This window comes from Chiloscyllium plagiosum, unplaced genomic scaffold (assembly GCF_037043375.1).
Source record: "Chiloscyllium plagiosum isolate Xiang-an unplaced genomic scaffold, Cpla_swu_hap1 HiC_scaffold_26, whole genome shotgun sequence".
Classification (NCBI taxonomy): Eukaryota; Metazoa; Chordata; class Chondrichthyes; order Orectolobiformes; family Hemiscylliidae; genus Chiloscyllium; species Chiloscyllium plagiosum.
Genome location: NW_028270164.1, coordinates 16,133,471 through 16,194,418, shown reverse-complemented (window position 1 = coordinate 16,194,418; position 60,948 = coordinate 16,133,471). Strand labels below are relative to the sequence as shown.

Here is a 60,948-nt window from a genome sequence, read left to right as displayed (position 1 = left end):
AGAAGCTTGCTCCCTGACCTGCTGTGATCTCCAGCACTTTTTTGTTTTCAGTACACATCCCAACATCTGTAATAATTTGCTCCCTCGTCTTCGATGATGTCCAGATGGTGACCTCATGATATTCACAGCAATCCATCAATGCTACACTCGTGTGTATGGCTACACATGTGTGTATGCCGAGATAATGTAATCAAGTCCTCAATTTGAGCTTTTGAAAACAGAATATCATGAATCTAAATGAAATATCTGTCAATAGACTAACATCTACCCTTGGCAGTTCACGTGTTTCAAATGCAAAAATCATCTTTTTGCCATTAGATGAATTTGCTAAGTCAGTAAACCTTCGATTTTACTGTTGTTAAAGTTTTAGCTTTCCACAGAAATTCAGTTTTAGACTCTGTAGCAGCTACAGAGTTAAATGCTATACCCAGCAGTGAAACAGTTATCTTCTGATGCATATGTCACATTGCTATTTTGTGCCTTTCATAAGACTGCTTATCGGTCTGATTTGTAAATGTATTTATGATGGCTTTATTGGTCATAAGGGTAACGTTTAATGTTACAACAATGAATATGTTTCATTTTAATTCAAATGTTCTCACCTGTGTGCCACTTAAGTAAAAAGTGTCCTTACTGAAAGAGATTAGGTTTGGTTAAACTAATTGTGAGCACATTAAAATTTATTTTAAACAATTTTGTCTTGCGTCCTCATGATAATGAATATTACATTGAGTATAAATGTCGCTGCTCAGACACATCACTTTAGATTCTAACGAGTCTCTGAACCAAACCAACTGGCAACATGAAGTGGCTACTTGTTGCCCTCGCTTGTATTCATCTCTCACAGTGTGTGATCAGGTAGGAAATTGTCACATGACAAGAGAGAGAACGAAAAGCCTGACTGCGAGGAAGAATAAAACATGCCAAAATGTGTAACTTCTGTTCTTTTCTAGGCAGAGTGCCTTTGATTAAGGGCAAATCTGCATGTGATGTTCTCCAGGAGAAAGGGTTGCTGAAAGACTTCCTGATGAAACATCCATTTGATCCCTGCTTAAAATTTGAAGGACCCATATTCTCCCAATCTCTGGATTCATCAGAACCAGTGATTAACTAGCTGGATGCAAGCCATCTGTCAATTTTCAAACATCCTTCTTCATCTAAATCTGCAGTTTTGATTATTTATTCACATCACTGGCTGTGTTATTGCATTCCACACTCTCACCGTCCCTGGGTAAAGAAATGCCTTCTGAATTTTCTCAGATTAAAGGACAATACTGCTGATGCTGGAAGTCTGAAACAAATGCAGAGAGTGCTGGAGAAATTCAGCAGGTCAGGCAGCAAATGTGGAGACAAAAATAGAGTTAATGCCTCAAGTCGAGTATGACTCTTCAGCTGAAGAGTTTATTCTGTTTGTTTCTGAATTTTTTCTTGAATTTTTCGGTAATGACCTTCAGGTGACAGTCTTTAGTAATGGTTCCTTTTGCAAAATGAGTATTTTCATTCCACTTTAACAAAAAACGTTGCAGAATTTCAAAGCCTCTATTAGGTCACTCTTCAGTCCTTTACCAGAGTAAAGTGAATCCAAATGTCAATCTTCCTCGATATATATGCTCATACATTTTTGCTAATATCCTTTCAGGTCATCTCTGCACCATTTCCAGTTCCTCCAAATCCTTTGTATAATGGGATAATCAGAACTACATTCAATACTACTGTAGGCTAACCAATGTTCAATACAGATTTAGCAAAACTTTCCTAATTCTCAATTTCACCTCTCTGAAAATCAAGGTTAGTGCTTCATTTACTTTATATCAGGTTTGCTAACCTGCTACCCCAACTTAGTTGGTGTTTTTGTACTCCAAGATCCCTTTGTTCCTCTAACCCATCCAGATCTCCACCTTCCAAGTAACAAGTGACCCTCCTTGTTAAAATGTACTAACTCATTTCTTCCTTACATTTATTGCAACTTCCATCTATAATTTCTACTCTCAGAAATAGCTGTTAGTAATAATTCAGTCATAGATAAGCTGTATAAGTTAGACAATATATTGTAGATCTTTGATGTGCAATATCTTAAACAATAAGCATCAATGGATGATGTTTGGCTTCTCCAACTTAATCTCTTGACAGAAACTATTGGACCCTTCTGTGGGGTTGTTTTAATGCCCTCCATTTCCATTTTGATTTAGTCTCCTTGCTCTCTTCTATCATCGCTTTTGATGCCCCAAGTGGGCTGTGCTGGTATATTGTTCATTGAACTGGAAACATGGGTTATATGGTGGTGGTAATAAAAAATTCATGCGAGTGCAATAGCATCTCCAAATGGAAGAAAGATCTACTGGACTGCTGACCACCTCATTGAATCCTTATGATGTGAAGTCGGGACTTTTGATTCAATATTGATGGTGACTTCTAGGGGACCCATGGATTAGCAGCAGTTTGCCTGACAGTTACTGGATCAATATTTCTGTAAACTCTTTCCTAGGATTGCTTGTGCTGCTGAGGGAGATTTTGACAAAGCTAGAAGCATTATTAACCCCGATTAGAGACAAACTATCACATGTAATTCTAAAAGAACCAACGACCAAAAAGCTCCAATGATCTGAAATATTACATTTACTGTTTGGATATCGTTTATAGAAACAGAAGGTAGTGCAGTTATTCAATCCTGCGGGAAATCTGAAACAAATACAGAGACTGTTAGAGAAACTCAATAGTTCTGGCAGCTTCCACAAAGAGAGATTAACATTGCAAGGGTGTTATGATGCTTCTCAGAACTGAAAACTGTTAGAAAATAGTGTTTTTATATTTTTGACAGAATCCGAGGAAGTCACATTTTAATCTGTAACCATTTTACAACTCTTTTTCTCTTTCACCACCTTTAACAACCTTTTCTTCTTTTGTAATGTGTTCTTCTTGCCCCACCTCTGCCTTTGTCAAAAATAAGCTATGGAGAGATGCTGAGAAGGGCTACTTTTCCTGAAGTGGCAGAGGCTGAGGGGTGACCTTTGTTAGGGAGATTTCACTGGGGTGTTGAATGTAGAGCTAGGGAGGGTGACACTAGTTCTGCAACAGACACTTCTAGTTCCAGCCCTGAAATGGTTAACAACAGCCAAGCGAGCTGCTGCTGGCGACTGCATGAGTACCTGGCTGGAGCTTGTAAGGGATATGCATAATGTTAATTAAATCTTGGAGCCTGTAAATACCAGCCAGTATCAATTGCCCCATCGAAACTCGGGATTAATAAAGAAACCGATCGGAATCTGTAACTGTTAGACAAGTGTGAATTGCTCTATCGGAACCTGTAACTGTTAAGTGTGAATGGCTCTATTTCAGTCTAAAGTTGATAAGTGTAATTGTCAATTTAGTTAAACTGAAACTATTGAAAATGGCTAGCCTGTCAGACGCATAGTAATTCCTTGAAACAATGAACTATTGAATACGGGATCGGAACCGCTCCCAGGGATGGCTGAGCCATTGTCAAGCACAGCAGGAGCTGGACAGGCACTTCGATGCGGCCAATAGGAGGACGGATCCCCAGCGCGCGCAGATGAATGGACCAATGGGGAAGGCGAACTGACCGGGGACTCCAGGCAGCGCGAAGTATAATTGTGTCAAGTTTGAACGAGAAGGGAGAACGCCTTCTCCAACGAATGCATGCTTGTAGATTCGTTGTACCAGTTAAGATTCTGTGAATAAACTGCTGTCTGCGTCTAACCATAGTTGCCAGTGTGAGTCTCTCCTTCCGAAAGAACATGCAAAGATGGGACCCCGCGGGTCCGTCTTAACATTTGGTGAGCCCGACGCGGGAAGGAAATGAGACAACGGCAAGTTGGCAACGTTGGCGGATCAGGGAGCAGACAACCTTCGGCCGAAGTTTTCTAAAGGTGAGGAAGCGCCTGTTAAATCTAAGGCTTCCAGTAGTTAGATTTTCTCTCAGTTAGTTTCTTGTCTGCTCTCCGACCCTCACCAACCCAAAAAACCTGATCAATTTGACAGCAGTATCGCAGAGTCCTGGCTGGTAAGCTTTTACTAACCTTTTAACTTACCTAGAGTGTTTATTTCACTAACGCCTAACTGTTTTTGCCTGAGTCCCTAGCGCAGCTTTCGGAGCCGGAGCGCATATCTGTTTTTGCCTGAGTCCCTAGCGCAGCTTTCGGAGCCGGAGCGCATATCTGTTTTTGCCTGAGTCCCTAGAGCAGCTTTCGGAGCCGGAGCGCATATCTGTTTTTGCCTGAGTCCCTAGCGCAGCTTTCGGAGCCGGAGCGCATATCTGTTTTGCCCGATTTTGCAGATTGTTCTGCCTGACGATTACCTGATGTTACCTACCTGACGCTGACCATATTCGACTTCCTGGATCCATGTTACTGAGCACTTAAAACTGACGAATTTTTTTTGTTTGCATATTTGTTGTGACCACCGAACATACCCGGGGTGACAGAGGTCGGAACTCTTCTCCTAAAGAGGGTTTAACCGTACAGACGTCTGCCTTAGACCGGTTGTTAAGAGCAGAGATCTGCCACGCGAAGGTCAGGCTTTGAAAGACGTACTGTTCTTGAAGCGGTTCCCTTCAGGGGAGATCCGACATGGGGGACCTGAGTTTCGGACCACCTAAGTTGACTCACCTCAGGACAGCATGTCCCGGAGTGCCCTGGTGGCACTGCAGGGACGGTGGGGACATGCCTATTCACAGTCAGTTACTGCTGGATAGCGTAGCCCTGCATAAGGAAAGGTTGGACCTGGTGATTGCCCAAGCACCAGAACAAAAGGGAATTATCCTGACAAGATTGAGGGAAACATTTAAAAATCCCACATTAATGATCAAGATTCTGGACGGTCTCTACAGGTCACCACATTATTCGGCTCTCCAAACAATTGCGCTAGGCAAGCCCCCCGCTGGGTGGGCACCCCCGAGCACTGATAGCTCCCGGGAATGGAAAACAAAAATGGTTGTGACCTTTACCCCGCAGTGGCGATACAGACCGGTTTGTTCCCCTATTAGCCCAACTGTTTCGGACGGTCTTACCCGGGAGCTAGACTATTTAGCCGCGACTGTTACTTTACCCACTGATGCATACACTAACGAGTCCACCCCAGTCCCGAAAACCCCCGACTCGCGGCCACCAACAGGGGAGATATTGGGGGAGATCAGGACCCAGTTAAGGGAGAATAATACTGCTATGGAAGCTAAAAGAAAGGTCCGTAACCTAGAGAATAGTCTCAAGCTGTGGCGGGTTAAGAACTGGTTCCCTAAGGATGACCAACCCTTCTTTACGACAAGCGAATTTGATGCCTTCCAAGCTAAAATCCTAACCTACCTGCGGGAGAGGAAAGGGGATACCAAGAAAGGGTTTTTTAATTTAGCCAAATCTTCCACTAAAAGGGAGGATGAAGACGTTTACTTGCGGGAGCTTCTGATACGCTTCCAAAGCCACTTACCGATTTCACCTATTCACACACCAGTATTGGATGAGCAGGGTCCTGTCCCGGAATGTGAGCCTGAGTGGTCTCTGAGCCAAACTCCAATTTACCCCCCCGACCCCCTACACTTCTTCTGTGGCCGTGCCGACCCAAGGTGCCAACCACGAGGGAAGTCCGCCACCCCCTTACACCAGCCCACAGTCAGGATCACCCGCTCACGGTGCATCGCCCACGGCCCCGCTTGCGGATACCAGGGCACCACTGTGTCCGCTCCAACTGCGTTGTGAGGGGCCAACCATACAGGCGCCTGTTGTCAAAGTTCTAGGGGGAAATATCGCGTATGAGGACCCGGACCGAGACCGTTTAACAGAGCGACTGGAGAGTGTGCTCAATAATCATGAGCAGAAACTAAACGCCCTCACTGAAATGGTCGCAGCCGGGACGGGGATGGTAAAGGCAGGGGGCAGTCTGTGTCGGATCGGCCAGCCGGACGGCATCCCACAGAGATGGGAAGTATAGGACGTAGAGGTACAAGGGGAGGGTTGCTGCCCCGTGCTGGGACAGGATGGCTCCCATGCCCCAAAGTTTCCTTCCCTGGGAAGACATGACAAATTGGCTTCAATGAATAGCCAGTCCGCCAAGTCTGAACAGGCACCCCGGGGAATTCAAAAATCCCGGCGGGACAGTAGGTCCTTTGCTGCAGAAGGGGACACTTTAATTGTTACGGGAGCTCGCCTCCAGAACAAGCTTGTGAAGGGAGGGAGCAAGTATGACTCCCAGCTAGATACAACCTCCTCGGAGGACGAGGGGGAGATTATTGGGGATTTTGATAAGGGGTCCTACACATCGCTCCCACGGCCCCACGGCAGCCCAATGCAGGGGACTTTCGCCACTATGCCGCCCGTTCAAGCGCCTCTCCTCGCCACTAGTATGGGGGTAGAGAAGTACGTCCCCTGGTCACGGACAGACCTAGACGCCCTGGTCAGGAGGCTTCCTCCGATTGCCAACGGGGCGTCTGCCTGGATAGCGACTTTTGAGAGGGAGACCTGTCATGAGAAACTAGCGCTGGCGGATTTTAGAACCATAATGGTACGCATCCGAGCAGAGGAGGTGCTGATCAGGGCAGAAAGACTGGCTAGGTGTTCCAGGTCAGATGAAACTGTCTCGTTTGACCTCTACCGAAATTTAATCTGGCGGTCCCTGTGGGACAGCTACCCCACTACTTTCTCGCTGGACGCGTTGGCGACCCTCAGACTAAAGGATGGGGAGGACGTACATGAATACCTGGGGAGGGCCTGGGACCTATGGGAGGCTGGGACAGGTGAAAGGCCAGATAGCTCTCCCTTGGCAATAGCACATTTTCGGAGGGGGGTGACCGAGGGACTCCCTGCACCATTGCAGAGCAAATTGAAAGACCTGGTGGGGGTGGATTCGATGGAGGAGGACATATGGAGGAAACAGGTACATCACTATCTGAACAGGCACCGTACATCGGAAAAGATGAAAGCCGAAGGGCAGGCCTCCAAGACGACTATACAGATCTTAGAGCAGTTTGGGATGATTCGTTGATTGCCAGTGAAACTGACACCCAAAATTTGGAGGGGGTCCGCACCTTGCTGGACACCCTTGTGGCAGCCGGTTTTAAAGTAAAACGGGAACAGTGCCAGATAGCCCGAAAATCAGTATCCTTTATGGGACGGATAGTAGGAAAAGGGGGCACCACACTTTCAAGAGCGCACACGGAAGCGATCCTCTCCTATGGCACCCCTATAACAGTACAGGACATGATGGCCTTCCTGGGGTTATGTGGGTATTCTCGCATCTACGTCCCTGACTTTGTGACTATGACATCCCCACTCAGGGAAATGATCACGGAGGTTGGGGCAAAGAGGCTCAAGAGTCAGTTGCGATGGAACGCGGAGAGAGAGAAATCATTCAAGGAGGTGAAGCAAGCTTTGGGAGCAGCGGCCACGCTAGCGCACCCAGACTATAAGAAAGGTTTCCACCTGGACGTGGCAGAGACTGAGGGGATAGTAAACGCCGTCCTGTACCAAAAGGACCGAGGCTGCAGGAGAGTGCTGGGGTATTACAGCTGCCGTTTAGAGCCCATTGAGAAAGGGCAGCCAGGCTGTGCCAGATTTGTGGCAGCAGTAACGAAAGCGGTCAACAACACTGACCATCTAGTACTCTGCCATCCCTTGACTATTCACACAGATCACAGCATAGGAGCCTTTCTGGCCTCCAACTCATTCAGCTTTTCAGCTGGGCGGCAGGTTAGAATTGAGAATGCCCTTCTATCACCGCACATTACGTTTGCATCCAATAGGGGGAGTACTAGGAATATGATGGTGGGAGTGAATGGGGGATCCTTGAAGCCCCACGACTGTGTGGCCAGAGTGGCTGAGGAGAGGAGGATACGTAAGGGGTTGCACACAGAACCCCTGGCTGAGGCAGACTGGGACCTGTACACCGATGGCAGCAGCCGTCGGGAAGCAGGCGGCGTACGAGCCTCGTATGCCGTGGTCAGAAATTCAGGGGGGGTATACGACACCATCGAGTCTGGGGAAATCCCACAGCCTGCATCTGCACAGCTAGCAGAGATTACAGCCCTGACAAGGGCATTAGAAACGAGTGAGGGACACCGAGTTAACATCTTCACTGACTCCAATTATGCATGGACCGCAGTCCACGTAGAGGGCACAGTATGGGTTAGACGTGGTTTTAAAACCAGCACGGGGAGGCCGGTAAAACACGACCAGAGTTTGCGACGGTTGCTCCAGGCAGTGCATCGTCCAAGGGAAGTGGCAGTAGTGAAAGTGCAAGGACACTCTGCCTTACGTACCAGGGAAGCGCTGGGAAATGATGCAGCTGACAGGGCAGCCAAGCTCGCAGTGCAGATGGTCACCCTGAGGTCAGGGACAGACACCCAACAGAGTCCGGGGCCGGGGGAGGGTAGCAATGATTCCCCTGGAGAGGCGGCTAGGGCAGGCCAGAAATATCCCCGACGAATACAAGCTGGTGGATGCGATTGCTGCTGGTTTTGAAAGTTTTCTCCTTTTTTCCGCCATTTTCCCGATCACGGTTAATAAAAACGTTAACAGAATCAACCTCCTCCACTACAATATGCAGAGGCTTACCAACCTAACCCGGGATGCAGTTGACGCCATCCATGAACAGCTTGCACAGTCCTCCCTCATGACCTTACAAAATAGGATGGCTTTGGACATGTTACTTGCCGAAAAAGGAGGTGTTTGTGCACTGTTTGGGACCATGTGCTGTACAGCCATATCAAACAACACAGGCCCAGATGGCAAACTCACTAAGACCCTGGTGAAGCTCCGAACCCTGGCTGCTGAGCTGAAGCACCAATCGGGGGTCAAAAATCCAGTCGTCGATTGGCTGAACACCACATTTGGGAGATGGGGGACTCTGCTAGGGCAGCTGGCCATGGGGGTGTGCATCTCGGTAGCTATTCTTGTCACTTGCGGGTGTTGCTGCATTCCGTGTATCAGGACACTGGTAACACGCACTATTGATCGTGCCCTATCAGGAACAGATGCCTCCTCGCCCGCATACCAGGCGGTGATGCTGGACCGGCCTCCAGCTGAAACTGCCCAGCGAGAGGGTACGCTTCAAAACCCGCACACGTTACATGTGACATCACGGGTAATGAGTGGCAAGACTATCTACGACTTTCCCCTGTAACCCGATTCCCTCACTTTCACCCGGGTGTGGGTACTGTATTCCACAGACCCTGGGCTGTGTCATCTGTCCGTTTAAATCGGGAACTCACCCGGCTTTTACCTCAAGGGGCCCTTGCTGTCTACACAGCCGACGGCCTGTGGTGAAATTGCTAGAGTTCTAGGTAATCACTTTTCAAGTGCCTCTAATATGTTTACACAGCTGGCGGGCTGCGGGGGAACTCCTGCTGATTCGAGTACTTAAATCCTAGAAAGCTTACTCAGCTGACAGCCGGATTGCCTCTGTGTGGGGGTAATTGCTTGTGTTCAGGTGCTTGCGGTTTATTTTTCTTTTTTCTTTTTTTTCTTTATGGGTAGGGAATCTCTTGTTTAAATTTTTTTTATTTTAACCCCCACACTACCACCTAAGTGCGGTAGTGCTTATTTTATCCCCAGCACCCATGGTGTGTGTGTATACGTGTGAGACACAGTGAAAGACACAAAGTGCACGAATCTTTATTCAATTTCCACCACCAGGAAGATAGGAAAACACCCGGGTGGCCAGTGACAAACACAGCCCTTCACGTCAAAGACAGTGCTGTGTGATCAAAACAGTGAGGGGGAGGATAGGGACTAAATCAAAATAGAATTGGAGGGAGAAATGATGCACTCCACTCCCTGCGGTGCCCACCTCTCCCTGAACAACTCCAGGGTGTTGGTGGACACCGCGTGCTCCTTCTCCAAGGACACCCGGGCTCTAACGTAGCCGCGGAAGAGGGGCAGGCAGTCGGCCCTAACGATCCCCTCCACGGCCCGCTGCCTGGACCTGTTGATGGCCAGTTTGGCCAGGAACAGGAGCAGACCCACGAGGAGGTCTTCAGACCTGCCCTCCTTCCTCCGTACCGGGTGCCCAAAGATCAGGAGCGTGGGACTGAAGTGCAGCCAAAAACAGAGGAGAAGGTTTTTAAGGAAATCAAAAAGGGAGTGCAAACGCCCACACACAATATATACATGGTCCACGGACTCCACAGCGCCACAGAACAAGCAGTTGGGCTGGGAGTCCGTGAACCACCGCAATCTGCGGTTGCAGGGGACTGCTGCGTGCAGCACCCTCCACCCCAGATCCCCGAGAGAAAGGGGGAGGACTCCCACGAAGAGAGAGCCCTCCACTGGGGATCCCCACTGCCCGGTGGCAAATAGGCACGCCAAGGCGTGTCCGGACGGTGGATGAGGGAGAAGAGGTGGACGGTGTGCAGCAGCAGTCTGTACAGGGCTCTTCTTTTTATATCTTTGAAGGAGACAAAATTAAAATTTCGGAGGCGGCTCAGGTTGTGGGGCACAGGCTCCCGCGGGAAGTACGGGACCTTGGGGCCAATGTGAAATTCCGGCCGGGCTGGGGTGAGCGCGGACGGGATCCCACCGCAGTGCTTGCGGTTTATTTTTTTTTTCCTTCTTTTTTTTTCCACACTACCACCTAAGTGCGGTAGTGCTTATTTTATCCCCAGCACCCATGGTGTGGTGCTTGCGGTTTATTTTAACCCCCACACTACCACCTAAGTGCGATAGTGCTTATTTTATCCCCAGAACCCATGGTGTGTGTGTGCAGGTGTCAGACACAGTGAAAGACAAAGTGCACGAATCTTTATTCAAATTCCACCACCAGGAAGATAGGAAAACACCCGAGTGGCCAGTGACAAACACTGCCCTTCACATCAAAGGGCAGTGCTGTGTGATCAAAAACAGTGAGGGGGAGGGTAGGGACTAAATCAAAATAGAGGTGCTTGCGGTTTATTTATTTATTTATTTATTTTCTTTTTTACTGCCCTTCACATCAAAGGGCACGTGACTCCTGTTTATTTTTTTTTTATTTTTTTTTAATTTAACCCCCACACTACCACCTAAGTGCGGTAGTGCTTATTTTATCCCCAGCACCCATGGTGTGTGTGTGCAGGTGTGAGACACAGTGGAAGACACAAAGTGCACCAATCTTTATTCAATTTCCACCACCAGGAAGATAGGAAAACACCCGGGTGGCCAGTGACAAGCACTGCCCTTCACATCAAAGGGCAGTGCTGTGTGATCAAAACAGTGAAGGGGAGGGTAGGGACTAAATCAAAATAGAGTTGGAGGGAGAAATAATGCACTCCACTCCCTGCGGCGCCCACCTCTCCCTGAACAACTCCAGGGTGTTGGTCGACACCGCGTGCTCCTTCTCCAAGGATGCTTGCGGTTTATTTTTTTTTCTTTTTTTTTCTTTTTTTTTCCCCCCACACTACCACCTAAGTGCGGTACTGCTTATTTTATCCCCAGCACCCATGGTGTGTGTGTGCAGGTGGGAGACACAGTGAGAGACACAAAGTGCACCAATCTTTATTCAATTTCCACCACCAGGAAGATAGGAAAACACCCGGGTGGCCAGTGACAAACACTGCCCTTCACATCAAGGGACAGTGCTGTGTGATCAAAAACAGTGAAGGGGAGGGTAGGGACTAAATCAAAATAGAGTTGGAGGGAGAAATAATGCACTCCACTCCCTGTGGCGCCCACCTCTCCCTGAACAACTCCAGGGTGTTGGTCGACACCGCGTGCTCCTTCACCAAGGATGCTTGCGGTTTATTTTATTTTATTTTTTTCTTTCTTTTTTTTTTCTTTTTTTCCCCCACACTACCACCTAAGTGCGGTACTGCTTATTTTATCCCCAGCACCCATGGTGTGTGTGTGCAGGTGTGAGACACAGTGAAAGACACAAAGTGCACGAATCTTTATTCGATTTCCACCACCAGGAAGACAGGAAAACACCCGGGTGGCCAGTGACAAACACTGCCCTTCACATCAAGGGACAGTGCTGTGTGATCAAAACAGTGAAGGGGAGGGTAGGGACTAAATCAAAATAGAATTGGAGGGAGAAATGATGCACTCCACTCCCTGCGGCGCCCACCTCTCCCTGAACAACTCCAGGGTGTTGGTCGACACTGCGTGCTCCTTCTCCAAGGACACCCGGGCTCTAACGTAACCGCGGAAGAGGGGCAGGCAGTCGGCCCTAACGACCCCCTCCACGGCCCGCTGCCTGGACCTGTTGATGGCCAGTTTGGCCAGGCCCAGGAGCAGACCCACGAGGAGGTCTTCAGACCTGCCCTCCTTCCTCTGTACCAGGTGCCCAAAGATCAGGAGCGTGGGACTGAAGTGCATCCAAAAACAGAGGAGAAGGTTTTTCAGGAAATCAAAAAGGGAGTGCAAACGCCCACACCCCATATACACGTGGTCCACGGACTCCACAGCGCCACAGAACAAGCAGTTGGGCTGGGAGTCCGTGAACCACCGCAATCTGCGGTTGCAGGGGACTGCTGCGTGCAGCACCCTCCACCCCAGATCCCCGAGAGAAAGGGGGAGGACTCCCGCGTAGAGAGCCCTCCACTGGGGAATGCTTGCGGTTTATTTATTTATTTATTTTTTTTCCTTTTTTTTCCAGAGTCTCTAACACTTCTGTTTATTTTTTTCTTCTTTTTTCCTCCCACACTACTGCCTAACTGCGGTAGAGACACCATCTTTTTTTTTCTTTGCGGTAGTGCTTATTTTATCCCCAGCACCCATGGTGTGTGTGTGCAGGTGTGAGACACAGTGAAAGACACAAAGTGCACCAATCTTTATTCAATTTCCACCACCAGGAAGATAGGAAAACACCCGGGTGGCCAGTGACAAACACTGCCCTTCACATCAAAGGGCAGTGCTGTGTGATCAAAACAGTGAAGGGGAGAGTAGGGACTAAATCAAAATAGAGTTGGAGGGAGAAATGATGCACTCCACTCCCTGCGGCGCCCACCTCTCCCTGAACAACTCCAGGGTGTTGGTGGACACCGCGTGCTCCTTCTCCAAGGACACCCGGGCTCTAACATAACCACGGAAGAGGGGCAGGCAGTCGGCCCTAACGACCCCCTCTACGGCCCGCTGCCTGGACCTGTTGATGGCCAGTTTGGCCAGGCCCAGGAGCAGACCCACGAGGAGGTCTTCAGACCTGCCCTCCTTCCTCCGTACCGGGTGCCCAAAGATCAGGAGCGTGGGACTGAAGTGCAGCCAAAAACAGAGGAGAAGGTTTTTAAGGAAATCAAAAAGTGAGTGCAAACGCCCACACACAATATATACATGGTCCACGGACTCCACAGCGCCACAGAACAAGCAGTTGGGCTGGGAGTCCGTGAACCACCGCAATCTGCGGTTGCAGGGGACTGCTGCGTGCAGCACCCTCCACCCCAGATCCCCGAGAGAAAGGGGGAGGACTCCCGCGTAGAGAGCCCTCCACTGGGGAATGCTTGCGGTTTATTTATTTATTTATTTATTTATTTTGACCCCCACACTACCACCTAAGTGCGGTAGTGCTTATTTTTTTCCCCAGCACCCATGGTGTGTGTGTACAGGTGTGAGACACAGTGAGAGACACAAAGTGCACGAATCTTTATTCAATTTCCACCACCAGGAAGATAGGAAAACACCCGGGTGGCCAGTGACAAACACTACCCTTCACATCAAGGGGTAGTGCTGTGTGATCAAAAACAGTGAAGGGGAGGGTAGGGACTAAATCAAAATAGAATTGGAGGGAGAAATGATGCACTCCACTCCCTGCGGCGCCCACCTCTCCCTGAACAACTCCAGGGTGTTGGTCGACACCGCGTGCTCCTTCTCCAAGGACACCCGGGCCCTAACGTAACCGCGGAAGAGGGACAGGCAGTCGGCCTTAACGACCCCCTCCACGGCCCGCTGCCTGGACCTGTTGATGGCCAGTTTGGCCAGGCCCAGGAGCAGACCCATGAGGAGGTCTTCAGACCTGCCCTCCTTCCTCCGTACCGGGTGCCCAAAGATCAGGAACGTGGGACTGAAGTGCAGCCAAAAACAGAGGAGAAGGTTTTTAAGGAAATTAAAAAGGGAGTGCAAACGCCCACACCCAATATATACATGGTCCACGGACTCCACAGCACCACAGAACAAGCAGTTGGGCTGGGAGTCCGTGAACCACCGCAATCTGCGGTTGCAGGGGACTGCTGCGTGCAACACCCTCCACCCCAGATCCCCGAGAGAAAGGGGGAGGACTCCCGCGTAGAGAGCCCTCCACTGGGGAATGCTTGCGGTTTAGTTATTTATTTATTTATTTATTTTGACCCCCACACTACCACCTAAGTGCGGTAGTGCTTATTTTTTTCCCCAGCACCCATGGTTTGTGTGTGCAGGTGTGAGACACAGTGAGAGACACAAAGTGCACGAATCTTTATTCAATTTCCACCACCAGGAAGATAGGAAAACACCCGGGTGGCCAGTGACAAACACTACCCTTCACATCAAGGGGTAGTGCTGTGTGATCAAAAACAGTGAAGAGGAGGGTAGGGACTAAATCAAAATAGAATTGGAGGGAGAAATGATGCACTCCACTCCCTGCGGCGCCCACCTCTCCCTGAACAACTCCAGGGTGTTGGTCGACACCGCGTGCTCCTTCTCCAAGGACACCCGGGCCCTAACGTAACCGCGGAAGAGGGACAGGCAGTCGGCCTTAACGACCCCCTCCACGGCCCGCTGCCTGGACCTGTTGATGGCCAGTTTGGCCAGGCCCAGGAGCAGACCCACGAGGAGATCTTCAGACCTGCCCTCCTTCCTCCGTACCGGGTGCCCAAAGATCAGGAGCGTGGGACTGAAGTGCAGCCAAAAACAGAGGAGAAGGTTTTTAAGGAAATCAACAAGGGAGTGCAAACGCCCACACCCAATATATACATGGTCCACCGACTCCACAGCACCACAGAACAAGCAGTTGGGCTGGGAGTCCGTGAACCACCGCAATCTGCGGTTGCAGGGGACTGCTGCGTGCAACACCCTCCACCCCAGATCCCCGAGAGAAAGGGGGAGGACTCCCGCGTAGAGAGCCCTCCACTGGGGAATGCTTGCGGTTTATTTATTTATTTTTTCTTTTTTTTTCTTTTTTTTTATTGTATTTAACCCCCACACTACCACCTAAGTGCGGTAGTGCTTATTTTATCCCCAGCACCCATGGTGTGTGTGTGCAGGTGTGTGACGCAGTGGAAGACACAAGGTGCACGAATCTTTATTCAATTTCCACCACCAGGAAGATAGGAAAACACCCGGGTGGCCAGTGACAAGCACTGCCCTTTGCTTGCGGTTTATTTTTTTCTTTTTTTCTTTCTCTTTTTTGGATAGTCACCTTCAAGGAGAGTCCTTGCGCAAACACCCAAGTGGCCTGTGACAAGCAGTGCCCTTCCCATCAAAGGGCAATGCTGTGTGAATCCCTATTTATTTTTATTTTTTTTTTATTTAACCCCCACACTACCACCTAAGTGCGGTAGTGCTTATTTTATCCCCAGCACCCATGGTGTGTGTGTGCAGGTGTGAGACACAGTGGAAGACACAAAGTGCACGAATCTTTATTCAATTTCCACCACCAGGAAGATAGGAAAACACCCGGGTGGCCAGTGACAAGCACTGCCCTTCACATCAAAGGACAGTGCTGTGTGATCGAAACAGTGAGGGGGAGGGTAGGGACTAAATCAAAATAGAATTGGAGGGAGAAATAATGCACTCCACTCCCTGCGGCGCCCACCTCTCCCTGAACAACTCCAGGGTGTTGGTCGACACCGCGTGCTCCTTCTCCAAGGACACCCGGGCTCTAACATAACCGCGGAAGAGGGGCAGGCAGTCGGCCCTAACGACCCCCTCCACGGCCCGCTGCCTGGACCTGTTGATGGCCAGTTTGGCCAGGCCCAGGAGCAGACCCACGAGGAGATCTTCAGACCTGCCCTCCTTCCTCCGTACCGGGTGCCCAAAGATCAGGAGCGTGGGACTGAAGTGCAGCCAAAAACAGAGGAGAAGGTTTTTAAGGAAATCAAAAAGGAGTGCAAACGCCCACACACAATATATACATGGTCCACGGACTCCACAGCACCACAGAACAAGCAGTTGGGCTGGGAGTCCGTGAACCACCGCAATCTGCGGTTGCAGGGGACTGCTGCGTGCAACACCCTCCACCCCAGATCCCCGAGAGAAAGGGGGAGGACTCCCGCGTAGAGAGCCCTCCACTGGGGAATGCTTGCGGTTTATTTTTTTTTTCTTTTTTTTTCTTTTTAATTTTTTTTCTTTTTTTTTTATTGTATTTAACCCCCACACTACCACCTAAGTGCGGTAGTGCTTATTTTATCCCCAGCACCCATGGTGTGTGTGTGCAGGTGTGTGACGCAGTGGAAGACTCAAGGTGCACGAATCTTTATTCAATTTCCACCACCAGGAAGATAGGAAAACACCCGGGTGGCCAGTGACAAGCACTGCCCTTTGCTTGCGGTTTACTTCTTTTTTTTGAGCTTGTGGTTTATTTCTTTTAACCCCCACACTACCGCCTAAGTGCGGTAGTGCTTATTTTATCCCCAGCACCCATGGTGTGTGTGTGCAGGTGTGTGACGCAGTGGAAGACACAAGGTGCACGAATCTTTATTCAATTTCCACCACCAGGAAGATAGGAAAACACCCGGGTGGCCAGTGACAAGCACTGCCCTTTGCTTGCGGTTTACTTCTTTTTTTCTTTTTTTTTTGTGCTTGTGGTTTATTTCTTTTAACCCCCACACTACCGCCTAAGTGCGGTAGTGCTTATTTTATCCCCAGCACCCATGGTGTGTGTGTGCAGGTGTGAGACACAGTGAAAGACACAAAGTGCACCAATCTTTATTCAATTTCCACCACCAGGAAGATAGGAAAACACCCGGGTGGCCAGTGACAAGCACTGCCCTTTGCTTGCGGTTTATTTTTTTTTTAAAAAAGGGCAGTGCTGTGTGAATCCCTATTTATTTATTTATTTATTTATTTATTTATTTTTTCCCCCCCTTTTATAAAACCCCCACACTACCACCTAAGTGCGGTAGTGCTTATTTTATCCCCAGCACCCATGGTGTGTGGATGGAGGTGTGAGACACAGTGAAAGACACAAAGTGCACCAATCTTTATTCAATTTCCACCACCAGGAAGATAGGAAAACACCCGGGTGGCCAGTGACAAGCACTGCCCTTTGCTTGCGGTTTATTTATTTATTTTTTTCTTTTCCTTTTCCTCCCAATATACTTAATGCTGTTTATTTTTTTTTTCTCCAGACTCCCCTTTTTTCTTTTTAACCCCCACACTACCACCTAAGTGCGGTAGTGCTTATTTTATCCCCAGAACCCATGGTGTGTGTGTGCAGGTGTGAGACACAGTGGAAGACACAAAGTGCACCAATCTTTATTCAATTTCCACCACCAGGAAGATAGGAAAACACCCGGGTGGCCAGTGACAAGCACTGCCCTTTGCTTGCGGTTTATTTTTTTTTGGACTAAATCAACTCCTGTTTGTTTTTTTTTTATTTTTTCTTCTTTTAAACCCCCACACTACCACCTAAGTGCGGTAGTGCTTATTTTATCCCCAGCACCCATGGTGTGTGTGTGCAGGTGTGAGACACAGTGAAAGACACAAAGTGCACTAATCTTTATTCAAATTCCACCACCAGGAAGACAGGAAAACACCCGGGTGGCCAGTGACAAGCACTGCCCTTTGCTTGCGGTTTATAATGATTTTTTCTCAACTGGAAACATATGTTTGCGGGTTACAATGATTTTTTTTCTTGGATAGATACAGATGCTGCAGTTTGCGTGCGGGGGACTATCATTAATGTACGGCAATTCACACTGCTCACGGTGACAGGTCTATTTCAGGTTCGTCTATTTCCGTGGGGTACGGGGTTCCAATAGGTGTGTGCTTATGCTTCTTTTTTCCCCTACTACTACCCAATACTATCCCTTCTCCCTCAGTGTAACATCTGCTGTTCAAAAAAATAAACCCCTTCCATGTTAGTTTTGCCCACCTACATTGGCAGCACTTTGACTTATACTGTACGCTGCAGTCAGGGGCCGAGAAGTACTGTATGCCCCGGGATTCAACTGCTGATCACATCAGTGACTACTACACTGCAATCGGAGGTTCTACGTGCGTTTTGCTCGGATTGCCACTGCCCGGCTCTGTCCTCAGCGGCAACTAGATGGAGGTTGCTGTCCGTTACTGACTGGAGGTTATCCAGTGGCAGAAGAGTCTCCTCGGGCACGGGTCAGCCTGGCACAGGTGCAATTGCGCTGTGCACTCGGAGGAGATTGCCTCCGACCACATGGCCTGCAGTACATACATCAGACGCCTGGACGGGCCTGCAGGCCTGTGAGCCATTCTGGCTGGCGGGAAGGCCGGGGCACAGTACACTGTTCCAATGGTTTTCCGATCGCTGGCGTGTACCTGACTGTGGGCAGTATGCCCTTACATTTTCTCGTTTGTTTTAAAAAAAAAACACAAGACAAAACACACACCACCGTAGCGAATGGGCATTTACACTTGGGACTTTTTTTGGACAGCAGACGTGGCACCCGATGTAGTTTACTTTCCCCCCTTCCGGACCTCTTACGTTCGTTAATGTTTACATGGGTTGGTGTGGCCTCAGTAGAGGCCAAGGGAGGGAATGTTGGGGAGGTTTCACTGGGGTGTTTAATGTAGGGCTAGGGAGGGTGACACTAGTTCTGCAACAGACACTTCTAGTTCCAGCCCTGAAATGGTTAACAACAGCCAAGCGAGCTGCTGCTGGCGACTGCATGAGTACCTGGCTGGAGCTTGTAAGGGATATGCATAATGTTAATTAAATCTTGGAGCCTGTAAATACCAGCCAGTATCAATTGCCCCATCGAAACTCGGGATTAATAAAGAAACCGATCGGAATCTGTAACTGTTAGACAAGTGTGAATTGCTCTATCGGAACCTGTAACTGTTAAGTGTGAATGGCTCTATTTAAGTCTAAAGTTGATAAGTGTAATTGTCAATTTAGTTAAACTGAAACTATTGAAAATGGCTAGCCTGTCAGACGCATAGTAATTCCTTGAAACAATGAACTATTGAATACGGGATCGGAACCGCTCCCGGGGATGGCTGAGCCATTGTCAAGCACAGCAGGAGCTGGACAGGCACTTCGATGCGGCCAATAGGAGGACGGATCCCCAGCGCGCGCAGATGAATGGACCAATGGGGAAGGTGAACTGACCGGGGACTCCAGGCAGCGCGAAGTATAATTGTGTCAAGTTTGAACGAGAAGGGAGAACGCCTTCTCCAACGAATGCATGCCTGTTGATTCGTTGTACCAGTTAAGATTCTGTGAATAAACTGCTGTCTGCGTCTAACCATAGTTGCCAGTGTGAGTCTCTCCTTCCGAAAGAACACGCAAAGATGGGACCCCGCGGATCCGTCTTAACACCTTATAGAAGTTTATAAAATCATGAGGGGCAGGGATAATGTGAACAGCTAAAGTATTATCCCAAGGATAGGGAGTTCAAAATAGAGGGCATAGGCTTACGGTGAGGGGGAATGATTTAAAAAGGACCTAGGGGGAAACTTTTACATGCAGAGGGTGGTGTGTGTATGGAATGAGCTGCCAGAGGAAGTGGTGGAGGCTAGTGCAATGACAACATTTAAAAGGCATCTGGATGGGTACATAAATAGGAAGGGTTTATAGGGATATGGGCCAAATACTGGCAAGTGGGGCTAGATTAGGTGAGGACATCTGCTTGTTATGGGGGAGTTGGACTAAAGGGTCTACTTCTGTATGACTCTAAAGAATTAGAAAAAATCATTTTCCAACATCTTTCGGTTCTGAAGAGGAGTCATACCAGGCTCAAAACTTTACATCTGCTTCTCCCTTCACGGCTGCTGCCAGACCTGCTAAGTTTCTCCAGTATTATCTGTGTTTGTTGTGCACCTCATCTTACATATAAGTCAGAAATAGATGGCAGAAGGATCCCCACTCTTCCTTGGAGTACAAGTAGACATTTTGTTATTTTTATAGGGGGCAAATGTAATTTAAGTAAGTTCCCTCTGGAAATTAACTGGCATTTAACAGTGAGGAGTGGTTCCTGGTGGTAATATTCTGAGGCTCAGCCACTTGCCTTGTTCACAGCCACTAAAAGATTGGTACTGGTTTCCAGGACATGAGTGAACGAGACAGGATGGGAGTCATGAATGGGTGAAAGGAGGGGTAATGGAGGAATGAAAACAGAAATTGCTAGAGAAGCTCAGCGGGTCTGACAGTATCTGTGGAGAGAAATCAGAGTTAACATTTTGATCCAGTGACCCTTCATGAGAATAGCTCAATAGAACAGAACATGAAGGGTCACTGGACCCGAACCTTTAACGTTGCTTTCTGATCATAGGTGCTGCTTGACCTGCTGAGCTTCCCCTTTAATTTTTGTTTTGTTTCTGATTCCCATAAAAAGAAACTTTTTTATGTTTCTTTGTCCTTTGTTTTCTGGGTAATGGAGGAAACAAGTTAAGACTAGAGCATCGCTTTTGGTGAGGCTCTTGCTAGGACACCAAGTTCCTGACAGAAAGACACACCCTGCTGCCAAAGAGACAATGCAGGCAAAGTTGACAAGGTTTGGTTCCATTGGGAGGCAGAGCTGTGTGAGGTTTGTTAGATCTCTCGGCTGCTGCTAAAGGTTAATGGACTCAAGTTTAATTGGTGTCAAGAGGCATCAGAATGAATCCAATTGACAAATACCACCAGCAAGCAGCATTCTTGCATTGGGTCATTCACATTGCCACCTTCATGGGACCAGCTGTCCTGACCCCTGAAATCTGATGCAAGTACTCCCACCCGATTGTCCTGGACCCTGCATCACCACACTCCGTCCCACCCCAAACTGTCCCAGTCCAAATTATCCCACCGGCCCTTGTGGGCTCAACTAGGTTCTGTCCAATGTCTCACTTACGTTTGTAGTCTTCTCCTCTTGTGTCATGTGATTGGAAAGTGAGAGAGAGATTTATATATCCTGAGGGGTGTAGTGGATTGCATCAAGTCTCGCAGGGGTAGTGCTCTGCAAACCAAGTTCTGTTATTTTCGAAGTCATCACAAAAATTAAAGATTTGTTCAAGTTATGCAATATTCCACTGTTTACCTTTCTGAAAGAACCTGGTTAACAGAAAACAAAGACCAACTTCGGTCCAAGAATTTCTATTTATTACAAGTAAATAGAGTCTAACTGCAGGTAACTGCTATGAACTGTTGACATGTAACTCTACCATTCCCCTTATAAAATTCTGTGTACGGGAGGGGGAAACTGGGAACTTGGTTCAACGGCCTCAGAGTTTGCTGAGATGATTCTTTTGCTTGCCAAACTTCCTTTTGTTTACTCTCACATCTCCAGATTCTTTTCTCTTCCTCATGGGTGACACAATCTGTTGGCATATTAACTACAAAGTCTCTTAGTTATGAGTTACAGACACAGCTCACAGCCACTGGTGATAGAAAATAAGGCTTTAAGCATTACATTGGAGAGAAAGGTGTACCACTTGTCCCTTGCAGCCTTAAAAAGGCTTCTGCCAGTATCGTTCATACCCACAAGCAGTTCAGCTGCCTAGGGCCACTCACTTGCTTGTTGTCAGGCTTGGCCCTTGTCCTAAACAACTGGTCACAACTTCACAAACCAATCAGCTACTAGTTGCTGGCCGTTTCTCACTTTGTTACATCTCCCCCCATCTCAGCTGCCAGCCCATCTACAAGCTTTATCTACTACTTGAACAAAGCAGCAATGTCAACACAACTTACAATGAGTTTGCTTTTAAAAAACATACAGCAATCCCTTCCACAATCATCATTTTCCTATTTTAGACCACTATCAAAAATACAGAAAAATTACAAGATACAGTAAATACAACAATAAGAGTAATAACATGTGTAATTCTGATATATTTTTCATTGAAATATTGTGGTCTTCTTTTTTGCTGACAGTTGTCATATTTTGGAGCAATCAGCATTGGGAACCCACCACAGAGCTTCACTGTAGTCTTTGACACTGGCTCATCCAACCTATGGGTACCATCAATTTATTGTTCTCAACAACCATGTGGTAAGTAAATGTTAACCTGTTGTTAAATATGCCTCTCCCTTTGATTTTCCTTATTGATAAAGGCAGCTGTATAACTCATATTGGAAAAGGCCAGTACTTCTGGACTCGTCCACAGCCGTGTAATGGGCTCTGTAAAGCTGGATGGAACTCTCAAGTGTTATTTGGCTACTTCTGAGGTTGGTAAAAAATTTCAGAACTTGTTGAAAGCTGAAGCTGTTGTTCTTTGTCTCTCTATGGAGATGGAAGAATTATCGGATGGATTGCAACTGCAAATTTAACAGCAGTGTCAAACAATTTCTGTTTTTTACTGATTTTTAACTTTTAGTACATACCTGCAGCTTGGGTCTAAACTGATTCTGGAATGGATTCCCTTAAGGTGGGTGCCCCAAATCATTTTGATTAATGTGACATGAATAAATGTCCAATGGTGTTATAATATTAGACTGCTTTTTAAATCTAGTTTATTCTAATTGGAATATGTAAAGACCTGAGATTCAATCCTGCTTAGACTCTGTGGTGCGAAATAGTTCTCTTCAGATACATATTACAATATACACAGCCCTCATTCCTGTGTCAGATGCTTACAGGTAAAGTTAGTAGACGTTGCAGACTTCAAAACAGCAAAAGTGAGTGAAATCCATAAAGAACGAAGCTATTAATGCTTAATAATACTGCACACATACACATACACACACAGCTGTCCACCCCTCCTAGGATACATAATTCAACTTTCAGATCTTAACTGTGAAGTTGTTTGGCCACAAGTACTTGATCTAAGGTACGGCATAATGCTAAAACCTTCTCAATATTTTAATACAATGGATGTTGCTTTTCAGAGACACATCACAGATTCAACCTAAGCAAGTCTTCAACATACTACTCCAAAAACCAAGATGTATCCATCCAGTATGGTACAGGCAGTATGACTGGTATACTGGGATATGACACTGTCAGAGTAAGTTGTAACCATTGCCAGATAATTCAAGCTACATAATGGTGGTAATTGCTTTCCAAAGTTATAGTTTAAAGTCAAAGAGAGGAAGACCTTAAGATTCAGGCATATTTTGTGCACTCATCTGTAGGAGCATTAAAACAAGTATGAGAATGGTGAGTGGGGACACTACATTTATCGTGCCTCTACCCCAATGCTATGCGTCGCCCCATCATGCCACCAATTAAGGCCCTTGAATGGGTAATTAATCCAGCAGAAGGGAAAACAATATCAAGCCCTGTTGGACTTGCTTAGTGGTACTGGAGCAGGGGAAGATGTTTGGTTGGTGCTGATCGAGAAGTTGGGGATCCACTAAAAGCCAGCCCTCTTTCCTTGCTCCCAAGCTACTGTGACCCTGATCACATGCCCAACTATCCCACCCATCACCATTTGTTTGTGGCTTGGGATCCAGCAACAATCCTGGTCTTTGGGAGGTGTTCTACTGGCAGCAAGCTCCATCTCACCAATGGCACTGCCATCAATAGAAGTGCAAGGCTCTGATCAACTAGCAACTATTAGATGATAACTTTTTTTGACCTATGAACATAGATGAAAACTATTACTCTAAATCTACACAAATCCCACTTTCTAATGCTTGGCCAATAATCTTGAATGTGGTGAAATTTTGAACGCTTATCCAAACACTTTTTAAAGGTTCTGAAGTTTCTGGCCTCAACTCCTCTCCCAGGCAGCGCATTCCAGACTCCCACTATGCTCCAGACAGATCTAGACACCACACCTTATGAAGGATTTATTGGCCTTGGAAGAATGATACTTGCACTTCAGGGGTTACGTTATGAGGAGAGATTATACAAATTAGTCCTGGTTTCTCTAGAATGTGGAAGGCTAAGGGATGATTTGATTGAAGTTTTCAAGATATTAACAGAAAAGGACAGGGTAGGTAAATTATTTCCACTGGTTGGATATTCTAGAACTAGAGGCATAGTGAGAAAATTAGGGCCAGACCATTCTTTAGATATATTAGGAAGCACTTGTACAAGACCATAGGATATTGGAGCATAGTTAGGCCATTTGGCCCATCAAGTCTGCTATGGCATTCGATCATGGCTGATATGTTTCTCAACCCCATTCTCTTGCCTTGCCCATAACCCCTGATTCCCTTACTACCTGTCTCTTTCTTAAATACACTCCATGACTTGGCCTCCACAGCCCTCTGCAGCAATGAGTTCCACAGATTAACCACTCTCTGGCTGAAAAAAATGGGAGCAGATGTTTGGAAATCTCTTCCACAAATGGCAATGTATGCAGGATCAGTTGTTAATTTTTAATCTGAGACAGAAACATTTTTGTTAAGCAAAGGTATTAAGAGACATGTTTCCACTGGGTGCTCCAGTTTCCTCCCACAGTCCAAAGATGTGCTAGTTAGGTGGATTGGCCATGCTAAATTGCTCTATGGTGTCCAGAGATGTGCCGGCTGGGTGGGTTGGCCATGGGAAATGCAGGGTAATGGGGAAAGGGAGGAGGTGGATGTGGGATGCTCTTTAGAGGGTCAATCTATACTTGATGGGCCAAATGGCCTCTTTCTGCACTGTAGAGATTCTCTGATTCTAGTGTGATGTTGCTAAGATAGTGGAAGTCATACCAAGCATAAATGAAGATGGTTATGACTGTTGGAGGCCAGTTGTCTCAGCACTCCAGTAAACTTCAGCAACATTCATGTGTGGCTGATAAATATTAAGCAACATGCATACCATGTAAGTACCAGGCAATGACCATTTCCAGCAAGGGAAAATCTAACCTCTATCCTTGATGCTCAATATCATTATGATTGGTTAATCTCCTGCCATCAACATTCTGGGATCCAAGAATCCTCCCATAGCATGAACAAATGTATATAAAGATCTTGAATATAATTTGTCCTACAGGCAATGAGTCTCTTTTAAGCATGCCTGTATATTTCAATTTCAGCTCACTTTAGTTTCAGTAATGGTTAATTAGTTGCACTGTAACTGAGTTATTCTAAATCCTTATACTAGCAAAATGACTGAGTACTGTCTCTATTTCCTTACAGTTCTCAATTAACTGTAACGATATCTACAACATGCCCGATGTGGTCTTCACAGTAAATGGAGTTAATTATCCTCTTCCCCCACAGGCCTACACTTTGCAGGTATGTTATTGGACAGCAATCAATTCGTTAGGATACACTTAAAATTTCAAAAGGTGAAATGCAGTGTATTTTTAGGAATTAATCTACAATTGCTGAAGGTGACAAAGATATGACCCAGTGTTAATTGTTCCAGCGCAAGTACAACAACCAAAGAAGCTGCTCAAGTGGATTTGGTGTTACTAGTGGAGGCCTCTGGATTTTGGGAGATGTGTTCATTAGAGAATATTATTCTGTTTTCGACATGTGCAACAACCGTGTGGGCTTGGCTAAGGCTGTCTAATTTTTTACATTCATATTCTCAATGAAAACCAATTCTAATTTGTAATTTTGGGTTGATGTTAACCCGTCACATGATTCCTCAAAGCAATAGCTGTCATCTGGTTGAAATTGTTCTTGTTTGTCCTTAGGTTGCAGGTGTCACTGAAAGGTCAGCATTCATTGTCCATCTATAATTGCCCTTGGGAAATGTTAAGAGCCAACCACATTGCTGTACATCTGGAGTCACATGTAGATCACATCAAGTAGGGATGTCTACTTCAATGTCTGGATGCCATTACTGAACCAGATGCATTTTCGTAAGCAATGGTAATAGTTTAACGGTAACCGTTATAGAGAAAACCTTTCAATTCAGGGTTTAAAATAAAATTATCAGCTACTTTTGTAGGCACGAACCCATGTCTCTACAATGTTAACCTAGGCCTCTGGATTGCTGGTCCAATGATATCACCAAAGAATAATTATGCCATAGGCTACTTAGCTGTGGTTAATGCTCAGCAATGCTCCGCACTGAGCTACAAAAAAAAATGGAAATAACAAATAAGTAAATGTCTTGTACAGAGCAGACTATGAACTCTGCTGAAACTAAATATAATAACTTTTTGATTTTGTTGTGCTTTTACTCTTTCTTGATTCGGACACTCAGTTGTGATGTATCCTTAGAGCAGTGATTCACTCCAGAGATCAGCATGTTTGTGCTGAAGGTGGGCAAGCTGTACAGTGTCACTTGTCTTGCTATGATTATGTTGCTAACTTCACATAGAGGCTTTGTCAAGTTCTCTAGAATCCCTTCATTGAAATAGTTCATTTAAAAAGAAATAATAAAGTCGAAATATGAAATGCATACTCTTCCTTCTTCCATCTCTTGTCCCTTTCATGTCTCTGTGCAGAGTGTACCTCAATTCATTTCTTAATTGCAATGGTGGAAGCTCCCAGTAACTTTGCAAAATGAACAGGCAAGGAATTTGCTGATGACATGAGAAACGATTGGTAAATGGATGCTCTCTGTGAAATATGGACCCTGGGCTGATGAAGTCTAAATCTAGCTACAGTTGTAAAATCCAAATAATTCCATATTTCCATTGGTTCAAGTCAGTGGATTCCCTTTCCAGAATAGATTGGACTTTAGTGGACGTGTCCTTGAATCTTCCAGAGTAGTCTGAGAGATAATGTGGAATTCAATTGATTAGGTTACATAATATTTGTAATAAATGGTTGGCCACCACCTGACAGATAACTTAATGCCACTTTTAGTTGCTTGAAATACAGTATTCACTCGAGATTTATATCGTACAATGTCATCCAACCCAATGATTCAAAGATGCTGATGAATATCAACTTTAATGAGATGGAAATTCTAGATTGGCTAAAATTGCTGATAAAAAAGGGTAAAAAGAGAACCAAAGAATAAGGTTTATAAAGTGTTGATTGTCAATAGGCAGATAGTATTGGCAGAACCTTTGGGTTCAATATGAAACAGAATAATACCAATGCTCAGTAATGCCAGCATTTTAACTGGGATACTATGGGTGATCCTACATCATAGAGGCATAGAGTTATCCAGCATGGAAACAGATCCTTCAGTCCAACCAGAACTAAACTAGTCTCACCAACCTGAGCTTGGCCCATATCCTTCCAAACATTTCTTTATCATGTACTTATCTAAATACTTTTTAAGCATTGTAACTGTACCCACTTTCACCACATCCTCTGAAAATTTATTCCACACACGAACCACACTGTCTAAAAAAATTGGCAGTCATGTCTTTTTAAAATCTTTCTCCTCGCCTCTTAAAAATATGTCCCTAGTCTTGAAATCCCCCACCCTTGAGAAAAACACCTTATCTATACCCCTCATGATTTTTTATATATCTCTATAAGATCACCTCTCAACCTTCTATGCTCCAGTGAGAAAGGTCCCAGTCCATCCAGCCTCTCCTTATCACTCAAGCCCTCTCTTCCCAGCAGCATCCTGGTAAATCTCTTCTGAACCCTCTTCTGCTTACCAATATCCTTCCTATAACAGGGAGACCAGAACTAGACACAGTATTCCAAAAGACCCCTCACAAACATCCTGTACAATCTCAACATCCCAACTCCTATACTCAAAGGTCTGAGCAATGAAGGCAAGTGTTAAATGCCTTCTTGACCATCCTATCAATTTGTAATGCCAACTTCATGAAAAACGTGCCTGAACTGCTAGGTCTCTCTATTCTAATACACTACCTGGGACCCAACTTTTAATTGTAAAAGTCTTGCTTTTGATTATTTTACCAAAATGCCATACCTCATATTTAACTAAATTAAATTCCATCTGGCACTTTTCAGCCGATTGACTCAATTGTTTAAGATCTCTTTGTAAGCTTAGGCAACCTTCTTCACTGTCCACTGCACTGCCAATCTTGGTATCATTCACAAACTTACCAACCATGCTTTCTATATTCTCATCTAAGTGGACCCAGCACTGATTCCTGAGGGACATTGCTGGTCACAAGCCTGCACTCCACCATCACTATCTGTCTCTGGCCGTTAAGCCAATTTTTACACAATTAGCAAGCTTACCCAGAATCCCATGTGATTCAATAACAACACAAATCTGAAAATTACCTATCTGATGAGCTAGTATCCAATATTCAATATAGTTTCAGCGAGGGAAGGTCTCTTCACCACCAATGCTTGCAGCAGGGTGTACAATCCACAGGGTACATTGCAGAATTTCATTCAGACAACAACTTCCAAACTCATGACCACCATCATTTAGAAGGGCAAGGGCAGCAGAAACATGGGAACACCACCACCTACAAGTTATCCCAAGCTATTCATCATCATTACTTGGAAACAATACCATTCCTGAAGTGTTGCTGGGGAAGTCCTGTCATTCCCTCCTTAACGGCATTGTGGGTGTTCCTATACTTAATGGACTGCAGCGGTTCAAGAAGGCAGCTGAGGAGTGTCCAGGTAAATGTTACACAATTAAATGTTTTCATAACCTGCTGGTGATGTTGATGACCTTGCATATGAATGCTTTTAATGGACTTATTGCTTTAGAGTAGTGATCTCCAAGGTTTTAAAGCTATGTTACAGCATTCAACAACAGTTTTGAGCTTTGTGACATACTTTAATATGCCTTTTACAAATTCCCACATTTACTTCATTCCTGAGCTCTTTACCATGTTTAGTTAATCAATGAAAAATGATATACAATCCTCTTGTCTTAAGCAATGAAAAGGTTGTATTGGAAGCAAGAAGAAATGACATAATGAACAACTCCTGGATTTTGAGGATGTTAAAAGGATACAGAGCCAGAACTGTGGAGTAAAACATCAATTTTCTGATTCCACCAAATTTGACAGTATGTTGACTCATGGTGCATTCCTCCATTGGAGTAGAGCCTCCAGAGGGTGGAATTTGTCTGTTGTTAAAAGTGTGATGGTGAGTGAGTTTCATAGTGTCTGCTCTGCCGTGGCCTGGCTGAATTAACCGCACGGTCTTCTGCTTTTCATCTCATTAATGAGGCAACTGAGATTTTGGGTATGCTCTTATGGCAGGTGAGGTGAATGTCCTTACCACTGTTGAGACCGTTTGCTTCCATGCATCTGACACCACATCTACAGCCTAGCTGTGCACCATTCAGGTGCTGCACGTGAGGAACAACAAACCCAATAAGCTTCAAGACAACTATTGAACAAAGCCCATGACTGACTCGTAATCCATCACTCTTCAGACCATCCCATTGGACTGGCTTAGCAGGACAGCCCCAACTGACCATGGATTGATGTTTCAACAATATCTACATTGACCTAGCTTTAATCTGCTGGCTGTTTGAACTTGCCATGGCCCAGTCCGCGGACTGCAAGAACTCTGAACCCTGGACTCATGTAGTGCTAAGTGTAGTCTAATCAGACAAGCCCCTTCACTGGCGTTGGCATTGTACACCTGGATTGACTGTCGATCCCCTTCATTTCACTTCGGGCTTCAATATCGCCCTTTGCTTGCAGTGTGTCTTTTTGTTATTAATGGGTTGTGGGCGTTGCTGACCAGGCCAGCATTTATTGCTCATCCCTAGTTGCCCTTGAGAAGGTGAGCTGTGTTCAAGAAGCGCTGGAGTCCAGGTGTTGGAGGTTGACCCACAATGCCTTTAGGGAGGAAATTCCAGAATTTTGACAAAACAACATTAAAGGAACAACAATACACTTCCAACTCAGGATGGCGAGTGGCTTGGAGGGGAACTTGCAGATGGTGGTATTTAGCGTATAGGCTGCTGACAAATAGGCTGCAGCTTTGATGTTGACCTATAACAATGGCATGTCAACTGCTGTCTGAATGTTTCATTGACTTTTCAGTGCTCTTCACCGCCACAAGCTGCCTGCCTATCTTACTAAAAAGCAAGCTAAACTGCACAGGCAGCAGCATATCTCCCAATGCTGAAGACCTTGTGGGCTAAAACATATCATAGAAGTTTGTAGATGACACCAAAATTGGAGGTGTAGAGTACAGCAAAGAAGGTTACCTCAGAGTTCAACAGCATTTTGATCAGATGGTCCAATGGGTGGAGGATAAATGTGAAGTGTTGCATTTCGGAAAAGCAAATCAGGGCAGGATTATACACTTAATGATAAGGTACTGGAGAGTGTTGCTGTACAAAGAGACCTTGGAGTGCAAGTTCATAGTTCCTTGAAAGTGGAGTCGCAGGTAGATAAGATAGTGAAGAAGGTGTTTGGTATGCTTTCCTTTATTGGTCAGAGCATTGAGTGTAGGAGTTGGGAGGTCATGTTACATCTGTACAGGACAATGATTAGGCCACTTTTGGAATATTACGTGCAATTCTGGTCTCCCTGCTCTTGGAAAGAAGTTGTGAAATGTGAAAGAGTTCAGAAAAGATTTACAACAATGTTGCCAGGGTTGAAGTGTTTGAGCTATAAGAGAGGCTGAATAGGCTAGGGCTGTTTTCCCTGGAGAATTGGAGGCTGAGGGGTAACCTTATCGAGATTTATAAAATCATGAGGGGCATGGATAAGGTAAATAAACAACGTCTTTCCCCTGGGATGGGGGAGTCCAGAACTAGAGGGCATAGGTTTAGGGTAAGAGGGGAAAAAGGGACCTAACGGGCAACATTTTTACGTAAAGGATGGTGCGTGTATGGAATGAGCTGCCAGAGGAAGTGGTGGAGGCTGGTACAATTGCAATATTTAAAACCCATCTGGATGTGTATATGAAAGAGGAAAGATTTAGAGGGATATGGACCAAATGCTGGCAAATGGGTCTAGATTAATTTTGGATATCTGGTAGATATGGATGAGTTGAACTTAAGGGTCTGTTTCCATGTTATACATCTCTATGACTCCCTGTGTTTAAGTTGTCAGTTTCCAATTATGTGCTAAAGTCAGTCAGTACTAAGAAAGCCAACTTAGTGCTAGAAGAAGTGTCTGTGTCAGCTCAATAGCATTTTGAGTAGGTGCGTACAATGTTTGGCTGCACCTGTGTGCAAAGTGACCTGGCAAAAGCATGCAAGTTATAGGTGTCCATCAGCTCCCAAAGTAGAGTGTGGAGGGCCGGGAGTGGTGGCTGAGATGGTCCAAGAGCAGCCTGGATGATATGGTGAGGCTGGTGGCTTGCCAACATTGAGATATATGGACCAAGGGTCAAAGAAGGTAGTAGTAATGGAACCTACAGAGAAGTAGTGGTTTGGAGCAGTTGTAAATGCCTAGGACAGGCACTCAGTGAGCAGCCGACACCAGGTACCCACTTGGATTTACGGCGGGCATTTTACATCATCTAGTTTCTTAGATAAGCAGGGGGAATTGAAAGTGCAATGTAGACAGGATGAGTTGGGATTTTCATGACTGCATGGAATAAATCAGTCACCAGTCAAAGGTGGGCTCTAAAGTTGCCATTTAAGATTCAAAGGGAAAGTCGTACTCATTTTTATCGATGTTGAGAATCTGCTTTTTTTGTTCTCACCTTGAGTTTGCTTAAGGACAGAAAAATGTAACCTGGAATTGGATACAGAAGTGTGTTTAAAACACGTAGCAAAACTGCATGAGCTGATAGTTCTTAAAGGGCTGTAGTTATACCATTAAAGGGGGGTTTTCTGCAATTGCTCATCTACAGAAATTGACCGATCTGAAAGCATCATGAATGCAATAGATACTGACTCTCGCCTTTAATAAGAATCTCCTTTAAAACGACAGCTGACAGTAAATAGAGAACAACTGTTTGAGACTTCTTCCTTGCAATTTAGCATAAATACATTGATGTCAATCTAGAATCATAGAGTCATAGAATCATACAGCATGGAAACAGACCCTTCGGTCCAACCCGTCCATGCTGATCAATTTTCTCAAACTAAACTAATCCCACTCGCCTGCACTTAGCCCACATCGCTCTAAACCTTTCCCATTCATGTATCTGTCCAAATATCTTTTAAATTTTGTAACTGTATCTGCATCTACCACTTTCTATGGCAGTTCATTTCACATCTGAATGACCTTCTGCTTGAAAAAATATTTGATGGTGAGCAAAACGTTTCACAGATTTCTACGTCTAATTGATTCCCTCACCACATAATCATAAATAGAGTCTACAGATACTATCTGGAGGACTCAACTAGCTTAGTAAGTGGTGACGTTACTGAGCTACCCTTGATAATGAATTTTGAAGTCCTTCATCCACGTACATTTGGTGTCCTTGCCACCCTCAGTGCTGTTACCTTTGAGGTTTAGTTTGGATGAGTTCCAATTCATCAACTGAATGAAGGCATTAGATGGTAATCAAGATTTCCATATCCATATTTGGACCAATGCCATGAGCTTTCAAGGGGTGCAGAGTCAGTCAATGTTGAAGACTCCCATAACAACTCCCTCCTGATAGTATATTACTGTGCTTGCTTGGTCTGTTTTACATGGGACAGGACATACACAGGGATGGTAATAGTTATATCTGTTAAAACAAGCTCCATGACACAGTTGAAGGAATAGGCACATCCATAACTATAATGAAATGCGTATCAGTCCCAACTTAATCCAGACATAACAAGGACATTTCTAGGATAGCACACCACATGGTGACTGCACAGGAGATTGTGTGCAGTTCTTAAAGAAGTTAAGTCTCCCTTGACGAATTCAAGGTTTTTTGTATCACTGGTGGAATTGATGGAATCCATGCATTAGTTCATTCATCTTATGTCTCATTACATTTTGCACAACATCCTACAGAAAGTCAGATAATTTAACTTTGGAAAAACAAGATTGCAACATATCGATCATAAAAGTTGTTGTTATATCAAAGAAACAGCCTTGAAAAGAACATGCTATCCTACTTTCTGCTGCTGGGCAATGTTTCTCAGTCTTTGCTGGGTCAGTACACATATGAGGTACACATTGGAGCAAAAAATAGAACTAAATAAGTTAAACTGGTTAAGTAAGTTCAATATTGCAGAAGGAATGAGAGTTGGTAATCATTAATAAAGGCAATCATTCCACTCGAATGGAAAGATAAAAACCTCTAGAGAACAGAATGATAGAAAGTGGTTGGTTGTAATGCAAGTGGATGGTTTATCTAACTAGATTCAACAGGAAAATGGGAACTGTCTCACCTCTAATTACGTGATGGGAAATGCGACAATTTAGTTTAATATTTAAAGAGAAATTAATACTCTCAGTTATTAATACTGATTGGGGCTGTTAATCTGGTTCAATCAGGGACCCCTGACTAACAGATAGAAACAGGAGTGTCCCCCTCTTCCGCGGTTTTGTCAGAGCTCAGGTGTCTCTGGAGAAGGAGCACACTGTGTCCACCAATACCTCGAGATTTTCAAGGAAAGGTCGGCACCAGAGTCAGTGGAGCATACTACCTCCCCCTCCAACTCTATTTTGATTTAATCTCTTCCCTTCACTGTTTGATCACACAGCATTGCCCTTTGATGTGAAGGGCACTGCTTGTCACTGGCCACTCGGGTGTTTCCTTTCTTCCTAGTGGTTGTACATCATAAAGATTTGCACACTTGTTGTTTTTCACTGTGCCCAACACCTGCACACACACAACATGGGTGCTGGGGAAAAATAAGCACTACCGCTATCAGGTGGTAGTGTAGAAGAAAAGAAAAAAAAGAAAAAAAAGAAATAGGAGTGTGTCAAAGGTTCTGTTCACTCTGAGAACTGGCTCTGAGGAAGCTGGATCAGTGTCATGGACTGTCCACGTGTAAATAAAGGGTAACTTGGTGATGGGACACCAGTCTCTGTGTAGTTACTTCAACCCAGATGAGTTCTTTTGGATTCAAAAACGTATCACTGGGACATTTGTCTTGGACTTAGAATTACAACTACATGACCACTTTTCCCTAAGATTTCTGTAATGTGTCAGACATTAAGAGCATATTGACCATCAAAAACAGGAACAGGAAATGGCTGTTTGGCCACTCAAGACTGCTCCACCATTCAATATGATCATGGCTGATTTGATACTCCTCAAGTCAACTTTCTCATATTTTCCGCATAACCCTTGATTCGCTTACTGATCCATAATCTATCTATCTTTGCCAGAAGGACTCTGCCACCAAAGTGATTTTGGAGTTCCAAATACTTACAATTCTCTCCTCATCTCAGTCTTAAATTGGGACCCCTTTATTCTGAGACTACGGTCTCTGGTATTAGACTCTCACTGGAAGCGAAGCATCCTCTCAGCTCTTACTCTGTCCAAGCCTTTTAAGAATCCTCTTTATGTCTTTTCTCCTGTGCACTTTGCCCCAGATATTATCCTTGATAATTGAACTGCTTGATTCAGGTGGATTTGAATTGGATCCTATGGCGAGTTTGTGATTATTCCCACCTTAGTTGCACCTATACATCCCTTTTGTTTTCACAAATAAGATTTATCTTCATGGACATTGCATTTCACTTTATCATTGCAGTGGAGCTTTGTTGCTCCCCGATGTGCCCATGTCCTTTCAGACACTACTGCCTAAAAGTAGCTGGACTGTTTCTGTGGTGCTGCCTATTGCCTGAAGAACCTGATAAAAGTACTACTTTGGTTATGGTTGAGCACTGGCTCTGTTCCAGCTCATGGCAATATTGACCACAAGTGCAGTCTTCTCAAATATCCTCATTGCTTAACTCTCCAAGTTTTTTAGGCCATGTTAAATACCTTGAAATGGCTACTTAAGCATCATGATGCTTTCATTATAAAATATCTTTCATTCATTTCAATTTATGAGATCTTTGCCCTGAAAATGTGTTGCTGGAAAAGCACAGCAGGTCAGGCAGCATCCAAGGAACAGGAGAATCGACGTTTCGGGCATGAGCCATTCTTCAGGAATGAGAAAAGTGTGTCCAGCAGGCTAAGATAAAAGGTAGGAAAGAGGGATTTGGGGGAGGGGAGTTGGAAATGTGATAGGTGGAAGGAGGTCAAGATGAGGGTGATAGGCCTCATCTTCCGCCTAGGAACCCTCCAACCACAAGGGATGAACTCAGATTTCTCCAGTTTCCTCATTTCCCCTCCCCTCACCTTGTCTCAGTCAAATCCCTCGAACTCAGCACCGCCTTCCTAACCTGCAATCTTCTTCCTGACCTCTCCGCCCCCACCCCCACTCCGGCCTATCACCCTCATCTTGACCTCCTTCCACCTATCACATTTCCAACGCCCCTCCCCCAAGTCCCTCCTCCCTACCTTTTATCCTCATTCCTGAAGAATGGCTCATGCCTGAAACGTCGATTCTCCTGTTCCTTGGATGCTGCCTGACCTGCTGTGCTTTTCCAGCAACACATTTTCAGCTCTGATCTCCAGCATCTGCAGTCCTCACTTTCTCCTTGGTGATCTTTGCCCTGTTTGGTTAATCACCAGGAGTGATGCATGATAGTTTTTATCCTTGTCATTAGCATTGAAAGGTTGTGTTACGTGAAGGAAACAATATCCAACACCTCATGGGATTTTGGAATCCATGAATATAAAGAATGTACAGCCAGAACGGTGGACACTTGACTTCTATTGTATTCCTTCATCGGATTATACTCATTAGGTCTTCATACAGATGGTAGAATCTAGAAGTTGGTTGAGCGCATTATGTTGAAATTGCCTGGACAATAGTTCTTAAAGGGCTTCAGTTATATCTTTAAAGGGGAGTTTTCACCTTGCAATTTGAACATACAGGCATTGATGTCAATCTATTTAGATCTCAGTTAAAATGAGGTCTATGATGTTTTAACACAGCCAAGGATGCAGGCCTGTACAGGAATATAATGAAATGCATATCGGTATTGAGTTAATTCAGGGCATTTCAAGGATAATGCACCACATGATGATTACACAGGAGTTGTGCACACTTTGCAAGTTTTGAGAAGATTTGTAGCTCAGATTAAGGTTCTGGATATAGGTTTGCTTGCTGAGCTGGAAGGTTCATTTTCAGATGTTTTGTCACCATACTAAGTAACATCATCAGTGAGCCTCCGGATGAAGTACAGGTGGTATGGCCCACTTTCCATTTATGTGTTTAGGTTTCCTTGGGTTGGTGATGCCATTTCCTTTTTTAGGGGGAGGTATATGGGATCCAAGTCAATGTGTTTGTTGATAGAATTCTAATTGGAATGCCAAGCTTCTCGGAATTCCTGTGCGTGCCTCTGTTTGGCTTGTCCTCGGATGGATGTGATGTCCCAGTTGAAGTAGTTTCCTTCCTCATCCGTATGTAAGAATACTAATGAGAGTGGGTCATGTCTTTTTGTGGCTAGTTCATGTTCATTGAAGATGACATCACGCTCACTGATGATGTTACCTAGTATGGTGGCGAAATGTCTGAAAACAAACCTTCCAGCTCAGCGAGCAAACCTACATCCAGAATTGTGTGCACATCTTAAAGAGGTTATGTCAATCCTTAAGAATTCAAGTCTTTCATGCCGCTGGTAGAATTGTTTGAATCTGATGCATTGATTCGTTTATTTGTTGTTTCATTACAATTTACATCACCATTTAAATTATCTGAAAGGCATATAATTTAACTTGGGGAATACGAGTTTTTTTTTAAGTAAATTAACCATGTATCAATGAAACAGCTTTGGTAAGTATAGGTTCTCCTGCCCTGCACTGCTCTGAGCCATTTCTCTGTCCGTGTTGGTTCATTGTATGCAATATAGGCGTGTTAGTGCAAGAAAGTGTAAGTTAAACATTATACAGTGTAGGAGGAGCAATGGTTATCAAGCAAACACACTGTTGATAGTAATGTATAAAGGCAAGCATTCTACTTGATTGAAAAAGAGAATAAATTTCTAAAGTTTCTTGGGCAACAAAATAATACAAGGAGACTGATTGTAACCAAAGTGATTGGTTTACCTGATACAATTCAACAGGAAAACAAGGACAAAAGGCTATGTCACATCAACATGTTGCTCCTTCTGCAATATTAAAAAAATGCTTAACCAACAGTTTCTCGGTCTCCCTTGCTGCTGGCTCCTGCCACTGCACCAGTATTCGCCTCCGGAGCTATTGGGAGAGGAGAAGCAAAAAGAGGGAAAAAAATGAAACAGAAAGCAATAAAACAAGCGGAACAGAGGAGTTCCAGCAGGAGCATCCTACAGTACTGCCATCTTGCTGTATCAAGTGCAGGAAACCCTGCTGCAGCCATTGTAAAAAATCTCATGCTGTGGGACCAAAAGGCCTATGGAAGGCAAGATTTCCCAACCAGGGAGCAGAGTTAATCTAGTGCAGAACAGTGAGCGTAACCTCGGTGGTGGGCAAGTTGTTGGAGGGAATCCTGAGGGACAGGATGTACATGTAATTGGAAAGGCAAGAACTGATTAGGGATCGTCAACATGGCTTTGTGCATTGGACATCATGTCTCACAAAATTGACTGAGTTTGTTGAAGAAGTAACAAAGGGGATTGATGAGGGCAGAGCGGTAGATGCAATCTATATGGATTTCAGTAAGGCATTCAACAAGGTTCCCCATGGAAGACTGATTAGCAAGGTTAGATCTCACGGAATACAGGGAGAACTAGCCATTTGGATACACAACTGGCTCAAAGGTAGAAGACAGAGGGTGGTGGTGGAGGGTTGTTTTTCAGACTGGAGGCCTGTGACCAGTGGAGTGGCACAAGGATCAGTACTGGGTCACAAGGATCAGTACTGGGTCCTCTACTTTTTGTCATTTACATAAATAATTTGGATGTGAGCAATAAGAAGTACAGTTAGTAAGTTTGCAGATGACACCAAAATTGGAGGTGTAGTGGACAGCGAAGAAGGTTACCTCAGATTACAACAGGATCTTGACCAGATGGGCCAATGTGCTGAGAAGTGACAGATGGAGTTCAATTCAGATAAATGCGAGGTGCTGCATTTTGGGATAGCAAATCTTAGCAGGGACTTATACACTTAATGGTAAGGTCCTAAGGAGTGTTGCTGAAAAAAGAAACCTTGGAGTGGAGGTTCATAACTCCTTGAAAGTGGAGTCGCAGGTATATAGGATAGTGAAGAAGGCATTTGGTATGTTTTCCTTTATTGGTTAGAGTATTGAGTACAGGAGTTGGGAGGTCATGTTGCGGCTGTACAGGACATTGGTTAGGTCACTGTTGGAATATTGTGTGCAATTCTGATCTCTTTCCTATTGGAAAGATGCTGTGAAACCTGAAGGGGTTCAGAAAAGATTTACGGGGATGTTGCCAGGGTTGGAGAATTTGAGTTATAGAGAGAGGCTGAACAGGCTGGGGCTGTTTTTCCTGGAGTGTCGAAGTTTGAGGGGTGACATTATAGAGGTTTACAAAATTATGAGGGGCATAGATAGGGTAAATAGACAAAGTCTTTTCCCTGGGGTTGGGGAGTCCAGAACTAGAAGGCATAGGTTTAGGGTGAGAGGGGAAAGATATAAAAGAAACCTAAGGGGCAGCTTTTTCATGCAGAAGGTGGTACGAGTATGGAATGAGCTGCCAGAGGAAGTGGTGGAGGCTGGTACAGTTGCAACATTTAAGAGGCATTCGGATGGGTATATGAATAGGAAGGGTTTGGAGGGATATGGGCCAGGTGCTGGCAGGTGGGACTAGATTGGGTTGGGATATCTGGTCGGCATGGACGGGTTGGACCGAAGGGTCTGTTTCTGTGCTGTACGTCTCTACGATTCTATGATTCTATGACTCTATGACTTAACCAGTTCTGTGAATCTAAATACACAACTAAAGAAAGAAGGCAAAAGAATGTCTCTGACAATCAGCCAATCAGTGAAATTGAGAATAAGCAAAGAACTGAGGGTACAGAGAGCATAGGAGGAGTGAAGAGTCAGGAGATAAGATTTTGGTTCATTACTTCAGAAGTTTGAGGCTGTAAAACTTGACATTGAGGAGAATGTTAATGTTTTGTCCGATGGTTTGAAATTGATCAAAGCAGTAGATGTTTATCCATGAAGAATTAAATTGCACAGATCACCAAGTGAAAGATCCATAACTATCACATAAAGCCACAAGAGGTTGCTGATTGAGTCCAAATGTGAAAAGCTGGAGCTTAGAGTTTGGAATTCCTTTATGGGGGGTGCTACATTGGTTAACCAGAAGTTCAGAAATTTGAGACAGTTTCACACTTCAAACGTTCTTTGAACATCCTTCTGAGGAATATTGCTGAAATTTTGCCCAAATTTTGCTTTGTTTTATTATTTCAGGAGAATTGAGTGTAGCTGTCAAGGCCACCATTTATTATCAAGAACTATCTCCTCAAACTGCTGCATTCTGTTTGGTATAAGTAGACTGACAGTAAGAAATGGGTTCAAAGATTTTGACCAAGCAATAGTGAAGGAACAGTGATATATTTCCAAGTCTGGATGTAGGTGGTTTTGAGGGGAACTTGCAGGCAGTAATGCTTCCATTAACCTGCCGTCCTGCAAATTTAGAAAATGGTGTCTAATGAGCCTTGGTAACTTTAGGGCAGTCGTCTTGTACATGGCATACGTTGCTGCTACTGAATGTCAGTGGTGGAAGGAGTGAATGTTTGTGAATGGGTACTAATCAACCAGACTGCTTTGTCCTGGATGGTATTAAGATTCTCGAATATTGTTACTGCTACAGTCATCTGGCAAGTCCATCAAACTCCTGAATTGTGCCTTGTTTGAAATGTTGAAATACTTCAACTTCCACAGCAGTTACCTGTTAACAGAGATTAGGATCTAGCAGTAAAATGGTTAATTCATCTTTTGATACACTTGCGATATTTCTATTTTCTGGCTCTGATGTTATAGCTTTTGATCAATTTGAAATATATTTATAATTGCCTTATCAGTCATAAGGCTTGAAACATACAGTACTTAAAATTTTGTGTTAAAATCCAAATGTTCTCAGTTGGTTATTGCTTAAGTATAAGAGTGTCCTTGTTAGGAGAAATTAAATTTGAGATAATGGAATCATGAGTGTTCCGTTCTAAGCAATATAGCTTAGAAAAGATGTGAAGATACTTGAGAGTGTATGGAAATAATCTCCGAGAATGATCTAAGAACAAAGAACATTAGTAGCATGGGTAGAATCAAAGAGACTACGGTAGAAGACTGAGAGATTTAATAGAGAGTTTCAAAATCATAAGAGAGCAACTCAAAGTAGACAGAGAGGGAGGTTTCCATTGGCTCAATGGTCAAGAATATGTGAACTCTAATTGAAGGTTTTTATCAAAAGAATGAATGGGGTCCTGAGGAAACAGATTATTTGCACAGCATTTGGCAGAGGTATGTAATATATGGCCTAACAGGGGTGGATGAGGTAAGTTTACTCACAGCTTTCAAATGTAATAATGATCTGAATAGGGAATGTTTATAAGGTTACAGGGATAAGATGGTTGAGTAGGAGGAGTGAGTTGCACTTGCAGGAAGGTAGCAGGTCATGATGGATCAAGTGCTGGAACCAGTTTCTGATTGTGACTGGTGCTCAGAACACTGAATCCTATTGGTCTGATGGAAAGTTCTGATTCAATGTGAGGACTTACTGGTGATTTCTTTTGGACCTGCTGACTAGTGAGCTGATCAATATTTCTGGATTCCTTTAATGAGCTTGGCTTGTGCTGCTGGCTGGCCTAACAATGTTAGCATCTATATTAGCACTACTGGATTGGAGTTACCTTCTAAAATCAGAAGAGTAAATAATCAAAGGCAACATCATTATAGCTATGTAATATATTATTCAGTATAAAGCATCAAAACAATGTTTTTTCTTAAGAATCACTTTTCTCATGAATTAGCTATTTATGCAATGAAGTATTTGCGCTCTCCTTCTCCTCCATCTCACAGATTTGTGGAGCTGTTCTAAGAAGGTGTATATTTCCTGAAAAGTGCAGTATATAATGAGCCCAATAACATGTGTTGCTCAGCTATATTTCCAGTTGATAAGTTGTGCTCTTCTCGTTCTTGCTGACAGTTGTCATACTATGGAGCAATCAGCATTGGGAATCCACCACAGAGTTTCACCGTCATCTTTGACACTGGCTCATCCAACCTCTGGGTCCCTTCAGTTTACTGCTCTGAACAGTCATGCGGTGAGTAAATGTTTCCATTATTCAGAGCATTGTGGCATTTCTTACCTTTTTAACCTCAGCACTGAAAGAAAATAATATTTCTAGGAGAACTAGAGCTGAATAACTCGCTTTGTATGATAGGCTCAAAAACTAGAAGTTTACTTGGGCTTGGAGAGGTTTACTTTCTTGGCCATTTCATGAACAACAAATAAGAAAATCTTTCTTTGATGCACCTTATAGTGCAGTAATCTTTTACACCTCGATCAAACTTCCAATCAATCTCTTTTGCTCGCAAGGAGAACATCTCCAGTTTCTCAAGCCTAACTGAGTAGTTAACATTCCTCATTCCTAGTTAAAAATCACACAAGCCAGGCTATAGTCCAACAGGTTTATTTGGAAGCACTAGCTTTCGGAGCCCTGCTCCTTCATCAGGCGGTTGTGGGAATCATTCTGGTGTCTGTTTGAATTTGATTTATTTTAAGGTTCTCCAAAGTGTAGGTTCACATAAATTCCTCCCTGGATCTGCATGAGGTATCTCCCTTTGTAAACCTACAAATAGACACATATACACAAGCACTTGTCCAACTCAGAGCTTCCCCTCCTACATGGACACACAGCAGCTTTCCGGATCCCGAGCCATCTTACATTTTCGGGATCATCCCACATGGAGAACGCAGCCAGACAAACACGTTTCAGGGTGAAGGAATTTGGATAGGATTCTTGTTAGAAGCAAAAACAATTTTTAAATATAAAATAAACCTTTTTTAAAACTCAAACATTTGTTCCTACATCAGATTAAATACCCACACATTTCTTATTAATTTCATTACATGTCTGCTCCATTACAGCAATGTATCACAGATTCAATCCCAGTGCATCTTCAACATACTATTCCAACAACCAGGGTGTATCTATCTAATACGGTACAGGTGCCATGAATGGAATATTGGGATATGACACTGTCAGAGTAAGTCAATTGTAAACTTCATCAAATAAATCAAATCACACAATATTGGTAATTGATCTTGGTTAGGCCATACTTGGAGTTTTGTGTGCCGTTCTGGTTGCCACACTAACAGAAGGATGGGGAAGCTTTGGAGAGGGTGCAAAAGATGTTTACCAGGATGTTTTGTCTGGATTGAAATGTATTAGTTATAAGGAGAGGTTTGACAAACTTGGATTATTTTCACGACAGCATTGGAATCTGAGGGGCAAACTGATAGAAGTATACAAAATTATGAGAAATATGGATAGGATGGATAGTTGGAGGCTTTTTCCCAGCGCAGAAATACAAAATATGATGGGCCATAGGTTTAAAGTGAGAGGGAAAAGACTAAAAGAGATGTGCGAGGCATATTTTTTGTTCAGAGGGTGGTAGGTGACTGGATAGTGCTGCCAGGCTGGGTTTAGAAGTAAATGTATTAGCAAAGTTTAAGAAGCATTTAGACAGACACATGAACAGGCAGGGAATAGAAGGATATGGACGATATGCAGGCAGATGGGATTAGTTCAGAATGGCATCATGGTCAGCACAGACAGGATGGGCCAAAGTGCCTGTTCGCATGCTGTACTGTTCTATGTTCGAGAAGATGAAGATGCAAAGATCTTGAAAGAAAATAAATAATTAGTTTGAGGTCAAGAAATGGCATGGATGTGCCATGATCATTTAACAGTGAGTGGCTACCCTTCAAGCTGATGATTTGAAATGTAATTTGTCTGAATGCCTTGCTTTTAATTCTGATAAATATGCTCTTTTCATGCAGTCATTCAGTTCTACTCACTCGGTTATGTCTGTATGTCATTGAATGAAATATGAAATCTTTATGTGTTTCCCGTGACCAGCTGGTGGCTCTCTAGTCAGAAGATTGTGAGTTCAAACCCACTTGCACAACTAAGTTGTGGAGGTGCCGGTGTTGGACTGGGGTAGACAGAGTTAAAACTCAGACAACTCCAGGTTATAATCCAACAGGTTTATTTGGAAGCACAAGCTTTGGGAGCGCTGCTCCTTCATCAGGTAGCTAGCTGTGAGCAATTTATGGGAAGGTTATGGAACAGAATAATGTTTTGCTGAGTTCCTCAGGTTTTCTCACTTGTCTTTATCTTTCTAGATTTCAAACATCAATATCCACAATCAGGAATTTGGTGGTTTCTTTTCCTATGTTAAGTTTGACGGGATTCTGGGAATGGGCTACCCATCTCTTGCAGCATCAGGAGCTACAACTGTGTTTGAGAACTTAGTGTCTCAGCATCTGGTGGATGAGCCTCTCTTTTCTGTCTACCTGTCCAGGTAAGCACTTCTCACATGGTCTTTACTGTATGTCCCTGAATGAAGCATGAAGTGGATATTTTCATTGGCATTGGAACGGATGTAGTCTGTTCAGCCCTGTGAATGTTTCACTCAAAATACTTATTTTGCTTGAATTGTGAATGTCCTTGTTCCAGTTCTTTGCAGAACTTGATAAATTTGTGGAAGTCAATTCATTAGTGCAGTTCAGTTAGCTCAGTTGTCTTGTGATGCTAACAGTCATGGGTTCAATTCCTACATCGGCTGAGGTTATCATGAAGGATTCTCCTTCTTAACCTCTTTCTTTACCCGAGGAATGGTTAAACCAGCAGCAGCTGTTCCTGTTTAATGAGACAGTAGGACAATGGTGACCTTTCCTTTTTATGGTACTTCACACCTGAAAGATTGTGTCTAGTTTTGGCTCCTATGATGCAGTCTATTAAAAATGCACTAGATTACTATTGGTGATGGCAATGCTAATGCACAATAGCTTGATCCTCTCTCATTGGAGATGGTCATTGCTGGGCACATGTGTGACATGAATACCACTTGCCACTTGTCCGCCCAAGCTTGAATGACATCCAGACCTTGCTACATTTGGACATTGACTGCTTCAGTATCTATACGGATCCCACAGCTGATACATGGGATACTGCTAAGTACAAGTTCTGCCATATTTATCTCAATGTTAAATATATTTCAAATATTTTAGTTGTTTGTGAAGTCACTTCAAGCTATCCTGAGGACTTGAAGTGCAATATATCAAAGCAACTGCTTTCTTTAAAAGTCATTTGGTTTCCGTGTTGAATCTGTTCCCTGCTATCCTCAACCCAATTCAGAACTCAAATGAATAAAATCGAACTGAGCCAAGAATAATTACTTGAAAGGACATAATTGCTCAACTTGCATTGTTAGTATCTGTTGGAATGGTTGGTGTGACCTGGTGTATTTGTGGCAAGATTGCAATCAAACATTTTTGGCAAGTGATTTGCAAAAATGATTTTCGTACAACACAGGAAATCCTACCATTATGTGCTAATTCTCTAAACCAGAAATGTGTTGATGCTAATGATGTTGTTTCTTCACCTCTCAGCATGTTTATGATTCTCCTGTGTTTTACAGACAGGACGGTGCATCTGGAAGTGAAATTGTGTTTGATGGAATTGACTCAAGTCACTACACAGGTCAAATTCACTGTGTTCCCATCACTCGTGAGGCCTATTGGCAAATCCTCATTGACCGGTATGTGCTTATACTCAACCACAACTGGGATTGATACGTTGTGCTTCTCCACTGAGATCCTAGAAAATCATAGAATCCCTACAGTGTGGAAATCAGCCCAACAAGTCCACACTGACCCTCTGAAGAGTTACCCATCCAGACCCATTCCCTTATTACTTGACATTTTTCCCTGATTCATCCACCTAATCTTCACATCTCTGAGCACTATGGACACTTTAGCATGACCAATTTACCTACCCTGCATATCTTGGACTGTGGGAAGAAACCAGAGCACCCAGAGGAAAGCCACGTAGACAGAGGGAGAACATGCAAACTCCACACAGTCGCCCGATGCTGTGAGTCCCCGGAACTGTGAGGCACCAGTGCTATCCACTGAGCCACCAATCTGCCCCAAATTGACTGATTCTATCAAATTATATTGAAATATGTGAACTAAAAGCCCAGGAGGATCAAAATAAAAATAAAATCATCACTTTCAATTTTGAAGAAAAGCCAAATTGGACTCAAATTTAACTGTGCTCTTCTCATCTCAGATGCTGTCAGACTTGCTGAGTTTGTCCAGCACTTTCAATTTATTTTATACATCAATAATTATTCTATCCAATCAGCATTTAAGGAGATTATAATGAATATCTGAGCTAACTAAAGCTCAGCTTGCTATTACTTGTTCAATAAGCCTAAAACAGTTTGAGGGATTTAGATCTTTAACTATTGATTTATTTCTCTCCCTCAGGGTGACAATCAATGGGCAGGTTGTGGCCTGCAGTGGAGGTTGTCCAGCCATTGTTGACACTGGCACTTCTCTCCTTGTTGGTTCCAGCACACCCATCAATGCCACTCAGCAGTACATTGGAGCAACAACGCCCTCTTGACCTGCAATCTTCTTCCCGACCTCTCAGCCCCCACCCCTTCTCCGGCCTATCACCCTCACCCTCACCTCCTTCTACCTATCGTATTCCCAGCGCCCCTCCCCCAAATTCCCCCCCCCACCCTTTTATCTCAGCCCGCTTGGCACACCAGCCTCAAGAAGGGCTTATGCCCAAAACGTCGATTCTCCTGCTCCTCGGATGCTGCCTGGCCTGCTGTGTTTTTCCAGCATCACATTTTTCAACTCTGGTACTCCAGCATCTGCAGTCCTCACTTTTTCCCATATGTGAGAGGCTGAAGTACAGATAGGGGCCATGCTAAATTATATTGCATATGTGAAGCTGTGGAGATGTGAATCTCTTGACACTGCAGAATGTACACACTGCCCCAGAAATATTGGGAAAGCATTTGGATTTGGAGGAAGATTTAAATGGAAAGTCTTTACATTTTGTAATCTACTTATTCACAGACAAACATTTGCGCAGAAGAGGGCATGGTGTTTGAAGAATAAGTACTTGCTCCAAAATCCTCTTAATGCTGTAAGATTGAGATGAACATGGATGTTTAGAAATGTTTTGGCATCATATTGTTAAATGGAAATGAAGTATATCCTGGTGACTGCAACTTCTCTTCAATCATTCACTTTTGGGTTGCTTATGTATTCAGATTTCAACTCATGATATGTTCAACAATGACGAATTAGTCATGTTATTGCACCATTAAATGTTTTTGTAAATCCTTACACAGACACTATGACTGAATACCATCTCTGTTTCCTTGCAGTACACCATAAACTGTAAAAATCTGTATAACATGCCCGATGTGGTCTTCACAATCAATGGAGTCGACTTCCCTCTTCCTCCACAAGCCTACACTTTTCAGGTATTTTTTGGACAGCCATACTGTCTAAAATTTCTATCTCTAAATTTTCAAAAGATTTAATGGAATGTATTCAATATATTCAACAGTCTACAATAATGCAATGCTCACTAAAGGTGATGATGATATGAGCCAGTGTTAACTGTGCTTGTTTTCCTTACAGAGCACTTACAACAACCAAAGAAGCTGCATGAGTGGATTTGGTGTTACTGGTGGAAGCCTCTGGATTCTGGGAGATGTTTTCATTGGGGAATATTATTCCATTTTCGAAGTGGGGAACAACCGTGTGGGCTTGGCTAAAGCTGCTTAATTCCTTCGTTTACGTTCTCATTAAAAACACACCCGGATTGGTATTTCCGGGTTGACGTGCAGTGATCACATCTTTCTCCAGCACTGCAGTTGTCACATGGCTGCACAGTAAAGTCTTCATCTCTTGAATGACTATGAATAAAGTTATACCATTGGCAATAGCCTGTGGACTGTGCTCAGCAGTGCTCCACATTAACTTACAACAAATTAATGTGAATAAATCCCTTGTCAGGGTGGGTTTTTAAAGAAACAGACTAAGGACACTGGATCTGGTTTAGAAATGAGAACATAGAGACAGTCTCACTATTCCCACACTTTGATTGTGTAGCACTTTTACTTGGTTCTTTCTTGGTTCTGACACTCGCTGTGATAAACTCTTGGAGCTGTGATACTCTCCAGAGATGTGCATGTTTCTGTTGAAGGTGGACGTTGTCTGCAGCGAAATCTGAGTTGGTGTAAATGTGATCCTAACATCACACAGCTGCCTTTTCTATTTTCTGGAATCTTCTCATTATAATAGTTTCTGAAACTATATAATATAATAAAATCATGAAATGCAATTTCCCAGTTTTCAATCTTTTGTTCCTGTTATATCTGTGTGATTAGAAACTTGAATTCACTTCACACTTGAGCTGTTTGGTGTGATGATTGATTTATTGCTACTTATCGAATACAGGTAGAAATTTGCCAATCCTAGATGTTGTGGCTATTAATTAATGCTGTCAGAAAGTTTCATGTAGCCTGATGAGGTCCAGTTCTGGCTCCATTTATATCTCCAAATATTCTGAAACCTGTTACCAGCGATTTAAGGTGGTGCCTCTCAATTCCATTTCAGTTTGAATTTTAGGTTTAGATGTTCAAAGCAGATTCCCAAATATTTGAGCAATAATAGCTTATATTTTCAGGCCACACACATTTCCCCACTTTTGATTTGAGGTGAATTATTATTATTGCATGTACCGAGATGCAAAGGTATTGTTTTGCATGTTGACCAGACAAATCATACCTGACAAACGTACATCAGGGAAATAGAACAGAATGCAGAATATAGTGTTGCAGCAACAGTGAAGGTGCAGAGAGAGATCAACTCTAAGCTATGAGAGGTCTGTTCATATGCCTGATAACAGTGGGAAAATTTGTACACGTAAATTGAACAAATGCAGGAGTAGACCCTTTAGTCCCTAAAACCTACCCTGATATTGGGTCAATTCCTCTGTTATGCCAGCTCCTCACAGCCATCATTACCTGAAGGTTTTAAAACTCTACCTATCTCCTCTTGAGACACTTTCAGTGATCCAGCCTCCAGACTTCCACTGCCCTGGAAGATGAATTCCTTCTCATCTCAGTTTCAAATAATTATCCCTTGATTCTGTAACTCTGCCTCCTAGTTTGAGATTCTCTCATAATTGGAAACACCTTTTCACCAACCATCCTCTCAAAATCTTGTGTGCATCAGTAAGATCACACTGGGCAGAATTGTACAGCAGTGTGACTGACATGGGGTTTAGCGAGATGTATGGGTGAGAAATGCAATGTCCCCATGGCGAGGTTATCTTGATCCATTTATTATGCTTTTTACAAGTGGTAGAGCACGATTTTCTTTAGGCAGCAGTGAGATGCCAGTTGATGGCAATTAATGCTCATTAATGCCAAAACTTGCCTCATTAATATCCAGCCTCCTATTTTTCCAAACTGGCCAAACAAGCGCAACGTAAAGAAAATTAGCCATGGAAATTAGCTCACTGCCTAAAAGATTCAGCTTACTTGCATGATCTCCATGTTGACTGTGAGCAAACTGCAGTTCAGGGCATGATCAATGGGCACCACCCACATGCTCCATGAACATTGACATTTGCTAACCCAACACGGCTATTCTGGCACTTTGCGTTTCACTGGCAGATGCTTTGAAAACACAGTATTGTACTGCTCAGCACATGAGCAACTAGCATTGAAATTCTGCAGTGGGGTCAGGTACTCAGCTCAAAGACTGTGCCAGGCTACATCTCAAGACTCAACCACATTGCACCTACCTACATGCTCAAAGCATCCATGCGCTGCTTTGTTGTGCCAATCAGCATTGTCACACGACCAGACAGCTTGCCTTGCTGTTAAGTCAAGGGACATATATCTTGCTGTGTGGCAGTGAGTTATATCAACCAAAGCCTTCACCAGGTGCCAACAGCTTAGGCAGCAACCACACCATGTGTGCAGCAAGCAAGCAAGGTTCAGGGGAGTATTCCTCACTGAACATGTTAGTCAGGGTGTCCAGCTACAACAGGTCCAGGACAGCCTCCCATACCAGTTGAGAGAATTTGACGTGTTCCAGCGTCTGGTTAGCATGATCCAGTCAGAGAGTCTGTTCCTCTGCTGCTCCCTAAAGTGGGCTATGGTCAGTCTGTTGATTCCATACTGACAAGTCCACCTGGGGGTAAGGCTATCGCAGTCTGGGAGATACCTAAGTACCAGTTGGAGGTCTGGGCACATCTTTACCTGGACTTTCTGGGCATGTTGGTCAAGAGGGTGCGACCACCCTCTGTGATGGGTAGAATCACAGAATCTAAAGGCGACGGGGCAGGAGGGGTAACTTTGGCTGTGACCGTATGGCTGGGCCTTGGCAGATTTGCCTTTGGGATCGAGGCTCCAGGGTCAGGGCAATGGTACGTGGGGTGGGGAGGTGCACCGTCAGCAGGCAGTAGCTCTGGTAAAGCAGGGATGGGAAAGGGGCAATGCAGGAAGGAGGTGTCCATGGTCAGGAACACCCTGGTCTTCATGGTGCGGGGCAGTGAATGACCACAACAGGAATATTCCCTGCCCTTGGTACAGCATTGACCCTCAGCGTGTAGTACCTCCCTAGGTCCAGGCGCTCTTTGACAGCTACAATTTTTCTCCCAGAGGGAGCCAAACATTTGAGATGTTGAAGGAGGAAGGACACAGTGGTCATCTTAATCCAATCTCGTGAGTACACATTGTTCTCCCTGCTTCCAGAGGGTGCGATAGGCTCTCAACTCCATGAATTGAGTCTTGGATGTGGCCATGAAAAGTTGACAGATAGTTCGAAAGGTACACTTAACACCAAACCAGGGAGACCCACAAACACATGAAAGTTAACATCAGCCACACTTATGCATGGATTGAGAGTAACATTCATCCATACAACCAGAATACCCTCGGTATATTTCCTTCTTTCCCTCCCTCCCTCTATGTTCTAATGCACTCCCTGGTTCCGTCGCTGAGGTAGAGGGAACTAATTGAAAATGGTGTCCTTGGCGCTGGAGGTTTGACCAGGTGACTCCAACAGGCGGGCAGGGGGTAGGGGAGGGAGGTGGTGGGCACAGGGCGTATCTGGACATCTTGCCGGAAATTGGGTGATGCTCACAGGCTTGAATTTCCAAGGGTCAGACAAGGATAGACTGGGAGGAGACACAGGATCCAACCTTTTCCACTGAGTGGAAGGTGCAGAGTAGCCTCTCTGTGGTTGCACCTTTTCCAGGGACCACCCTCCCCTTTCTGAGAATGGGGCTGAAGTCAAGGTTCCCCACACTATAGTCACAATGCTTCCTGTCCTGAGGACCAGTGGCTGGGGTAATGATGTATGAGCCTGCACAGCAAAGCCTGTAGCTGCTGGGCCTCGCTCTCCATAGTAGCTCTTGCCTGCCCATGGAAATGGTCAGAGGGTTGCCAGATGCACTGCCCTACAGCAGCTTCAGAGAAACAAGGGCCATTGTGTTCCACATGCCCTAGCCAAGTCTCCCGTTCCACCCTGTGCATGTTGACAAAAATCCTGATTGCTGATACTACGGGGTCATCTCCTGCCTAGGGCTGGGCAGGAGCCTGGTCACCAGCAGTGCTCCGTGTGCCAGCAGCCTGGGGTGTTTCTTCCTCAGACAGCTGCAGGGCTGTCACTGTGAGGTTCTCACCAGCTTGTGTACCTCCACCCTGTATAACCTACAGTTCCCCCTGAGGTGTCAATGTCTGGGATTGTCAGGGGTACAGGAGGCAGCATTGGTGATGCTTTCTGTGAGGTCTTTGTAACATGAGGATGGTCTCACCAGGATCTTGGGTTCACATAACATTACAGGTGACTCCACTACACTATACACCCCACACTCTTACATTCTCACAGACTCACACAGACCCTCTCTCATGCAGATGCTGTCTCTCAGAGACATACACACGCACGCACATTCTCTCACTCTCTCTGTCCCTCACACACGTATGCACACAATAAGTCCGCAACCTGTTCTGAGTGATTAAAGACTTAGCAGTGATTGAGGTTTGATCGATACATCACATTAGTTGTGTGACACTTTGATCTATTATTCTAAATTCTTTGCCTTCTGATCCTGCCCCACTAGCTACCCGATGAAGGAGCTGTGCTCTGAAAGCTTGTACTTCCAAATAAACCTGTTGGACTATAACCTGGTGTTGTGTGATTTTTAACTACTTTCATTGAATGGTAGAGCCACAGAAGACTCCAGCACAGAAATAAGGTCCTTTGGACCATCAAGTCTGCTTTGATCAGAAATAACCACTTGTTGCCAAGTGACCAACAGCCGAAACAGCTAGGCCCAACATAAAATTGGCTAAACATTTTTTGCAAGCATGGCTTGATGGAATGCAAAGAGGCCAAAGTTACTACACGTTGGAAAGCAAACAAAGAATGGCCCAGATCTGTCCCGCATATTGAACAGGAGTGCTCGAAAGAGGAACAACAGGGAAAACCATTATATTTGTGTATTTCCCAATTTCAGCCAGACCCTTTGGAACCATGAAGTAAACATATCTCAGAAAGGAGATGGCTGCATCTAGGATGACCTGACTCAATCTCATTTGGTGAGAGTTAGGTAACGTGGCCGAGATAGAGGGTGCGTGAGGTGGCAAAATTACCTTTTTGTGACGACAGAGAGTTAGGATGGAAGCTGAAGAGCAGGAGTAGAGTAGTAATCTCAGGTTTGCTACCTGTGACTTCATTGTTTAAAACCAGAGAACATTCCAGAAGGGCTCAGGAAGGGGGTAGGGAAGGGACATTTGGTGGCCATTCTGCCAGCCAAGACTCGCCTGGTGAAGACTCTCTGTGAGACCTACCCTTGCAGTAAGAAGATCCTGATTGCCCTGTTGATGGAGCTCAGTGAATTGGATCCAGCGGCCCAGTCAGGTTCACCAGAGCGGGTAGTATATGCATTTTTCAGGCAGTCCATCGATTTGGGAAAAAGTTAACACAATTTGTTGTATAAGGGTCATTTTGTTAACTTGAAAGTGTTTTCATAAAACTAAATTTGAATCATTATTTGCCTTATACAGTAAGAATATCTGTGTAAACGTATTGTTTAAGCAAAAAAATTGGTCCGAGTGTCTGTACAGAATATCTTACAGGCAACTCACCTAACTATTATAAACTCATCTTTCAGGGCTTAGTCTTCTCATCTTCAGAAATGTATGAGGACACTTCTGAGGAGCCAGACATTTCTCTGCAAAGTTGGTAGAGTGGGTAGAGGAATCTACAATGTTAAAGAGAGAGGGCTCACAACAAGTGGTTCAAAGTGGTGTGCTATGACAGCAGAGATACTGTGAGGGTTGCAGTAGAATGAAGAGTGGTGTTTACTCAGTTGATGGGACATGGATGTCTCTGTATCCCTACAGGAACATTCTCTCCTAGCAGGTGATGAGGACACAGATGTCAGGCAACGTTCCAACCATAAGGGCTCTCTCTGCCCTGCTTTGGGCTGTCTTTGCCTGAAAGGAGCAAATGATGATCAAGGAGTGAGACTAAAGTAGGTGCAACATCTGCTTGTGTTCAGCTGGTCAGGGAAGGTGGTGAAGTGCACCAAAAGACTGACGATGCAGCACAGGGGCCATCCAGGATTATTGGTGTGGTTGGTTAATGGTGGGAAGAGTAAGCAATGATAAACCACATGATATTGTGAGAGTGGGAAAGCATGAGTCTTGGTGAGAGTTAGGTAAGGTGGCTGAGATAGAGGATATGTGAGGTGGCAAAATTACCTTTTTGTGACGACAGAGAGTTAGGATGGAAGCTGAAGAGCAGGAGTAGAGTAGTGATCTCAGGTTCGCTACCGGTGCCACAAGACAGTGAGGTGAGGAACAGTCAGTGAGTGCAGCTTAATACATGGCTGCGAGGCTGGTACAGGAGGGAGGGCTTTAGATACTTAGACCATTGGGATGCCTTCTGGGGAAAGTGGGACCTGTACATGAAGGATGGGCTGCACCTGAACTGGAGGGGCACAAGTGCCCTGGGTGGGAGATTTGTTTGTGTGGTTCGGGAGGGTTTAAACTAGTTTGGAAAGGGGGTGGGAACCAGAACTATATATCTGAGAGAGGGCTAGATGTAAATGGGGCAGTGACAGGATGTAGTGAATCTATCGGGAAGGTTTTTCACGTAATGAAACAAAGCGATTGCTTAAAGTGTGTCTGCTTTAACGCAAGGAGTGTCAGAAATAAGAGTGATCAACTTCGAGCATGGATCAGTACTTGGGACTATGATGTTGTGACCATAACGGAGACATGGGTTTCACAGGGGCAGGAATGGTTGCTACATGTTCCAGGATTTACAACATTTAAAAAGACCAGGGAGAATGGAAAAAGAGGAGGGGTGTAGCATTGCTAATGAGAGAGAGCATCGCAGCTACAGAAACCATACGTGTGGAAGAAGGTTTGTCTACTGAGTCAGTGTGGGTGTTGGTTAGGAACAGCAAGGGAGCAGCCACCTCATTGGGGGTTTTCTACAGACCCCCTAATAGCAGTAGGGAGATCGAAGAACTCATTGGCTGGCAGATTTTGGAAAAATGTAGATATAGCAGGGTTGTTGTTATGGATGACTTCAACTTCCAATATTGACTGGAACCTCCGTACTGCAGATGGTTTGGATGGAACCGTTTTTGTCAGGTGTGTTCAGGAGGGTTTCCTTACTCAGTACTTAGACAGGCCGACTAGGGGAGAGGCTGTTTTGGATTTGGTGCTCGGCAATGAGCTAGGACAGGCGTCAGATCTTGCGTTGGGAGAACTCTTTGGCGACAGTGACCACAACTGCCTTACATTTACCATAGCCTAGGAGAGGGGAAGGAGCAGTTGCCAAGGGAAGATATTTAATTGGGGAAAAGGAAATTATGACACTATCAGACAGGAGTTGGGAAGTACAGTTTGGGTGCAATTGTTCCACAGAAAGGGCACAGCAGACACATGCAGACTGTTTAAGGAGCAGTTGTTGTGAGTGATGCACAAATTTGTTCCTCTGAGACAGTTATAAAGGGGTAAGACTAAAGAGCCATGGATGATGAGAACAGAGGAGTTTCTCGTCAAAAGGAAGAAGGCAGATTACGTAAGGTGGAGGAAGCGAGGATGTAACACAGCTTTAGAGGATTACAGGCTTACTAGAAAGGAGCTCAGAAATGGACTGAGGAGAGCCAGGAGGGGACACAAAAACGGCTTGGCAGGAAGGATTAGGACTAACCCAAAAGCATTTTCCTCATATGTAAGGAATAAGAGAATGATCAGGGAGAAGGTAGGGCTGGTTAGGGATAGCATAGGGAACTAATGCGTGAAGTCTGAGCAGATAGGAGAAGCTCTAAATGAGTTTTTGGTTCAGTTTTCATTAAGGAAAGGGACCTTGTTGTGAATGAGAATTTTGAGGAGCTGGGACACAGGTTTGAGCAGATCACGATTGATGAATTTGATGTCCTGGAAATTTTGGCAAAGATTGATTAAGATTGATAAGTCCCCAGGGCCAGACCAAATTTATCCTAGGTTGCTCCGGGAAGCGAGAAAGAAGGTTGCTAAGCCGCTGGCCAAGATCTTTGCTTCCTCACTCTCCACAGGAGGTGTACCGGAGAATTGGAGGGAGGCGAATGTTGTTCCTCTTTTCAAGAAAGGGAATAGGGACATCCCTGGCAATTATAAACCAGTCAGTTTTATACCTGTGGTCATCAAAGTTTTGGAAGGAATTCTGAGGGATAGGATTTATGACTATTTGGCAAAGCATAACATGATTAAAGGCAGTCAGCATGGTTTTGTGAGGGGCAGATCATGCCTCACACATCTTATTGAGTTCTTTGAGGAGGTGACGTGACAGGTTGATGAAGGTTGAGCAGTAGATGTGGTGTAAATGGACTTCAGCAAAGCATTTCATAATGTTCCCCATGGTAGCCTCATCTGTAAAGTCAAGAGGCATGGGATACAGGGAGATTTGGCTGTCTGGATTCAGAATTGGTTTGCTGATAGAAGGCAGAGAGTGGTTGTAGAGAGTGGAAAGTATTCTGCCTGGAGGTCAGTGGTGAGTGGCGTCCCACAGGAGTCTGTTCTTGGGCCTCTATTCTTTGTAGTTTTATAAATGACTTGGATGAGGTGGTTGAGGGGTGGGTTAGTAAATTTGCCAATGACACATAGGAGGTTCCGTTGATAGTTTTGAGCGCTATAGCAGGCTGCAGCGCGACATAGGCAGGATGCAGTGCTGGGCTGATATATGTCAGATGGAGTTCCACCTGGAAAAATGAGAAGTGATGCATTTTGGAAGGTCAAACATGAATGCTGAATATAGAATTAAAGACAGTATTTTTGGCAGTGTGGAGGAACAAAGGGATCTTGGTGTTCAAGTGCATAGATCCTTCAAAGTTACCACCCAAGTGGATAGGATAGGTTTAGGGTGAGAGGGGAAAGATATAAAAGAGTCATAAGGGGCAACCTTTTCACACAGAGGGTGGTACGTGTATGGAATGAGCTGCCAGAGGATGTGGTGGAGGCTGGTATAATTGTAACATTTAAGAGGCATTTGGATGGGTATAAGAATAGGAAGGGTTTGGAGGGATCTGGGCCAGGTGTTTAAGAGTTTAAGAGATGCGACATTGTGCTTCACCTCACCCCCACATCCCCGCCACCTTGTTTGAGATTCCCTCAATATCAATGCGGTTAAGGCCTCTCATTCTTCTAAACTCCAATGAAACAGGGCCTAGCCTGCTTGGCCATTCCTGATAGGACAACCCCATCACCTCAGGAATCAGCCTCGTGAAACTCTTTCAACTATGCCAGTATATCCTTTCATAATTACGGGGATCAAATCTAAGAGCAGATCTCCATGTGCTTCCTCACCAACACCCTGTACAGTTGGAACAAGGCTTCCTTATTCTTAAACTCCAACTGCCTGGAAATAAAGGCCAATGTTGCATTTGCTTTCTTAATTATTTGCTGCACCTGTATGGCAATTTTTTTGTCTTTCGTGCTCAAGAATTCTCGCAGCTAAATATTTTTGGTTCTCCCTCCACTTTTACAACAGACTGCCTTTTGATTCTTCCTCCCAAAGTGTGTGACCTCACAATAAACTCCATCTGAAAAACTTTTGCCAATTCATTAATTCGAGCAAATTTGTCAAACATGATTTCCCTTTCACAAAATCATGTTGATTCAATTTGATTGCGTTAAGCTTTAAGAAATGTCTTTCTATTTCTTCCTTAATAATGGAAGACTTTGATGCTGCTAACTGCGGAGGTTGAAAAGAGGAGAATTGATGCACTCTGCTCAAGGGTAGTAAGAATATGGTGACTAAAGTCTTGGTCCAGACAGAGTCATAGAGATATAAAACACAGAAACAGACCCATTAGTCCAACTTATCAATGCCAGCCAGATATCCTAACCTAATATAGTCTCATTTGTACTATTTAGCACAAATCCATCTAAACTCTTTCTATTCATTTAACCATCCAGATTGCTTTTAAATGTTGTGATTGTACCCACCTCCAGCACTTTCTCTGACAGATTATTCCATATACGCACCAACCTCTGTGTGAAAAAGTTGCCCCTTATGTCTGTTTTAAATCTTTCCCCTTTCACCTTAAATCTTCGTGCTCAAGTTTTGGCTCCCCCACCCCAGGGAAAAGACATAGGATATTCACCCACCATTTCACTCATGATTTTATAAACTTTCATAAGGTCACCCCTCAGCCTCCTACACTCTAGGGAAAATAGCCTCAGTCTAATCAGCCTCTCCCTCTGGCTCAAACTCTCCAAATCTGGCAACATGTTTGAAAATCTTTTTTGAAGTCTTTCAAGTTTCACAACATCTTTCCAATGGCAGAGAGATCAGAATTGAATGCAGTATTCCAATGTCCTGTACACCTGCATTATGACCTCCCAACGTCTATATTCAGTGCACTGATCAATAAAAAGAAGTACACCAAATGCTTTCTTCATTACATAACAAGTGCTTTTCAAGGATAATTCAATACATGATGATTTCACTGGAGATTGTGTATTGGATATAAAGACGTTATGTTGATCATGAAGAATTCAAGATGGAATTGATTTAATTCCTCTGTTGTTTCATTAAGATTAAATTAGATTAGATTAGATTTGATTAGATTTGATTAGATTAGATTAGATTAGATTAGATTACTTACAGTGTGGAAACAGGCCCTTCGGCCCAACAAGTCCACATCGTCCCGTCAAAGCGCAACCCACCTAGACTCATTCCCCTACATTTACCCCTGCCCCTAAACTACGCGCAATTGAGCATGGCCAATTCACCTAACCTCCACATTTTTGGACTGTGGGAGGAAACTGGAGCACCCGGATGAAACCCACGCAGACACAGGGAGAACGTGTAAACTCCACACAGTCATTCACCTGTGACAGAAAGTCAGATAATTTAACTTGCGGGAAACAAGTGACATCGTCATAAATGACCTTCATGTCAAAGTAACAGGTTTGGTATATATAGATCCTTCTGCCACGCACAGCTCTGAACGATTTATCTGTCCTTGTTGGGTCAGTGCATGCAGGAGATATGCATTGGAGTAAGATACTGTAAGTTAAATAATGTACATTTCAGGAGAGGCAACAGGTTATCATGTGGGGGAACAGTTGATAATCATGTGCAATGACTTTCATTTCACCTGAATATGAGCACATGAATTTGGAGTACAGTTAGGTTAATTGATTTTCCTATCCTGTTCCACTGTGTGAGATCATGGCCGATCTGACGGTGCCCACAAGTACACATCACCACTGAACTCTGATGGCCATGTTAGTCCAGAATCTGCTTTTGCCTGATGCTTTCAAAACTCTACTTTCCCTTGAAGAGACTTTGAAAGATTTATCTCTAATCCCTGTTTTAAATGGAAGACACCACACTTTTGCATTGCAACCTCCATGTCAAATTCTCTCCCGGGTCTTGTGTTTCAATAAGGCCACTTTTCATTCTTCTAAACACCAGTGAATACAATGGGAGGAAACCATCCCCACATTGAGACTTCACTCCTTTGTAATAGGTGACAACATTGATTTGCTTCCTAAATCACTTGCTGCATCTGCAAGTCATGTATCAAGACAACCAGGTCTCTCTATAATTCAGAATTTTGTAACCTTTCTCCTTTAATTAATATGCTGCTTTTCTATTCTTCCTGCCCACATGGACATGTTCACATGATACTCCATCTGTCAAATTCCCGCTTACTCGCTTCACTTGTTCATATATGTTTACTCAAATTCTATCCATAGCTATCTCTCTGTCATCAGCAAATCTAACAATTTCCAGTACCTCCATCCAAATCCTTCAAAGAAGTGTAAACACTTACAACCCAACATGAGTTCCTTTGGCACACTGTTTGTCATATCCTACCACCCTGAAATGACCCATTATGCCAACCCTCTGCAAATGATTAACCAGCAAATACTCGCTCTATGCTAATATCTTAGCCTCTACACAGTAACCACCGATTTTGAATTGCAATCTTTAATGGAGTACTTGTCTTGGAAGTCTAAGTACAGTATATCCACAGGTTCTCATTTATCTGCATTGGATATTGCTTCCTCAAAAATATCTATCAGTAAGTTAAACATGATCTACATTTCACAAAACCACATTGACACCCTTTAATTGCATTCAGAATTTCTCAGTGCCCCACAACGACTTCCTGAAAATTAGATTCTAGCATTTTCCCACTGACAGATATTCGGTTCGTCTGCAATTATCCTCTTTCTATCTCTGTCCTTTCCTGAGCAGAGCAGTTGTTATTGACTGGTTCTGAAGAAGGGTTACTCACTTGAAATGATAATTCTGGTTTCCCTCCAGTGATGCAGCCAGACTGTTGACTCTCTCCAGCAATTTCTGAGGGGAGCTTCAGCAGTGGCCTCTTCCTGTGGAAGCTGTTCAGCAACTGCTAGAAGTTGCTGCTGCTCCCAGACTTGCTGGAACATCTGTGCTCTCCTTCCACTTGTCTGTGCCCTTGTTACATTGCAGCCACGCCAACAACAGCCCCTGCTGCAGTTTGCAATGCACCGGTGAGGAGATTATCTGAAAGAAAACTGGTCGTTTGCAATGTGAGCAGTCACCATTCGCATCACTCACAAAGGACTGTTTAACATCGTTCTCCATACAATGGGACATGGATCACTCCAACAAGAAAGACCATGGATGCCTCTGCATGGATGTTTGATGAAGGATTTTATTCCAATGAATGCAGAACCAGTCAGGGTCATGTTAGGAGAATGAGAAACGGGACCTTCTCCTCACAGTCCCAAACCACCCAGGAAGACATAGTACACATAAAGTTCAAGGTGAGAGGAAATCAGTTCCACACCTTTGTACCTGAGGAAATTTTATATTATCTTTGTGATTTGTGGCTCACAGATTTTCAACTTTTAAGATTCCATAGAGATGACTATCTTCAATCTGCAGTGGTCAAGATTGCTTGAGACCAGGATTTGCACCCTGCACAGTTGGACAATCCACGCACTTCACATGCACAATATTGTGATAGCAGATGGCCTCAACTTGCACTGTGGCTATTTCTGACGATGCCATTGCCCTTGAAGGACTTTACAGTACCCATAGGTCATGCCCATGTGCTCCATCAGATGCGAAAAATATGGAACTTGTGAGATTGCAATTTTGTTAGCTCGAACACCATTGGACTGAAACTGATTTGAAATTTACTTATTGTTACATTATCAGTGATAAGGCATTAATTGCAGAACACTAAATAAGCTTTGCTTTAAATCCAAACTTTCGCAATTGACTATGACTGAAGTCAATGAGTGCCCTTAATTAATGAGAGATTACATTTGAGATAAAACAATCATGACTACATTAATATTTACTTCTCATATTGAATGATCGTATCGGAGGCCTCGTGACAATGGAAAGGTTTGATTACAGTCAGTATAAATGTTGCTGCTCAGACACAACACTTCAGATTCTGACGAGTCTCTGAACCAACCCAACTGGCAACATGAAGTGGCTACTTGTCGCCCTCGCTTGTATCCAGCTCTCGGAATGTGTGATCAGGTCGGAAATTGCCACACGACGAGAGAGAACAAATAACCTGACAGCGAGGAAGAATAAGACATGACAAAATTTATAACTTTTGTTCTTTTCTTGGCAGGATGCCTTTGATTAAGGGCAAATCTGCCCGTGATGTTCTCCAGGAGAAAGGGCTGCTAGAAGAATTCCTGATGAAACATCCATATGATCCCTGCTCAAAATTTCAAGTGCCCTACTGCACCCAATCTCTGGATACAACGGAACCAATGATTAACTACCTGGATGTAAGTCACCCATCAACAAAAAAGAAGAATACATCATAAACTATATTTGTTGAAGCTTCTGCATATATTTTCATCTTCCATGAGGCTTGTGTTAATCAGTGATAACAATTCAGTAGATAAACTGTGCTTTTGGAAGACATGATGTTGTTCTTTAACCTGTTATAATTAACAGCACAAAACCGCAAGGGTGGGATTTAGCTATCAAGTGTGGGCTGTTGTCATATGCTGAAAATCTCTCAGAGAAATATGGATTAATTCGGGAAAGCTAAGTAAATTGATTGATTTTTTTTCAAATAACAGGTTGTCATAATGTGTGGATGACCTAAACTCATTTGACCAAATGCCATATACCAAGCGTTCCAATACAGTTAAAACCTGTTGAATGAAATTAGCACTCTGGATATAAAGTTGACTGAGTGACAAGTAGTGAAGTGTTGTGATGAGAAGTTATCTTTTTCACTCTGGAAGAAGGTATAAGATTGGTTTCCCCTGGGATCAATATTTAAAGATCTTGGTCTATTTCAATGATCGGTACTTGGATATGCAGGGCACAGTGTCAAACTTTGCAGGTGAAACAAAATTCAGAAGTAATGTGAACTGTGAGAAATGTAGTAGTCAAAATGAAGAGGACAGAGATAGTTCGCTGGATTAGGCAAACACTTATCAGATGAAATTTACCGTAGTTGTGTGAAGTTATACATTGCAGTAGAAAGGGCAGAGAGACAATATGAAGTAAAGAGGGTACATGAGTTAAGAGATCTTATTGTACACATGCACAAATTGTTTGAAGGTGGCAGAACTAATTAATTAATAAGGTACATGGGCTTTATAAATAATTGCACAGAACATAGGTGCAAGGACGTTATTGTATAAAACACTGATTCAGCCTGAACTAGAGCATTATGTCCATTCCAAAC

At 44.1% G+C, this 60,948-nt stretch overlaps 1 protein-coding gene and 1 pseudogene across 2 annotated transcripts in view; both read left to right on the top strand.

Annotated features, from left to right (window-relative positions):
* The first annotated feature begins 738 nt into the window (after positions 1-738).
* Positions 739-46,954, top strand: LOC122562932 (pepsin A-like; annotated as a pseudogene). The gene is made up of 9 exons (XR_015750899.1): positions 739-858; positions 958-1,120; positions 21,928-22,045; positions 22,882-23,000; positions 43,011-43,189; positions 44,309-44,428; positions 45,162-45,296; positions 46,069-46,177; positions 46,338-46,954. The product of XR_015750899.1 is annotated as a pepsin A-like (transcript).
* A 12,665-nt stretch (positions 46,955-59,619) lies between these two features.
* LOC148145098 (pepsin A-like) overlaps positions 59,620-60,948 on the top strand; it is an 8,960-nt gene continuing 7,631 nt past the window's right edge. The window contains exons 1-2 of the mRNA XM_087973513.1: positions 59,620-59,771; positions 59,869-60,031. Coding sequence (XP_087829639.1) covers positions 59,716-59,771; positions 59,869-60,031 — 219 coding nt within the window. The 5' untranslated portion in view covers positions 59,620-59,715. The remainder of the gene's footprint in view (positions 59,772-59,868; positions 60,032-60,948) is intronic.